General features: G+C 37.3%; 1 protein-coding gene across 1 annotated transcript; it reads right to left on the bottom strand.

The window, feature by feature from the left end:
* Positions 1-33516: 33516 nt before the first annotated feature.
* Positions 33517-65151, bottom strand: LOC149851254 (ATP-dependent Clp protease proteolytic subunit-related protein 2, chloroplastic-like). Its single transcript, XM_089999515.1, has 9 exons — positions 64962-65151; positions 64802-64845; positions 64148-64205; positions 45121-45241; positions 44900-45037; positions 44680-44796; positions 44513-44581; positions 44319-44414; positions 33517-33774 (listed from the first exon to the last, which is right to left on the bottom strand). Exons 1-9 carry the CDS (start codon positions 65033-65035, stop codon positions 33637-33639), a joined length of 855 nt encoding a protein of 284 aa, XP_089855641.1. The 5' UTR covers positions 65036-65151; the 3' UTR covers positions 33517-33636.
* Between the last annotated feature and the right edge of the window lie 6938 nt (positions 65152-72089).

Raw genomic sequence — 72089 nt, 5'->3', positions numbered from 1 at the left:
AGCAGCCTTGCCGTCATCTCGAGTCCAGATTTCTGCCTTGGTTTTTAGCTTGTGTTACAACACATTGTCGCCTTCTTATTCTTGCCTTGTATTATAAAACATTTTCGGGTTCGTTCCTACCTCGTGGAGATAACTATAAATCGATCGACCGGTTTGATCATTAGTGGGCATCATAGGGGCATTTGTCGGCCATCTCTTTTTACAGTCTTCTCTTCTTTTTCGTTCTAACAAGTTCCATTAAGGCGTCGTATGTACCTTTCTATGTCATCATGCTATTGTTGAAGAACGCATATCATCGTGAGTGCCATTAAGGCATTGTTTTGTTATTGCAGGTGGATCTTGTCCTTTCGACAGTTTGAAAATGAAAGATATTTATAAGATGTTGGGACCTGTTGACAAAAATGTTTGTTTACATATATGAGGAAGGGCCTCTACCCCATCCAGTATCGTCTATTCACTCAGTATATGCAATGTATCGCAAATCGTTGTTGTAGTAAATAATACCAATTTATGAGATATTGTTTTGTTTGTTAATATCGATTTGTAAGCTATTATGCTAAATTTTTGTATCGATTTAAAATATATTTTGCGAAATATATCAATTTGTAAGATATTATGTATTTTGTAATGTCGATTTATAAGCTATTATGCTGAATTTCCGTATCGATTTATAATATATTTTGCGATATGTATATCGATTTGTAAGATATTATATGTTTTGTAGTGTCGATTTGTAAGCTATTATGCTGAATTGCCGTATCGATTTGTAATATATTATGTAATATGTATATTGATTTAAAAGATATTATGTGTTTTCTAGTATCGATTTGTGAGATATTTGTAGTATGATTTTAAAATGTGTGCATGCAAAAATACATTATTGCACGCTTGCGGTGACGATTTGTATATTCAAATCGCTGCTTATTTAGCGATTTCTATTGAAATTGCTTCACATCGTCGTAGATATAATTAAATTGTTGTCACGTGAATCACTATCGTCAACACACATATACGACAAATCGTTTCTTTTATTAGCATGGTAAATAACAACTCGATGCATAGTATAAGCAAATAACAAATCGTTGTTGCTTTTATACTGTGATTCATTCAATCATTTGTTTGACTTGCTTAACCTTATCAGTATCCGTTGTTATATGCATCTTGAATAAATCATAGTAAATGGATGCACTGGCTAACACAAATTGATATCTTGCTTATGACAATGGGGAGCTTATCACCTGGTTGTAGTAAAGATAATCTATCTCAATCATTGAAAAGTTATGGAGAAGTGAACATTTGTACTAATGACGTACTTGAAGAAGTGAACATATAAACTAATGATGCACATGATAAGAAGGATGCAAGCATTGGATTCACTCTTGACTTGAATGTTCCAGTAGAATAAATGCAATTCGATAATGAGGTAGACGATCATGACAATACACTTGATAAAGATGCAGGCACTGAGAATGTACATGATAGTACACTTGACTCTGTTCCCATAGAAGGAATGCAGTTTAATAATGAGAAAGTTGCATATAAATTTTGCAATGATTATGCCTTAAAACTTGGCTTTAGTGTTGGAAGGTATTCTTGGTCAAAAAATGCACAGGGTGTCGTGGTGAGAAAGACATGTTTGTTCTAAGGAAGGTTGGAAGAAGTCAACTGAAAATCTAACAAGAAGCAAGCCAGATTCAAGATGTAGATGTCCAGCAAGAATGGTGTTAAGAAGACTTTCGAATGGAAAATATGTAGTTCGTACTTTAATCAGTGATCATAACCATGATTTAGTAGCTTCATTTATGACTCCTATGTTAAGGTCACATCATAAAGTAACTGAAGCGCATGCTGCAATTGCTAAAATAGCTGATAGCACCAACATTGCACCAAGAAAGATATACAATTTGTGCACACACATAGATGGTGGTCGCGAGAATGTTCCATTCACACCTATGGATTTAAGAAACCACTTGAGAAGGAAGAGGACAAATAACATGAAGAATGAAGAAATATGTTTTTTGGTTGATTACTTACATTAGAAATCAAGCATTGACCCTGGTTTCTTTAGTGCAATGCAACTGGATGAAGATAGATATACTGTGAATATGTTTTGGGCAGATTCAAAGTCAAGAGTAGATTATGAATGCTTTAATGATATGCTTGTTTTTTATACGACAATAAAGATTAATTCTGAACATTGACCATTTGCGCAGTTTATTGGAGTGCACCATCACTCACAGAGTTGTATATTAGACGACGCTTTTTTGTATGACCAGACCAAGAAAAACTGAGTGGTTGTTAAGAGTATTTGCACAAGCAATGAATGAGAAGCAACCCGAAGCTATACTTACAGAAGGTGATTACACAATTGCGGCTGCAGTGTCTCATGTATGGCGAGATGCACATCATCGCCTATGTTTGTGGCATATCTTTCAAAATGCAGCAAAGAACATAGGACACCTATTTAATCAGAAGATAGGGTTTGACAAAAAGTTTACAAGGTGTGTACTTGATTGCGTAAACAAGGTCACCTTTATGTCTGATTAGGAGAAAATGATTTAGATATACGACCCTGAAGACTATATGTGGTTACAAAATTTATATGCAGAAAAAGAGAAGTGGGCATTGACATGTGGAAGACAATACTTTTGTGCAGGTATGATAAGCACACAAAGAGCTGAATCTATGCATGCCACACTGAAGAAAACCCTGTATTCATGTTTAACAATGTTTCGCTTCCTAAAACAATATGAATTATTTATAGACAATCTTAAACAGAATGAGCTTGAACAAGATGTGAAATGCTTCAATACACGCTCTGTAACTTTGTGCATGAAAAAATTGATGCGACCTGCAGATCTGTATATACTAACTGTATTTGAATGAATTAAGAAGAAGGTTATACAGGTCATGAATTGCAACATAAAAGGATGCATGCAAACCGAGAATATGCACAAATACCATATTGTATGGGAGGGTAAATAGCATCCGAAAAGACAAGAAGCATATGTCACATACAATGTTGACAACCAAACAATTGAATATATATACAAAATATATGAATTCAAAGGTATTTTATATCGTTATGCATTAAAGACACTTAATCAAGAGAAGATACAAGAAATACATGAGTCATATTTAATGCAAAGATGGATGAGAGAAACAAAGATTGAATTGCTAGATACAGATAATGTCAGTCAATCTACTGTTGATGAGAAGTGCCACATAGCCTCCCGTTACCAACAACTATATAGGTCACTTACACTACAAGAAACCTGTGGATTAGCGACGACCTAAACAGCTTAGCGACGGATTAGTGTCAGATTAGAGACGGATAACTTCCATCGTGATTTTTTTTACGCTAATTCATGACAAAATATATTTATCGCCCATTCTGTCACTAAGTAGCGACATAATGTATCTGTCGTCAGTTCTGTTGCTAAGTTGCGATGGAATAACGAATGCCAACATCCATCGCAAGGTCATCATTACTATACAACGACTTTGGTTTTGCAATGGATTTATAGTCGTCGCTACATTCAATGCTAACAGTAATTAGCGACGGATATATCTGTCTCTAATCCGTCGCAAACAAGAAAAAAAATTAAAAAAAAATTATTTGAAAATTAAATATCGAGAAAAAAGTTCTCATGATACAATTTATATTTCCTGTATAATTTATATTTCCTGTGAATAAAAACCAAAGTACACATCAAAATACATAGAAAAGGAAACTAAAACAATTAATCGATCCACTGTAAAATTTGCAAGTTCTAATTATTTACAATTCAACATTTACATTTTTTAAACAAAAAAAAAGGTAGAACAAATTCAACACATGAATCTAATTATCGCCAAGATTTTGTGTGTCCTCTTATTCATTGTCTTGATCTGTCCCTTCAGCTCCAATACGCTGATTATCGCCAACAACAAACACAAGAAAAGAAAGGTCAGTATTGATAAACAAAATATATTGAAATAAATTATACTCTATATGTGATTTTATCACCCTCATATGCGTTCTAAGGCAGTAAAAAAACTGTATATGTGATTCTATCAAGCTCATATGTGTTCTAAGACAGTAAAAAAACTATATATGTGATTCTATCATGCTCATATGTGTTCTTAAGGCAGTAAAAAAAACTTATATGTGATTTAATCATGCTCATATGTGCCCTAAGGCAGTCAAAAAAATGTATATGTGATTCTACCATGCTTATATGCGTTCTAAGGCAGTAAAAAAACTTTATATGTGATTCAATCATGCTCATATGTGTTCAAAGGCAGTAAACAAATTGTATATGTGATTCTATCAGGCTCATATGTATTTTTAAGGAAGTAAAAAAAACTTATATGTGATTAAATCATGCTCATATGTGCTCTAAGGTAGTCAAAAAAACTGTATGTGTGATTCTATCATGTTCATATGTGCTCTAAGGCAGTCAAAAAATTTTATATGTGATTCTACCATGCTCATATGTGTTCTAAGGCAGACAAAAAACTATATATGTAATTATATCAATCTCATATGTATTCTAAGGCAGTAAAAAAAACTCTATATGTAATTCTACTATGCTCATATGTGTTCTAAGGATCATGCTCATATGTATTCTAAGGCAGGCAAAAAACTGTATATGTGATTATATCATGCTCATATGTGTTGTAAGACAGTAAAAAAAGTTGTATATGTGATTCTATCATGCTCACATATGCTCTAAGGCAGTCAAAAAACTTTATATGTGATTCTATCATGCTCATATGTGTTCTAAGGCAGACAAAAAACTATATATGTGATTATATCATGCTCATATGTGTTCTAAGGCAGTCAAAAAAACACTATATGTGATTCTACCATGCTCATATGTGCTGTAAGGCAGTCAAAAAACTGCATATGTGATTCTATCATGCTCATATGTGTCCTAAGGCAGACAAAAGATTGTATATGTGAGTATATCATGCTCATATGTGTTCTAAGGTAGTAAAAAAAACTTTATATGTGATTCTATCATGCTCATATGTGTTCTAAGGTAGTCAAAAAACTTTATATGTGATTCTATCATGTTCATATGTGTTATAAGGCAGGCAAAAATTTGTACATATGATTATATTATGTACATATGTGTTCTAAGGCAGTAAAAAAAATTGTATATGTGATTCTATCATGCTCATATGTAACGCCCCAACTTTTTATAGTGACAATTTTGGAGTAAATTTTTTTTTTTGAAATAGCGGAAGTGCGAAAAACACAAGTTGGGTGCATTACAGGGTAAAAACAGAGAAGTACTAAAAGCATACCAATCATTAATTAAAGCATTAATGCCATTAATTACATCTCATTACAAAAATATAAATCTACTAATCAGAGTTCAAACAGAAAACACTGAAAAACTCAGATCTCTTGACTACTTCCAAATGCGACGCCACGATGCTCCATTTATGCGTTGCCTGAAAAACATTTAAAGCAAAAGGTCAGACTCCCCTGTCTGCGTAAGAAGCAATGTATTTATATGTGGTGCTCAGTGTCCTGTGTACAAATATGTGCAACAACTGCAGGTATAACTAGCATGGAAGTTTATATCATTCTAAGAAGATAATTATGATTTCTAATTCATGATATAGTGCAAAAGATGACTGGACTAAAGGTATATTTATCTACATTAGTACAAGCTGTAGATTCCACAAGTTTCACTAAAGCCAAATCAACAATATATAATTCTTCAGAGATAAGTTTCCAATCAACTTAAATTATCTAATGCTTAACTTACTCTTACTCTATGGGTACGCACAGGCATAAACCTCGTAGCGGACCAAGACCATACGGTGAGACGCCTAGCTCTCACGAAAACACGAACGTCCATGAAGTTCGTACCACCTACCCTCTCCAAGGTAGACCATGGGTCCAGTAACATACACCATCTTTCAGGTGTACCCAGAGCCCGAAGAATCCGGTAACATATACCGTCTTTCAGGTATACCCAGAGTCTCGAAGGTTTTATATTTCATTTTACATTTTCTTTATAACCAAGTGCGAGCTATCGCACTACAAGGGGTCCGGTAACATACACCATCTTTCAGGTGAACCCAGAGCCCTGAGAAACCAGTAACATATACCGTTTTTAGGTATACCCAGTATCCCGGAAAACCAGTAACATATATCGTCTTTCAGGTATACCCAGAATCCCATAATTATTATATATGTAAATAATTTTCATTCTTGTTTTGTTTGGATCCAGTAACATACATCGTCTTTCAGATGTACCCAGAACCCTGGGAAACCAGTAACATATACCATCTTTCAGGTATACCCAGAATCCCATATTTAGGTTATGTAATGCATATTTTGTATTTTGTTAAATTCTTAGTGCGAGTCATTGCACCATAGGGATTTTCCAAAATCCCAACCCACATTCGGGGTGATCTTAGTGTATGCACATTACTTACTAGAAGTTCAATAGGCGACAACCATAATTTCTGAGAATTCTGGTTCAACTTTGTGTCGAGTACTTATTCATTCGGCATTTTAAGATTTGTTTATGAGCTCGAGTGTACGTTTCATACCCCCACTGGTTACGCCGCAACATGGCATTATCTAACTTTATCATTTTTTAAGTGCTTGTTTGGCACTCCCAACATTTAGCGAAACAACATGTTCATTCTTGAACTCTTATATTATCCTGAACAAGAAATGATCTTCATTGTGCAAATATATGTATCATGTGTGTTTCATGTATTGGACATAATCCTAAAGTCCATATGTGAATCACATATTTAGTTTACCATCGTAATATTTCCTTCATAGATATTTCAATTGCATTTCACCTAAAAAGTCTTTAGAAAAACTTTTCTAAAAGAACCCTTCATAAAAATCATTTTAGAAAACCCTTTACTTAATTTTTCATGTTTATTAGTCGACCAATAGACTCACCGATCGACCAACCTTTTTGCTTCAACTCTTCTAAGCTAAAATGTTATTTTTTTTATAAAATTAGTCGACCGAAAGTTTTATCAGACGACCGGACAGAATGTCTGTTTTCTAAAACATTTAACAGCAGTCGACTGAAGGGTTTATCAGTCGACTAATCATAAAATTAGTCGACCGAAAGTTTTATCAGTCGACCGGACAGAATGTCCGTTTTCTGGAAAAATTTTACAGCAGTCGACTGAAGGGTTTATCAGTCGACTGATCAGAATGTCTATTTTCTGGAAATGTTAGCATCAGTCGACTGAAGGTTTTATCAGTCGACTGATCAGAATGTTTGTTTTCTGGAAAATTTTTGCATCAGTCGACTGAAGGTTTTATCAGTCGACTGATCAAAATATCTGTTTTCTGGAAAAAAATTAGCATAAGTCGACTGAAGGTTTTATCAGTCGACTGAACAGAGTGTCTGTTTCCTGAAAATTTTAGCAGCAGTCGACTGGAGGTTTTATCAGTCGACTGAACATATTATCAGTCGACTAACTATTATTCCAGTCGACTAATTTTACCGTTTTTTCTGTAACTTTTAAAAGGGTGTATCTTTTTATTTTTCAAATATTTTGTTCATTCTAAATGGACTGTTTCGCCACCCTTTTATCCTCAATGTATGGAATCTTTCAACTATAAATATGAGTGCATTCCACACTCAAAAACATTAAATCCAATCAAATTACCCAATAGGAATGATATATCTTTATTTTACCATGATCTGAAATAGCAATCACGTATACATAACTTCAGACTTGATTAAGACAATTCAATCTACAAAGTATGAAAGGTGTATTGAACAAGAAAATACAACCAAACAATAATTTCATGAATAATGATCCGAGATACTTAAGGTTCCATGCCATTTGCCTACTTAATATTGTTTCGATCTTGAATCCGTCATGGCTAACGCCCATACCAAAAATATATGCATTTCCCTACATAGATTTGAACTATAGATTTTGATATGAGTGCTACACATCACCAGGCATATACATAGGAACATAATGCCCTTACTAAGAACACCACAGTGCCCCAACGTTGGCCAAGGGTGAGAACCATTGGCTGAACCACTCCATATTGAACTATTGGCGAGTAGGTGTTTCAGCTCATGCCACCTGGGTCTCGAGGCCCTAAACGCACCTACATATAGGTGGTGCTTGTCGCATAAACTCCATGATATTGCAACATAGCTGTGCAACAAGGCATCAACCACTTACATACAAATAGCAATGCTCCTTACCTCTTGGAGCGTCAAGCGAATGAAGCAACGCTTCTTCCTTCGTTGGAGTAGCACACTACGTTTGCCAATGGAAGTCCAGTCGTGCAGCAATAGAAAACTCCACCACCAACTATGGAGGTCTGATCACCCAAGAGAGGGAGAGAGAGAGATATAGAAAATCGTGTTTCACGATTTCTAAAAAAAACTTCTTGATTTGTCTCCTCTTTCTTAGGTGGAGTTTCAAAACTCAAACCTCATAAATCTCCTCCAAATCCCACGATTTTTGTTGGGATAGCATCTCTTTCGATTTTTCTCTTTACTCCATGTGTCGTTTTTTTCAACTTCCACTCTTTTTTTTCCCTTATTGTGGTACCCCTCATCCACTGATGCATGGGATTCTCCTCTATTTTTGGTAAGGTGAGAGGAGTTGCTCACGTTTTTGGCAGAGAGAGGCCAAAAAGGTAGGGTTTAATTTGAGCCCACGTTTTTACCTTTTCTAATAAGGTAAAAACCATGGTGTTTTGTGCAAAAAGAACTCCTCGCACAAAGGGTTTTGAACAGTGGTCTTCCACCAAAGGGGTAACGAGCCCCACCAGTTGTGCTACATTACTTTTCGTTGCAAAGTGTGTGGATTAAATTGTATTTAACCCATTCAGTTTCGTCCCAGATTTCCTGAAAAAGCAAGGTTTTTCACTTCTACGTGGGCGCTCTGAGTTTTTTTGAGCTTGGGTTGTGGATCCACACGACTGTGCGTCCTACCACTACCCCACAACACTACTTGGTGTTTACTTTTGCAAAAATATTCTTTTTATGTCATATTGGGACGTTTTTCCTTGTTGATTGATTTCTTCCATTCTCAAGTGGATTTTTCACCTGTTGGTTTTAAACTTGCACTTGCACTTACTTTAAATGTGCTTTGGATCTCACGCTATCATCCCAAAACCATCGGGTTTCCTTACTTGGCCTCGTGAACCGGGTCGGATCATCGGATCTCGTCAAAGTCTGAATCCAAGTACCCTTTCCAGTATTCGTTATTGGGTTCGCTCGACTGGCCCGCAAGCCTCAAAATCACATTGAATATCTCATAAACCATATTATCTCACGTAAACACACATTTTTATTTCATTGAAAATTCTTTAAAATTCATGGGTTTTACATCCTACCCTCCTTAAAAAGGATTTCGTCCGCGAAATCACAAACATCACTCGACAAAAAGGTTATGGTATTTCTTACTTATTGGCACGTCTTTTCTTTCAATGAAATCGAATTAGCTTAAACTAAATTTTCAGTAGACTTCTTCGGGCAAAACTTAGCAATATGTCCTGGTTGCTCACATTTGAAACACTTGCCATTATAGAGAGGGAAAACTCTGAAGAGATGATCCTCAGCGCACCGTCGACAAATTTGTTGAACCTTTGGTTGTTGTGATTTCCTTTGTTGTTGGCGGTTCAGGTAGCCTTCCTGCCGCATTCTCTTTTTTATAGGTGGTGTGAACTCCCTTTCACTAGGATTTTTCTCATTAGTACTCACATAAACCTTGATCTGTTGCTCGGGTTTATTCCATTGGTTCTTTTGCTCTTTGACCCAGTCTTCTTCCAATAGGGTCGCTACTTTGATGGCCTCATCGAGTGATTTTGTCCCTCGGGTGAACACCTTGGTTCTCAAAGCTGGCTTCAATCCACGAGCAAACTTCATTGCTCGATCCTCTTCCACGGTGTATACATTTGGGCAATATCGTTCCAGACAACGAAACTTAGTGATATAATCCGCCAGTGTTGTTGCCGCTTGTTGTAGGTCTAAAAATTCTTGCATCTTCTTACTACGTTCATGCTTAGGGAAATATGCAGAGTTAAAAACCTCAATGAACTCATCCCAAGTAACCTTTTCATTCTGGAACTTGACCGCATAGATTGTATCCCACCACTTCTCAGCGTGGTCCTTCAAACGATAAGTACCGAAGTTCACCTTTTGTTCCTCTGGAACATTCAAAACACGAAAAATATGTTCAATCTCACGTATCCACGTCTCAGCCGCTTCAGGATCCGTCTTGCTCTTAAAAACAAGAGGATTCATTTCCATAAAGCGCTTGTAAGTGACTGCACCTATATTCTGCCTATCTTGGGCCACCTGTTGCAGGTTTGCACCCACTTGTTGCATTGCAACCACCTGCTGTTACACAACCTCGGCAAGGTTGTTCACAGTGTCCATGATGTCGTTGCACCTGGCCTCCCATGCCATCTATCAGGACAGAAACATAATAATAGTTAATCGTTAGGTTACACAATTATGCTTGCTAAGTAATATCCTTAGCAATCTTTCATAGTTCTCAAATGCGCGATGCACAATTCAATCAGTGCCACAATAAAATTTATTGATGCAATAACTCATTCTATACATATATTCTTCGAACAACCTCAAGCGACACCGCATAAGGTCGCTATCGTCAGAAAATCACCATTCTAGACGACCCACGTTAGAGAATTTCCACTCTAACACACTATCTGGAAAATTACCATTCCGATATCATTAATAAGGAGTCATCACTCGAATGGCATCGTTAGAAGATCATTATTCTAACGGCATTGCTGAAGAATCATCACTTCATTAGAGAATCATCATTCTAATGACATTGTTAGAGAATCACCACTCTAACGGTATTGTTGAAGAATCACCACTTCAACAACCTCATTAGAGAATCGCCACTCTAATGGCATCGTTAGAGAATCACCACCCTAATGGCATTGCTGAAGAATCACCACTCCAACAACCTTCATTAGAGGATCACCACTCTAATGTCCTCGTTAGGGAATCACCACCCTAACGGCATCGTTAGAAAATCACCACTCTAACGGCATTGCCGGAGAATCACCACTCCAACAACCTTCATTAGAGAATCACCACTCTAATGGCATCGTTAGGGAATCACCACCCTAGCGGCATCATTAGAGAATCACCACTCTAACGGCATTGCTAGAGAATCACCACTCCAACAACCTTCATTAGAGAATCACCACTCTAATGGCATCGTTAGGGAATCACCACTCTAACGGCATTGTTGGAGAATCACCACTCCAACAACCTTCATTAGAGAATCACCACTCTAATGACATCGTTAAGGAACCACCACCCTAGCGGCATCGTTAGAGAATCACCACTCTAACGGCATTGCTGGAGAATCACCACTCCAACAACCTTCATTAGAGAATCACCACTCTAATGGTAGGGAATCATCACCCTAGCGGCATCGTTAGAGAATCACTACTCTAACGGCATCGCTGAAGAATCACCACTCCAGCAACCTTCATTAGAGAATCACCACTCTAATGACATCATTAGAGCATCACCACCCTAATGACAATGTTGGCATTACTCGGAATCACCACCTGAGCCAACTCAACTCACCACAATCTCTTTCAACTGTGGTTGGGAAACAAGAATTCCCACAACGCTCTTTCAAAAACCGTAACACCCAGAAGTCTGGTGTTATGTAGTCCCCAACTATGACCCTCTCAGGAGTCGATTGCCATCATCGGCAACCCAGAAGCCATTTGCTAAGCATATAACATCATTTACGTTCTCATCACCAAGAACAACTGGGGATCTACAACATCCTCCAACGAGGAACTCAAAGGTTTAACGGGCACAGACAAGGCTTTCACCTTCTGTCCGAAAGATTATTCGGGAAGGTACCCCTCATCGATGATAGAGTGACTAACATCTCCAACGAAGTTGGAAAAGGAAAAACATTAACTTAGAGCCTCATCTGATGACTCTTATCAACAAAATCATCGTTTCCAATGCGATTGGGATACTAATTTTGATATTCGTTATGATTCACCAATCATTTTTGAGAAGGTAAAATACGCAAGCAGTCCCTGGGTTTCGCTCCAGAACTTCAACTCTCACAGGAGTTGACACGAGACTAACTTCGGAAGCTATGCCCTCAAGTGCATCCACGTTTCCCATCTAGAAAAATATATATCATACTTTAGGTGGCACTCATCTTCTATGTATCCTCTAATGGGTCACAAGATGTAAATTGTCACCCACCAGGTGCATTGCAGCAGCCTGTGGGCCTACCACTTCTTCCAGGTTATGTTGCATCTCCATAAATCATTGCAACGGTTTACCCAAGCCATTCGTTTGAGAAGTAAAAGGTCATACTAACCTTAGTTATAACTCCATGAAAATATAATATGCAATTATATGTTTTTATCTCTATATTAAAAAAACCACATTTCTACATACTTACAGAGCCATCGCGGTCGCTGGAAAAATCAAGATCTCAGATTTTTCAGTTCTGCTCTGATACCAAAGCTGTAACGCCCCAACTTTTTATAGTGAAATTTTTGGAGTAAATTTCTTTTTTTAAAATAGCGGAAGTGCAAAAAAACACAAGTTGGGTGCATTACAGGGTAAAAACAGAGAAGTACTAAAAGCATACCAATCATTAATTAAAGCATTAATGTCATTAATTACATCTCATTACAAAAATGTAAATCTACTAATCAGAGTTCAAACAGAAAACACTGAAAAACTGAGATCTCTTGACTACTTCTAAATGCGACGCCACGATGCTCCATTTATGCGTTGCCTGAAAAACATTTAAAGCAGAAGGGTCAGACTCCCTGTCTGCGTAAGAAGCAATGTATTTATATGTGGTGCTCAGTGTCCTGTGTACAAATATGTGCAACAACTGCAGGTATAACTAGCATGGAAGTTTATATCATTTTAAGAAGATAATTCTGATTTCTAATTCATGATACAGTGCAAAAGATGATTGAACTAAAGGTATATTTATCTACATTAGTACAAGCTATAGATTCCACAAGTTTCACTAAAGCCAAATCAACAATATATAATTCTTTAGAGATAAGTTTCCAGTCAACTTAAATTATCTAATGCTTAACTTACTCTTACTCTGTGGGTACGCACAGGCATAGACATCGTAGCGGACCAAGACCATACGGTGAGACGCCTAGCTCTCACGAAAACACGAACGTCTACGAAGTTCGTACCACCTACCCTCTCCAAGGTAGACCATGGGTCCAGTAACATACACCATCTTTCAAGTGTACCAAGAGCCCGAAGAATCTGGTAACATATACCGTCTTTCAGGTATAGCCAGAGTCTCGAAGGTTTTATATTTCATTTTATATTTTCTTTATAACCAAGTGCGAGCTATCGCACTACAAGGGGTCTGGTAACATACACCATCTTTCAGGTGAACCCAGAGCCCTGGGAAACCAGTAACATATACTGTTTTTAGGTATACCCAGTATCCCGGGAAAATAGTAACATATATCGTCTTTCAGGTATACCCAGAATCCCATAATTATTATATATGTAAATAATTTTCATTCTTGTTTTGTTTGGATCCAGTAACATACATCGTCTTTCAGATGTACCCAGAACCCTGGGAAACCAGTAACATATACCATCTTTCAGGTATACCCAGAATCCCATATTTAGGTTATGTAATGCATATTTTGTATTTTGTTAAATTCTTAGTGCGAGTCATTGCACCATAGGGGTTTTCCAAAATCCCAACCCACATTCGGGGTGATCTTAGTGTATGCACATTACTTACTAGAAGTCCAATAGGCGACAACCATAATTTCTCAGAATTCTGGTTCAACTTTGTGTCGAGTACTTATTCATTCCGCATTTTAAGATTTGTTTATGAGCTCGAGTGTACGTTTCATACCCCCACTGGTTACGCCGCAACATGGCATTATCTAACTTTATCATTTCTTAAGTGCTTGTTTGGCACTCCCAACATTTAGCGAAACCACATGTTCATTCTTGAACTCTTATATTATCCTGAACAAGAAATGATCTTCATTGTGCAAATATATGTATCATGTGTGTTTCATGTATTGAACATAATCCTAAAGTCCATATGTGAATCACATATTTAGTTTACCATCGTACTATTTCCTTCATAGATATTTCAATTGCATTTCACCTAAAAAGTCTTTAGAAAAACTTTTCTAAAAGAACCCTTCATGAAAATCATTTTAGAAAACCCTTTACTTAATTTTTCATGTTTATTAGTCGACCAATAGACTCACCGGTCGACCAACCTTTTTGCTTCAACTCTTCTAAGCAAAAACGTTATTTTTTTTTATAAAATTAGTCGACCGAAAGTTTTATCAGTCGACCGGACAGAATGTCTATTTTCTGGAAAATTTAGCAGCAGTCGACTGAAGGGTTTATCAGTCGACTGATTATAAAATTAGTCGACCGAAAGTTTTATCAGTCGACCGGACAGAATGTCCGTTTTCTGGAAAAATTTAACAGCAGTCGACTGAAGGGTTTATCAGTCGACTGATCAGAATGTCTGTTTTCTGGAAATTTTAGCATCAGTCGATTGAAGGTTTTATCAGTCGACTGATCAGAATGTTTGTTTTCTGGAAAATTTTAGCATCAGTCGACTGAAGGTTTTATCAATCGACTGATCAGAATATCTGTTTTCTGGAAAAAATTTAGCATCAGTCGACTGAACAGAGTGTCTGTTCCTGGAAATTTTAGCAGCAGTCGACTGGAGGTTTTATCAGTCGACTGAACATATTATCAGTCAACTAACTATTATTCTAGTCGACTAATTTTGCCGTTTTTTCTGTAACTTTTAAAAGGGTGTATCTTTTAATTTTTCAAATATTTTGTTCATTCTAAATGGACTGTTTCGCCACCCTTTTATCCTCAATGTATGAAATCTTTCAACTATAAATATGAGTGCATTCCACACTCAAAAACATTAAATCCAATCGAATTACCCAATAGGAATGATATATCTTTATTTTACCATGATCTGAAATAGCAATCACGTATACATAACTTCAAACTTGATTAAGACAATTCAATCTACAAAGTATGAAAGGTGTATTGAACAAGAAAATACAACCAAACAATAATTTCATGAATAATAATCCGAGATACTTAAGGTTCCATGCCATTTGCCTACTTAATATTGTTTCGATCTTGAATCGGTCATGGCTAACGCCCATACCAAAAATATATGCATTTCCCTACATAGATTTGAACTATAGATTTTGATATGAGTGCTACACATCACCAGGCATACACATAGGAACATAATGCCCTTACTAAGAACACCACAATGCCCCAACGTTGGCCAAGGGTGAGAACCATTGGCTGAACCACTCCATATTGAACTATTGGCGAGTAGGTGTTTCAGCTCATGCCACCTGGGTCTCGAGGCCCTAAACGCACCTACATATAGGTGGTGCTTGTCGCATAAACTCTATGATATTGCAACATAGCTGTGCAACAAGGCATCAACCACTTACATACAAATAGCAATGCTCCTTACCTCTTGGAGCGTCAAGCGAATGAAGCAACGCTTCTTCCTTCGTTGGAGTAGCACACTACGTTTGCCAATGGAAGTTCAGTCGTGCAGCAATAGAAAACTCCACCACCAACTATGGAGGTCTGATCACCCAAGAGAGGGAGAGAGAGAGAGAGAGATATAGAAAATCGTGTTTCACGATTTCTAAAAAAAAACTTCTTGATTTGTCTCCTCTTTCTTAGGTGGAGTTTCAAAACTCAAACCTCATAAATCTCCTCCAAATCCCACGATTTTTGTTGGGATAGCATCTCTTTCGATTTTTCCCTTTACTCCATGTGTCGTTTTTTTCAACTTCCACTCTTTTTTTTTTCCTTATTGTGGTACCCCTCATCCCCTGATGCATGGGATTCTCCTCTATTTTTGGTAAGGTGAGAGGAGTTGCTCACGTTTTTGGCGGAGAGAGGCCAAAAAGGTAGGGTTTAATTTGAGCCCACGTTTTTACCTTTTCCAATAAGGTAAAAACCATGGTGTTTTGTGCAAAAAGAACTCCTCGCACAAAGGGTTTTGAACTGTGGTCTTCCACCAAAGGGGTAACGAGCCCCACCAGTTGTGCTACATTACTTTTCGTTGCAAAGTGTGTGGATTAAATTGTATTTAACCCTTTCAGTTTCGTCCCAGATTTCCTGAAAAAGCAAGGTTTTCACTTCTACGTGGGCGCTCTGAGTGTTTTTGAGCTCGGGTTGTGGATCCACACGACTGTGCGTCCTACCACTACCCCACAACACTACTTGGTGTTTACTTTTGCAAAAATATTCTTTTTATGTCATATTGGGACATTTTTCCTTGTTGATGGATTTCTTCTATTCTCAAGTGAATTTTTCACCCGTTGGTTTTAAACTTGCACTTGCTTACTTTAAATGTGCTTTGGATCTCATGCTATCATCCTGAAACCATCGGGTTTCCTTACTTGGCCTCCTGAACCGGGTCAGATCATCGGATCTCGTCAAAGTCCGAATCCAAGTACCCTTTCCAGTATTCGTTATTGGGTTCGCTCGACTGGCCCGCAAGCCTCAAAATCACATTGAATATCTCATAAACCATATTATCTCACGTAAACACACATTTTTATTTCCTTGAAAATTCTTTAAAATTCATGGGTTTTACACATATGTGCTCTAAGGCAGTCAAAAAATTGTATATGTGATTCTATCATGCTCATATGTGTTCTAAGGCAAGCAAAAAACTGTATATATGATTATATCATGCTCATGTGCTCTAAGGTAGTAAAAAAAACTGTATATTTGATTCTATTATGCTCATATGTGTTCTAAGCCAGTAAAAAAACTGTATATGTGATTTTATCATGCTCATATGTGCTCTAAGGCAGTCAAAAAAATGTATATGTGATTTTACCATGCTCATATGTGCTCTAAGGCAGTCAAAAAAATGTATATGTGGTTCAACCATGCTCATATATGTTCTAAGCCAATTAAAAAGCTTCATATGTGGTTCAATCATGCTTATATATAATCTAAAGGCAGTAAAAAAACTATTTTTGTGATTCTATCATGCTTATATGTGCTCTAAGGCAGTAAAAAAACTTTATATGTGATTCTATTATGCTCATATGTGCTCTAAGGCAGTAAAAAAATTGTATATATGATTCTACCATGCTCATATGTGCTCTAAAGCAGTCAAAAAACTGTCTATGTGATTATATCATGCTCATATATGTTCTAAGGCAGTAAAAAAACTTTATATGTGATTCTATCATGCTCATATGTGCTCCAAGGCAGTCAAAAAACTTTATATGTGATTCTATCATGCTCATATGTGTTTTAAGGTAGGCAAAAAACTGTACATGTGATTATATCATGCTCATATGTGTTCTCAGGCAGTCAAAAAAACTGTATATGTGATTCTATCATGCTCATATGTGCTCTAAGGCAGTCAAAAAACTGTACATGTGATTCTGTCATGATCATATGTGTTCTAAGGTAGACAAAAAACTGTATATGTGATTATATCATGCTCATATGTACTCTAAGGTAGTCAAAAAAACTGTATATGTGATTGTATCATGCTCATATGTGCTCTAAGGCAGTCAAAAAACTGTATATGTGATTTTATCATGCTCATATGTGCTCTAAGGCAATAAAAAAAATGTATATGTGATTTTACCATGCTCATATGTGCTCTAAGGCAGTCAAAAAAATGTATATGTGATTCTACCATGCTAATATGTGTTCTAAGGCAGTTAAAAAACTTTATATTAATTCAATCATGCTCATATGTATTCTAAAGGCAGTAAAAAAATTGTTTTTATGATTCTATCATGCTCATATGTGCTCTAAGGCAGTCAAAAAACTTTATATGTGATTTTATCATGCTCATATGTGCTATACGGTAGGCAAAAAACTATACACGTGATTATATCATGCTCATATGTGTTCTAAGGCAGTAAAAAAAATGTATATGTGATTCTATCATGATCATATGTGCTCTAAGGCAGTCCAAAAATTGTATATGTGATTCTATCATGCTCATATGTGTTCTAAGGCAGGCAAAAAACTGTATATGTGATTATATCATACTCATATGTGCTCTAAGGTAGTCAAAAAAATGTATATGTGATTCTATCATACTCATATGTGTTCTAAGGCAGTCAAAAAACTGTATATGTGATTTTATCATGCTCATATGTGCTCTAAGGTAGTCAAAAAAATGTATATGTGATTTTACCATGCTCATATGTGCTCTAAGGCAGTCAAAAAAATGTATATGTGATAATACCACGCTCATATGTGTTCTAAGGCAGTTAAAAAACTTTCTATGTGATTCAATCATGCTCATATGTGTTCTCAGGCAGTCAAAAAAATTGTATATGTGATTCTATCATGCTCATATGCGCTCTAAGGCAGTCAAAAAACTATACACGTGATTCTATCATGATCATATGTGTTCTAAGGCAGACAAAAAACTGTATATGTGATTATATCATGCTCATATGTGCTCCAAGGTAGTCAAAAAAACTATATATGTGATTCTATCATGCTCATATGTGCTCTAAGGCAGTCAAAAAACTGTATATGTGATTTTATCATGCTCATATATGCTCTAAGGCAATCAAAAAAATGTATATGTGATTTTACCATGCTCATATGTGCTCTAAGGCAGTCAAAAAATTGTATATGTGATTCTACCATGCTCATATGTGTTCTAAGGCAATTAAAAAACTTTATATGTGATTCAATCATGCTCATATGTATTCTAAAGGCAGTAAAAAAGTTGTTTTTGTGATTCTATCATGCTCACATGTGCTCTAAGGAAGTAAAAAAACTTTATATGTGATTCTATCATGCTCATATGTGCTCTAAGGCAGTAAAAAAATTGTATATGTGATTCTACCATGCTCATATGTGCTCTAAGGTAATCAAAAAGTTGTATATGTGATTCTACCATGCTCATATGTGTTTTTAGGTAGGCAAAAACTATATATGTGATTTTATCGTGCTCATACGTGCTCTAAGGCAGTCAAAAAAATTTATATGTGATTCTACCATGCTCATATGTGCTCTAAGGCAGTCAAAAAATTGTATATGTGATTCTATCATGCTTATATGTGTTCTAAGACAGTAAAAAAACTGTATATGTGATTCTATCGTGCTCATATATGTTCAAAGGCAGTAAAAAAACTGTATATTTGATTCTATCATGCTCATATGTGTTCTAAGGCAGTAAAAAAACTGTATATGTGATTCTATCGTGCTCATATGTGTTCAAAGGCAGTAAAATCATTATACTGAAATATTATATAAAATGTCAGTATTGATAAACAAAATATACTGAAATAAATTATATCCAATGCACCTAAGTTAAGGCAATCAAAGTTATATGAAATCTAACAGCATGTAACATATCACATGAAACTTTGATACCTGAATGACACCTGCAATCGAAGTTCCCTTGTTCTGCCAAAAACTGTTGAACTCATCTTGGAGAACGCCGGCAATTGTTTCATGAAAGTAGTCATGCATTGTGTCCTTAATGATCTGGCATATATCATCACAAAAAAAATAGGATGCTTGGAGCTGATGTTGACGGGAGAAGTCTGTGAGCCGTGACTAGAGGAAGCAACGACTGGTGAGGTATTCATATTACTCTCAAACCCGAACACACGACCCTTTTTGGATTCACCTGCTGCAGTCACCCATGCTGCAGGATCAAATGATGGATGCTGAGTAGAGTCATCGTCATATCGCTCTACCATCTGGTGCTCATATGCCTCCTACAAAATAATGTTTACAGTATGCATTAATAATTAATAATTATAATGTTTATGATAACTTGTATATTACAATGATTTTTAATACAATAAATACATATCGTTGTCGTTCTTGCCTTCTCTGATACGAACTCTCCCGTGGTCTTACGTTTATGTGTTTCAACAAACACATCTGTATGGCACAATGCCTCCTTTTTCTGTTTCCTGTGAAGTGAAATGATAAAAGATTTAGTTAACAGGTTTGCAACAATACTTATAAAATTGACAATATATATATTGATGAGTTACCATTTTCTTAAGGTGGTTCCCAAAAGTCCTAGATTCACCTGTGTGTAGATGGGCTTCGGGCATTTTTACTCGATTTTGTGCAGCCTTCGCTGAGCGGTTTCGAAATGCATCCCCCACCCACTTGTCGCACATTCCCTCCCAATAATCTCTCATGATAGTAATAGGGCATGACCCTTCCACTATAGTGGATCATCTATTCCGTCAGATGCTTTTTTTGCCGCAGTCTTCATATTGTGCAGCATGTCTGCAAATCGATTGGCAGCCACCTTCTGCCACACCTTCCTTGCATCATGTTCTTTCATCTTAGTCATGAAGCAATTCGAAGCCTATATATATTTTCAAAAGGTTAGTAGACATGATTATAAAAAAAAAAAAATAGGAAACACATTAACTATGACAAACAACTGTATACCGTGAATGAGGACCACAATCTGTCTATCATCGCTTTTGGATACTCTTTCCATTAAGCGACCGGTCCTGGTAGATGTTGAAGTAGTGAATTCTTAATATCGCGTACTACTTCTTGTGGCTCAAACCTCATGCTGCACATGAATTGGTACACAACAAATATCAATATACAATATTTATAAGATATGCAATAGGTGAAAATGAAATACTTACGGTTGATTATCGATATACATTATTCGAATGAGTCTTCTTGTGCCACACTGAGAAGACTCTGCATCTTGTGTTGGCTCCTGACTTGTATGATCAACTGGTGTAGGTGGGTCATGTATAGGCGAAACATCATCTGTAAAAAAATACGTTAGAAATTCTTAGAATGCATATTTCAACTAATCAAGCATCCAATTAGTTAAATGATATACCTATCAAAGGCACCCGTGAAGATGAAGGCTGAGCCTGGCTACTACTGGATGAACGACCACTGTAAGCTCCATGAACCATATTCTAACAAATAAAAAATGTCATGCAATACATTCAAATTGTTTCAAATCATTCACATCAATGTAATACATTTTAATATATTTAAATAATTCAAATCAAGTATTGTAATACATTCAAATCATTCAAATCATTGGAATACCTACAAATCATTCACATCATTGTAATACATTCAAATCATTCACATCAAGTATTGCAATACATTCAAATCATTCACATCGAGTATTGCAATACATTCAAATAATTCAAATCATTCACATCATTGCAATACATTAAAATCATTCACATCAAGTATTGCAATACATTCAAAGCATTCACATCAAGTATTGCAATACATTCAAATAATTCAAATCATTCACATCAAGTATTGCAATACATTCAAATAGAGGTCTGTATTACAAGATTTTGCTCACTAGCTTGAGAATTCTTCCTCATCACTTGTTTGACTTTCATATTCTTCTTCTTCTTCTTCTTCTTCATCTTCTTCTTCATTGGTTGCCCATCCACTTGGTATATCATTTGGATCACATTCTTCTATGAATGTTTCATCGACCAATAGAGATATGACATGCATATCATGCGCAACATCGTGACCATAAGAGAAGTCATAGATATCATCTGATTGATAGTAATCACTCTCTTCAGTTAACTTGTCTGCCTGTAACTAATCATACTCAGGGTATAGTTTGGACTTCAGCTTGCAAACTGCCCACCATTCATTTCTATCTGACTTTTTTATACTCGGATATGAAGTATAATAAACTTGTTGAGCTTGCGAGGCTAATATGAATGGTTCATATGTTCCAAACCTTGATTTTGATTCACCTCCACAATGTCTGAGTCATTGTCGACTCTTGTTGCAGTTGGATCAAACCAATGACACTTGAATAAAGTTACCCTATTATTTATGCCTAAGTAAGTCAACTCCATTATTTCCTCTATAACACCATAGTAATCATGTTCATTTTCACCGTAGCTGCTACCCTTGACGCAGACACCACTATTCATCGTTGATTTGTTTATACCATAATATTTTGTATAAAATCGATAACCATTTACAATGTACCCATTATGACATTGCACAACTTTGGTCGAACCATTTTGTAAATTACATATTTCTTTATCTTTAACATCACCATGGCGGACCTACACACAAACATAAACAATGATTGTGATCACGACCAATTAAGTAACTTAGTGTTGTTTACAAGTACACAATTTATGTGAGTGTCCTTACCAACTCTTTCAGCCACTCCACAAACTTAGTTTCACGTTCTTTTTGTACTTTTGCATCAGTGAAATGTGAAACTTCTCTTCGCAACTCCAGATCAAATCATCTGCAAACCACAAATACTTATATTACCGAACCATATATGCACATATAGAACATAAAAGGATTTAGAATTGTGTTGCGTCTACATATACTTACTCGATGTATGGGTCGATCACTGAGCAATTAAAAAGAATATAGATGTGTGTTGCGTCTTGCTCTCGATCTGCCAAGAGTCTTGATCGACAACTACCAAATGCATGCCCAAGTGGTTGAAATATCAATAATTTGTCAACTACAGTTATTTGTTCTCCATCATCGTTACAAGGCGGGCATGTGTAACGTGTTGGAATGTGAGGTTCAAAGTACATAGATGACAAATTTGAAATCTCTTTCAAAGTGTACGCCTCACAAATAAAGCCTTCTACTCTTGCTTTATTACGAACCTTTTTTTTGAGGTCAAACATGCATTTGTCAAAAATATACATTTCAAATTTGAAATATCTGTCATTGAAGAGACAAATATAAGAAAATATATACCTTTCAAATAGGTATATCTACCGATATTGAATAGGACCACCAACCCTTAGTTCATATGGTAAATGTATGATCAAATGTTCCATAACATCGGAAAATGTTGGCGAATTTTTTTTTCTAGCAGACAAACAGTAGTGATGACAGAGTCCTCAAGATTTTTTACATCAGATACTACGACTTTCGATGCACACAATGTTCTAAAAAATCCACTCAACTCAGACAATACCTCCCATATAGGTTTGTCTAACATATCATGGAATGCTAAGGGTATCAATCGTGACAATCATGGCTCTTCAACCCATATAACTGTCCATCGGTTATCTTCACAGCCCGAGCAATGTTAGAGACATATCCATCTGGAAATCTCAATTGTCTCAACCATTGACATACTTGCTTTATTTGATCAGATCCAAGCACATACCTTGCCTTTGGTTTCAGTACTTTGCCATTATACTCTTTGAGTTCCAATTCTGGTTTTTTACATATTACTTTTAAATCCATACGGGCCTTCAGATTATCTTTTGTTTTCCCTTTAACATTTATTACTGTATTGAGGTTGGCATGTTCGTACTGCATGGAGGATACAAAAACTTTTAGATTGACGCATGGAAGGAAGCCTTGCTGGTTTAAGTGTCATCGTCGATTTCTACCCAGCAACCATCCGTTCCGACGACAAAGGAATGTGTTTCGAGCAGGCACAACTAAAATGGAAGGTTCACCCACAAAATTGTCTGGCATAGAGATTTTAAGAAGATTGTGAAACTTTCCAGATGTATTAACATATGCCCGTAGTTCGACGCCCTTCATTGGATTTGGGAAGGATCATAATTGGACAAAGAAATCTATTTTTTGGGAACTGATCAACCCCCAAATGAATTAAATCCATCTGTACATAGACCAAGTCTAACATTTTTCACTTCCATTACGAAGTTCTGATGAGTACGATCAAAGTGCTTCCAAGCTTCCGTGTCAACAGGATGCGTGATCTTGTCTTCATCATGTCGAACTTCATTTGCATGCCATCTCATGTGTTTAGCTGTCCTTGAAGACATATGCAATCATTGCAATCTAGGAGTGATAGAAAAGTAGCAGAGTGACTTGTATGAAACTTCTTTTGATCTCATGCTACCATTGCCTCTTGTCTTTGGCTTGAACCGAGAATGCTCACATGACGGGCATAATATGTTTTTTTCCTGATCCTTGAAATACAACATACAGTGATTTGGACAAGCATCTATCTTTTTATACCTCATACCTAGAGCATTGACCATAACCTTCGTACAATAGAAATTTTATGGCAATTTCTCATCTTTGGGCAACATACTCTTCACAATCATGCACAAATGGTCAAAACATGATTGACTCAAATTATACTCGGGTTTCAAATTCATTAGTTGAAGAACTACAGACAAGATAGTGTAACTCTCGCAACCGTTCCAAAATGGCTCATTAGCATCTCTAATTAAATAATAAAATCTACTAGCCGCATCGTTTGATGATTCTTCATCTACTGCAGTTGTTACATCACTAGGACCCATAGCAGAACCCAGTTCTGTTCCTGCAGCATCAAATATCAAATCCATATATGGATTATCATGCACCACATTCACTCATGCATAAAAATTGTTTCTAAATTTTTCACCATGAAACATCTAATTCTGATAATCGCTCACAAAACCCTTCCTGTATAGGTGATGTCTAACGCCATGAGGTTCTACAAATCGATTGTTCTTACAAATCTTGCAGGGACACCTAATCCGACCTATAGGATCCACTGAACTGACACTTGCCGTTGCAAATTCAATAAAACTTTCAATACCATCCATATATTCATGCAATAACTCATTGTCAACTATCCTACGGTACATCCATTCACGGTTTGCAGTTATTTTGTCATATGATGTTACGAATAATATCCTAACCAGTTAAAAAAGAATCATCAGAATGCTATGATGAAGAAAATATCAAAATTATAATGCAATATATGATGTCATACAATCACAAGAATTATGATGCATGCATTGATAACTTAATATTTTCATGTGCAAACTATTCATAACACGATACATTCATTTGAAGCATGCTTTCATTATACAATTTCACATATAAGTCATAATCAAATTGACAGTAACTACATGCAAGCATGGATACAATCACATCAAATATTGCAATACATCGAAAACATTCATATCAAAAAAATGTCAAACATGTACCTGCAACAAACACACTCCAATATTCTGCTAACTACTATCATGCCCAGCATAGAATTCATACTCCAAAAATAAGAACACTTCTATTCTCATACATTAAAATCATGCTCAACATGATCTCCAAACTCCAACAAAGCAGTTCTAGATATCAACAACTAAGTGAGTGTGTGAATAGTAAAGTATTGCATCCAATAAATTAAATAACATGTGATGCACTTGCATCACTTACTCACCACGGGTATTTACCCGATTTGCATTGTTTTTGTCACTTACTTACCACGGGTGGCGGGGCACAAGCGGGATCCGTTGAGAAATCTGTAAAAGACATTGTGTTAAAATGAAGTCACCATCTGCCGAAAGGAAAAAAATTAGAATAAATATCAAAGTCAGACGGGATTTTGGCGCGACGGAACGCATCCCGGGCGTCGACCACCTCTTCGTTCAGCTCGATCGCCCTCGAGTTCGGTCGACCAGTCAGTAGGCGAGCGATGAACGACAGCAGAACGAGGTCTCCGGAGGCAGTGATCGTCCCTCAGAGCGGCAGGCACAGAGTGATGCCATGGTTCAGAAACCCGGCGATCGTTGGGCGCCACCCGGCCCGTCGCCCCCCTGTCAAAAAAAAAAATGAGCCAGGAGGGGCGACCCCCTGCTGGAAAAAAAAATGAGGCAGGGTCGCCCCCCTCCCCCCTGTCGAAAAAACAGGGGAGCGACCCCATGCTCGAATAAAAAAAATGAGGCAGAGAGGCGACCCCCTGCCGGAAAAAACAAACGAGGCAGAGGTTGCCCACCCTGCTAGAAAAAAAAAGAGGCACGGGGGTGACCCCCTGCCAGAAAAAACAAATAAGGCAGGGGTCGCCCCCCCTGCCAGAAAAAAAAGAGGCACGGGGGCGACCCCCTGCCGGAAAAAACAAACGAGGTAGGGCTCGCCCCCCATGCCAGAAAAAAAAGAGGCATGGGGGCGACCCCCTGCCCGAATAAAAAAATGAGGCAGGGGGGCGACCCCCTGCCAGAAAAAAATGAGGCATGGGTCTCCCCCCTGCCGAGAAAAAAAAGTGGCAGGGGGGCGACCCCCTTCTTGAATAAAACAACGAGGCAAGGGGGTCACCCCGCTGCTGAAAAAAACAAACGAGGTAGGGGGGGCGACCCCCTGTCGGAAAAGTAGGGGGGCGCCCCCTGCCCGAATAAAACAACGAGGCAGGGGGGTCGCCCCCCTGCCGAAAAAAACAAAATGCGGTAGGGGGTCGCCCCCCTGCCGGAAAAAACAAAACACGGTAGGGGGTCGCCCCTCTGCCAGAAAAAACAAACGAGGCAGGGGGTGACCCCTACCGAAAAAATTAAAAGGGGCAGGCACCCCCCCCCTACCAGAAAAAAAATAAAGAGGGATTTACCTGGGAGACGTTGGGCGGCGAGCGGCGGACCAGGGAGCGGCAAGCAGCAGGCCAGGGAGTGCATCGGACGGCGACGGAGTGCGTCGGGCAGCGGAGGAGTGTGTCGGGCAGACGGGAGAGACGAAACAGTAAAGAGAAAAAAGGGCTCAAATTAGGGATTTATGAGAAAATTAGCGACGGATTTGGCGACGACCTAATTCCGTCGCAAATCCTATGTAAATTTAGATGACCAGTTAGCGACAGAATATTTTTGTTGCTAACATCATCGCTACGTAGCGACAAAAAAACTTCCATCACTAACCGTTGTGTGTGTTGCGATAAAAACTTATTGTCGCTAACTAGCGATGGAGGTAGTGACGAAAGTTTTTCCGTCGCTAGTTTTGTAAATATTATAACTCTTAGCGACCGATTAGTTTCTCTCGTTAATCCGCTGCAACGTTGCGATAGAAAAAATCTGTCGCAAATATCGATCGCTAATTGGCAATTTTCTTGTAGTGTTATGCATGTTGCAGATTTTGCATCGAAAAGTGAAGAAGCCTATGTATGCATGAGAAAATTGTCAAGAGAGTTACTTGAAAATGTACAGTTAATTCACCATCAGTCTGTTGCAGCTCATGAAGGCCAGTCTAACAACATGAGAGTGAATAGTGGAAGTGAAAATCATGCTTCTTTTGACCCACATGAGAAGTTGCGCCGAAGCATAAACATCATCTTCAACAAGTCAGGAGTCAATGTTGTAGATTATGATGGAAATATTCACCTAGCGAAGGGTATCAAAAGGAAATCTGTCTCTGATCGCAGTTGTCGGAGGACAAAGGGTGCAGTAAGATTGGTTGGCAAGAAAAGGTCAAAGAAACTACCAACCTCTAAGCAAAAGGAACCAAACCCTTCACATTAACAGGTATGTAATACATTATATTGTTTCTCATGTAAATTGCATTACGTGCAGCTTATCATTATCTAACTTGTATAATTTTCAACATGCAGCAATACCCTACAGACGTGCACTACAACGTTGAAACCTTCAATCCTCCCGACCAGTTTTTTCGGAATGATAACTTTAGTTTTACAAGTCTTTTGGTATGTAATCAATGTTGGGAGGATGTTTGCATTTTTGTGAAATAATGTAGTGTCTTATATTGTTTTGTTTTATGACAGACTCAGATCAATTCAAAAGTGAGCTATAGAACACAGGAATCACGTGTAAATTCTGTTTAAGTCTTACCATAAAGTTAGTTGTTATGCCTTTTTGCATGACCCAATTTCTATATTGTCAAATTTGTTAAGAATTTAACAAAACAGGAGGTGAATATGCTTATACACTGGATGGTCTTATTAAGAAAGAGTTTTTGGATGAAGCCATTTTCATAAATCGTGAGCCACAAAAAGAGAATTGTTAGTATTTTTGTGGATCACCGTTCATGAAAATGGCTTCATCCAAAAAGCTATGGAACACGAGAATGACATGTGAATTCTGTTTAATAATATATCTTTCACATGTATAAATCGTTGTAATATGTATCATTCATATGTATAAATCGTTGTCTCATCTAGCCTACAGAGCTGTAATTTTGATATTGTAGGTAAATCGCCGTTGCTCAGTGCTTATACAATTAGTGAAAATCATTGTCTCATCTAGCCTTCACATATACAAATTGTAATATATATTGTGGTTGAATCATTGTGCAAAAAGTTATCCTGTAAATAAACTATCTTAAAAGCAAAAAGTTGTTACATTTACTATCTGTGCATGATCGTTGTTAAATCGTTGTAGCATAATTTTTAAACTATTAGTAAATCGCCTATATGGTGATTTATTTGGTATATAAATCGTTATACCATCTAGTGTCCTATCACGATTTACACAATGGCGTCTATGTCGCCCACAACTGGATGAAAATCGCAATGTGCATGAGTACAAATCGCGATAAAAGTGCATAATCAATGTTTGTGCAAATCGTTTCAGCTGTTTATCAATGTTTGTGCAAATCGTTTCAGCCATTTATCAATCATTGTGTAAATCGCGATAGGAACACAACTCGTAAAAGCAAATCAGTGGCATTTTCATAGTACACAGCGGTAAACGCTTATTCAATTTTTTATTTACGAAGGCCGATCATTACAATGATTTATTCAGTGGCATTTGTGTGCTACACTTATTAAAATAGATTTATACACTTATAGAATGTCACGTTACATAAAAAAGCTCGTTACCACTATACACAACGTTAATTGTTTTTATGATTTTCATTTATGAAGGACAAACATAACAACGATTTGCCTTTGCTACAAATAACAGTCCAACTTATTAGCGTGTTTAGTAAAATCGAAATTTTATTTATTTTAACCCAGAGAGATTTATATTAATTTGTGTACACAGTCTTACAAAATTTGTATACAAAATTTGGTTGTACAGTCTACAAAATCTATTAGAAGTCGATGTACATCATATTACTCCTGAGAGGGGTCGCGTCATTCGTTGCCTTCGAGGTATTCTTGCCGGCTGATTTTTTTTCTCTTCCGCAATTAAAAACTCTATCAATCTTTTGCATAGTTCTCTATAGAATCCAAGTATATCATCCTGCAACAAAAAAGTAATGTGACACCAATATATAAATTGAGTATCCAATAATAGAGGATAATAAAACATGTTTAAGTGTAGAGCATATATCGTCAAAATCAAGTTCTCGTCCATTATATATTGCTTAAATATACTTCATTACAAATACGCCATAATCGATGCCATTATTTTGTAAAGGAGCATTGTGTGCTGAGCGAAACCTCCACTCGCCAATGTCGACACCCAAAACATCTTTGACGAATCCCACCTATGGTTAATAAAGAAGCAAGTAAATTCTAGGCCACCGTACATGATACAATACCCTTATAAATGAAAACTTACCAAATGCAAAATGTCACATTGTACACTAGTGTGAAAGTCCAATGAATTGTAGCACCGTATTTGTTTTTTTTGTAAATCCATCATGTATAAGACCCAATGCTGAGCAGTTTGCCAGAGTGTAGGAATTAATATTTGCAAATCGATACAATATCTTACAAATCGATAGTATAAATTGTGTTAGGATTGTTATGCCTAAACCTTGGACAAGAGGTTTCTTCACTTGCCTTTTCACTTACCAAAAGTCTCTGCAGTGATCATCGTTACCCTAGTATGGTAGTCCATCTTGAAATCCAATTGAGTATGGCAATCAACGAACAAAACTCTATTAAAACATGAAGCAACAAGAGTAAATCAAAAAAGAAAATAAACATATAAGAGAATCGATATACCATGAAATAAGGAGTGACGATGCGTCTAGCATTGGTTGTTGCGTTGCTTTGAATATATATGACAAAATCGAATATAGTATGTTTGCAATAAATATACATGTGTTAACATACATACCTATGACATACATAAATATATAACTCATAGTGGTTTCATACGTACAAAATTACTGATAGTGTTTCCTTCTGCAAATTCGTTTTACAGCCGATTGATGTTATCTTGGAGCTCTTTGCCTAGTTTTTGGGCACATTTTTTTGTGAATGTTTCACTGACATTAGCAGAATATTATTGCAGGATGAAGAACTGGTAGCCTATCGATCATAATTGTTTAAGGACAACTCAAATATCAGACCTGTAATTATAACAATGAGTTATACACACTTCATTTGGTTGTGAAGCACTGATATTTCTACTTGTTATATAAAGAGGTGGTATTATGCATAGAACATAAACTCTTACAGTTTTTCCAAACTGAAATAAACTGCAGCAGGTTGGTCATATGAAGTGGATGTCCTATCTGCACTGATGATCATGTTAAAAAGGTCATGAACAGCAAGAGGGAAGATATGTTGTTTAGACCCTAGGTACCAATAATTTACAGCTTACTATGAAAATTTATTCTCTGTACCGCCCAAAATATGCAGTATTATATGATGAAGATCCTGATTTCAATAAAATGATTGAAAAGCTGAAAAGGAACAAAGGTATAAATTCACATTGAAGGATGGTCTACTATATCGAGGTGTGTAATTGTTCATGCTGCAATGGATTAGTGAAGGCCATATTTCCAAGACTGCAAGACATTTTGGAGTTAACAAGATTTTCTTAATATGGAGAGGTATATGTACTGACCTAAGATGCAATAAGATGTTGCTCAGTCCATGAAGGGATGCTTCTTGTGTAACACTTTGAAACCTTCTAACAAATGTTAAGTCTTCACAAATTTTTGTCAATGTCTGACAAACTCTAGAAGATTACCCTTATGGACGTTCTGGGAAGATCACCTAAGTCCAACCTTGGTTATGATTACCTGTTTGTGGTAGTTAATCATTTACTAAGATAATACGTTTGACACCTGGCAAGATGTATAGTAGGGTGTAGGTAATATATAGTTATATACCTTAGGTTAGGTATGACCTAGGAATGGACGGGGCAGTTTTTTCTTTCTTTTTTTGTGAAATCAACCTTACGGATATGATCTACATGATTGGTTTTGTAGGAATTGGCTCTTGGATCATCTAATTACAGCAAGTGAGTAGGTTTTTTAATGACTTAAAAATCAATGGTCCACAATTTTGTAAATGTGTGTGTGTGTGTGCGCGCGCGCTATATATATATATATATATATATATATATATATATATATATATATATATATATATATATATATATATCAGCAGTGGCATAGTGGACATCTCTCTCTCTCTCTCTCTCTCTCTCTCTGGTTATCGGGTCTGAGCCCAGCTCCAACCTGACCTGTGTGGACTTATGTATGGGTACCTTGGGTAAAACAAAAGTTAGTGGATTCTATAATATGATTTTTTTGAGGATTATGTTAATTGATTTGTGTATCATCATTTCAATTTGATGCTTAACTTAACTCAGATTTATTCCTTGTTTCACCAGATTTTGCGACTTACAGCTAATGTGTCACTGCAATGTCTTTTTCTTTTTCTTGATTGTGGTATAGAGTTTGTGAAACACTGCAGGCAGCTGTCTGAATAACTTCAGATTTATATTCTTACACCTCCAGATATTTCACTGATTCATACTTGCTTGGTGCTAACATTTTTACCATCATAGGATATAACAATGAAGATAATGTCTTTTTCGCAAAAAGGGCCCTGGGCTATATGTGTTCTTTCTGCCAATGGTGCCATTTCTAATGTCACTCTTCGCCAACCAGATTCCTCTGGTGGGACCTTGACTTACGCGGTATGGTCATTCCTTGTTACAAATAATGCTTCATTATAAGTTGGCATCTGTTCTTGCTAAAACATGGTGTATCACCCTGTGAAGAGTGATGCAGCAGCCACTTAGATTATTTCATTATTTGAATTTTGTGTTCCATTTTTTGAGCTGAAAAATGTTTAAAATGTGTTTATCGATCAAAGATAAGATCTGGTGTCTGTAAATACGAAACAATTCGTTGTAAGAATCCATTTCAACTTTGGGCTATGAAATTTTGTCAAGAAATTGGAAATGATTTTTATTTAGGTCCGCCCCTCTGCAGTTCATTTCAGTTTTGCAATTGATATTTTCATTCTTTCTTTTATTTGTTATCTAGTTATTCATTTTCCATGGCAATACATTTGGAGATGCCTACACAAGCATCAATTTAGACATGATCTGTTACCTCATTCATATTATGAAGGATGATATATACTAGATTTTTCCAGTAGTCAGATAATTCTCATCTTAAGTATGCAGTTTTTCTGATTGTTACATCTGAAGAATGCAATCTGATAGATAAATTAGAATAACAGAACTATCCAGTGTTGGTTTCAATTGCCTATAGCATTCATTCATGCATTAAGAACTTGTGTGAGAACTTGTTTTTTTCCTGACAACAGGCATTTATCACCAAACTTTTCTTTTTGGAACTTCATGCATGAACCCATGTTAACATTTCTTCAGCGATATGTTTGACTGCGAAAATTGTTATCATTAAGTTTTCATTACTAAGCTTAAGCATAAATGCATCCATTATGTAATGTTATGCCTCCAGAAATATTAGACATCTTAGTTCATATTTCATGCGTATAATGTGGCTTTATTATTCTCCTGGAATTCCTGGTTCTATGGGGATTTCATTTTTGTTGCTTCATCTGTAAGGATGTGGATTCTTTTTTTTTCTTTTTGCCAGGGGCGCTTTGAAATACTTTCCTTGTCTGGGTCATTCATGCTGACAGAGAACGGTGGACCTAGGAGCCGATCTGGAGGTCTGAGTGTTTCTTTGGCAAGTCCAGATGGACGGATTGTAGGAGGAGGTGTTGCAGGTTTATTAATGGCTGCCAGTCCAGTTCAGGTATTTTCCATGCTAATGGAAACATTCTGTTACAAAAATGTTCTGCTGATATGTAAGTCTTGAAGCAGATAACAAGATATCATGATTTAGTTTCTATAAATAAGATGAACATGTCTAGGTCAAGGGCATCCTCAATTACCACCTATTAGTGTCATAATTTTTATATTTTGGTATGTTTGGCTTCAATTTAGAGTTACATGTATGGAATATTGATATCCTACTTTGTTTATTTGTAATTAAGTATTAACCCTAATTACTAATTATTATTCAAAAAAATTATATAAAAAAGACTTTATGTTTACAGCCCTGGGCCATGTTGATCTCTCCAAAATACTAGCTTATTTACTTCCTCTTCTCCTCATGCCCATTGTTTAAGAAGGAACCTTATATTATATAGCAGAAAAAAACATTTCCATTTGGTTATATACTTCACTGCCATCACCTAATTTGCTTCCCTCAGATGTCTAATAGGACTAGCCAGCACACCGGGCTGCCCATGGACCACTGTGACCGGGTCCTTTTGGCCCAGTTTTTGAGCCACAGCCCAACCCAGATTGAGCTCAGGTCTGGCCCATTGAAGTGATGTGCCATTAAAGCCTACTCAAAAATCAACTGGGTCTGGGCTGGGTCAGTGTGTCCGGCAGTCTTTTCTTTCTATTTAGGTGAGCAGCCTGCAGGCCATTCCATGGCTTACTCATCTAGGCTGGAATGAAGCAGATTTTTTAGTACTGCCTTGGCCCCCGTTGGCATTACTGTTTCCACCAGAACTACCAATGATGAAAATTAGGACGTGTATCTATCTAATAATGAAACAGGAAACTGGCTAAAAGTCAAAGCTGTTAATGTTTCTATCATTTGTATAGGAAAAAAAAAACATCCATGCATGCTGAGATCATTTTGATCACCAATTTTACAAATGCAGTCACTGCATGACAGGCGTTTAACCAAGGCCTCCTGCTGGTTGCCTGAGTGGAGGATCAGCCTTGGCACGAGATGGCCTGATTATACGATCAATCAGCCCATATTCCAGAGCCTCTTGAGCATTGAATCGCTTCATTCGACTAAGATCCTTGTGTATCTGCATCATCCAAATACAAGTGTGGATATAGAAGAGTTCAAATTCTAACATAGGTAACATGGAGACAAACAGATTAGTCAAGTGGTAAAAAATAAAGAATATATCCAACAGTTCATGATAGGGCTGCAGGTTTTGCAGTCACAACTGAAAAATATTGTGTAAGGTACCTGATACAATAGACGTCAAATCCCTGAACATCTGATGCTGAAAGGTCACTTATTTTTATTATTTATGATCTATTGTTCAATGTAGTGATTTAGTATTTAATATAAGTGACGACTATGTGAACGGTGAAACCAAGTTACTTGTGCATGTGGAAACCACCAGTCTTGGCAGCAAAACAACAACAGTAAAGTGAAACAATTGAGTGAATTCCCTACTGCATAAGGCAATAGACTCAAGCATAGAGGCATTTACACAAGATGATCAGTGGATCTCTTTTCAGAAGAAAAGAGTGAAAGGCCAATCCTGCAACAACCCATGAACTAATACTACCAATGAAGGTTTCTCTCATTCACATCTACATGGTTGCTAAATTCAGTTTCATCTACAAAAACGGTCCTCAATCTCATTCCTTCTCTTAAACTCAATCATGCACTCCAGCAATAGCAGATACCAAAAATTTGACTCAATACAAAACCAAGTCCTCTAATGCCTGAGCCTGAGAAAAACTCAGAAACCACATCAACAACATGATTAACAGGTAATATTACTTCCTCAATGTGAATCCCATTGTTGCTTGACTAGTTCTTGTAAGGCCCATCTAACCATTTTCCGAATCAATCAGATACCACATAGCATTTTGCAACATCAGGCTGCAAAACCATGTGTCTTGCACCATTCTTTACCATCCAGCACAGCATGCCATGGCCCCAACGTGCTTGTATCGGAATCAGATCAGGTCATGCTGAACATGAGCGTTTTTGCTGATGCTAACATCGTGGCCGTCTGTTTGCATTTTGGATGAATGCCACGTAGTTTTGTTGACTTTTTAGCTTTTCAAAATACAAATCGGACGGCCACGATGTTGGCATGAGCAAAAACGCTCATGTTCAGCATGATCTGATCTGCTTCAGCTTGTATCATGGTCCTGTCACATGGGACCTGCATCTATTTCTCCTTAACCATTGCTGCCTCTATTTGCCTCAAAACTTTGGCCACCTCCATGACATAACAGAGATTGGGCTGCACCATGATAGAAAAGCAAGGTCTTTTCTCTTGAAGAGAAACATAACCAACAACCACTATGCAGATAATGAGCCATACCACAACAGGTGCATTGGTTCCATTCATCTAACTTCCATTTTCATATTCCAGTTAAACAGATACATAAGTGCATCACTTGACTACCCAGTTAAACTTCGCCGGAACCAATATATGGGAACATCTATACATCATCAAAGGAAGCACTTAGGTGCAGTGGGAAGCCTGCTACATGGAAATCGTGTTTTGAACTAGGCAGTGCCTGCTTCCTAAATGAAGGAAGCAGCCAGGAACTTGGCTAATGATATTATAGATGTGAATTTCATAAGATTGAGGTATCGATATGCCCAAATCAATGGTTTCTCAAATTTATTGACATTTGTTTAACATAGAAAGTACAATACATACTCATAATGCTTATTTAGATGTGTGAACAAACCTTATAGAACATGCATTAACTTCTTAAATTTATTAACATTTGTTCAACATAGAAAGTACAGTACATAGTCATAATGCTTATTTAGATGTGTGAGCAAACCTTATAGAACATGCATTAATTTTTGCATAACTTTTTTCTTGTTATTTTTAGTACCTTGATGTACAAAGTAAGAATATTGTTCACAAAGGTCATTCTTAAATCAAATAAATCATATATAATTACTATTTTTAGATGTTGCAAGTATGTTTTCATTATATTCTTTCACTCAAGTGATCTGAAGATTTTCTTAATATAACCTATGGATTATGATTACTTTCACCATCACTTTGCACACAAATCCTATTTTTCTTCCCAAATTATTCTTCACCCTCCCCAACCCCTTCCCATTCATTTTTCATTATCGCTCCTCAAATCCTCTTAAAACTTAAATTTATCAGTTGTCACTTCCCGCCCCCAATTCCCATGCTGCTTCTTGCATTGGCAACTATTTACATGCCTCCCTCAAGTGATCTGAAGATTTCTTAATATAACTTATGGATTATGATTACTTTCACCATCACTTTGCACACAAATCCTATTTTTCTTCCCAAATTATTCTTCACCCTCCCCAACCCCTTCCCATTTCATTTTTCATTATCGCTCCTCAAATCCTCTTAAAACTTAAATTTATCAGTTGTCACTTTCTGCCCCCAATTCCCATGTTGCTTCTTGCATTGGCAACTATTTACATGCCTCCCTCAAGTGATCTGAAGATTTCTTAATATAACTTATGGATTATGATTACTTTCACCATCGATTTGCACACAAATCCAATTTTTCTTCCCAAATTATTCTTCACCATCCCCAACCCCCTTCACATTCATTTTTCATTATCGCTCCTCAAATCCTCTTAAAACTGAAATTTATCAGTTGTCACTTCCCGCCCCCAATTCCCATGCTGCTTCTTGCATTGGCAACTATTTACATGCCTCCCTCAAACAATCACAATTAGCTTCTTCACTTATTTAGCTTCTCCAGCCAAGTCATCCGGAGGGAGACTGAACTTTTATACATTATTATTGTTTGCCCCACCTCAATGGCAAGCCAGCAAAGAAACAATGTTTCTTATAAAGATTGGTTGTTACGGACTTTAATAATGAAGAGATCTTAAGTATTTGTAATTATTCAGAGACTAGCTTAGTGAAAGTTGTAAGGAAACAAGGTCTTCCGAAGATATTCACCAAAACAACAAAGTGGACACTCAAAAGAGTTTCACCAAAGCACCAAAAGAACATACACAATCCATAAAATGAGCTCACAAACAAATACCCACTAAAAGGGCAAACACATGGAATAAAAATAATACTTTATTGAAAGACTCATGAAAGAAACATACATATGGGGGGGGTGCCCCTTATTTTTACACAAAGTTGGAGCTCCAAAAGGGAGAGTCGTTGGGAGTCCAACCCAACGACTCTAACTAGTCGCATCCCAACTAAAAAACAAAAAGAAACCTAACTAAACTAACCTAGTTACTATCCTAGTTATATATATATATAACTCTCCCTCAAACTTACGGTTTGATAACCGAAAGTTTGCCTAAGAGAAAGTGAAATCTAGGAGCAACGAGAGGTTTTGTGAAGAAGTCTGTCAATCGATATTTTGAAGTAACATAGGGAAGATCAATGGTGCCATGTAGGTAATCCTTCGTACTTTGCTCACTAAAGTATTCTCTAATACTTTTTCTCCTTGAGTCATAGTACGTACTTTGTCTTGCAAGTTGCAAATGTGAGCAATATCTTTAAGATAGTCTCATGCTTTATTTGCATGTTCAAATTTAGCTAGAATCGAGCACTTCTTGATATCAACACTACTAATGAGCCAATACATAATCTCGGTATGCCCCATTATTCATTCTTTCCATTTTTTTCTCACAAGTGACCATAGCCTTGATCTCTTCCGCCTCCATAAGAGGTACTTTTTCTCCTTCTATCTTAATAAGAATTAGTTTGGGTTTCAAATCCGACCCATCCACTAATCTCCATGATCATGCATAATATTCGCATGTCATTCATCTCTATTTATGCATGATCCATGGTAAAAAGTGCATTAAAAACCCATCTTTATTATTGTTTTTGAGGTTTTGGTTTAAATAGAATTTTTGGAAAAACATCGCATTTTCTGGTCCAGCCCTGCGTTTTGAGTGTTTTTATTAGTTTAGAGTTTTCTTAATTGTAGTTTAGTTAGGTTAGGCTTTAATTAACTAATTTTAGTTTGTTTAGGAATATTTAGTTTAGAAAAACACGTTTTCTAAGCAGAGACTATTTTGGAAATTTTTGAACAATCATTGGACTCTTTTTGAAAAACGTGTTTTTAACCTAATTTTTGGATTTAAATAGGAGATTAAGAGAAGGAGGGGGGGTGTCTCCCACCTTGAAATTCACGCCCCCTCTGTCTCTTCTCTCCTCTTGTTCTCCTTTCTTTCTCTCTCCCTCTCTCTCTTTTCCCAGTCGGTTTCTTCTTCTTCTTCTTCTTCTTCTTCTTCTTCTTCTCTTCCTCTTTTTCTTTCTTTCCTCTACCATGTTTCCTCGTCGACGTCTTCTTCTTCTTCTATCAAGGGGTGCAGCGTGACCCACGCATATCGTGGAGAGGCCGCTCTTCTTCTCAAACCGTCTGTCGGAGGCGAGCCGTTCGGTAAGTCTCTTCTCCCTCGCTTCTTTATTTTTTTCATATTTAATTAGAATTCAATTTAGTTAAATGCATCGAGTCTGCTTTAGCATTGCATAATACATAGCATGATTCATTGTTCGTTAAGTGCATATAGATTCGAATAGGATTCATATTAAGATAACATCTAGTTAGTCATTTTTTTTCTTTGATGTTTTAGTTTAGTTGTTTTTTTTTAGCAAACACGCAGAGCGAATCTTGATCAGATCTGATCCAGATCGTTGAGCAAACCATCGTGTCTAGTACAATCACGCTAGTCGGCTGGAACCGGAACACCCAAACCGAGCCATTGGAACTAGGTGACATGGTTAAGCTGAACCGTGCATCAGGGAGAACTCAGATTCGGAGCAACCAAACTCAGCTCACACAGGTCTAGCACATACTCGGGCGACATTGCGTGTGTAGTAACATTTAAAAGAAAAAGAAAAAAAAGAGGAATAAGAGGGTCTTGACGTTTGTCCAGCTGGTGTGTTTGAGTCAAGTAGGCTAGTATTGCATGTAGGTCGGTTTATAAACAGATTTTTTAGTCTGCATTCTGGTCATGTAGTTTATTTATTCATTTAGATGTCATAGTGTCATGGTTAGTAATTCTTGATTTCTTGCACAGACGGGTATTTCTTTCGTTATTGATAGTTAGTAGCTTTTGTAAGGTTTGTTAATAATTAGTTAGTAGTTATTTTATTGTGGCATTTAGTTAGTTTAGATCATTTTTGTAATAACCCAAAATTTTGAGTAATTTTATGCATTTTGGGTCCAAGATCCATTACTGGATCCAAAAGAATATATATATATATAATAAAAGATTTGGGTAATTGGGGTTGGACCCAAATAGATCCAACTTGTGGATCCACCATCCATTTCAACCTGGATCCACTCTCATAATCAACCCAAATCCAAATTGGGATTTGGATCCCGAGTAGCAGGTCGCGGGGTTGGACCCGGACCCGGCTGCGTTATAATAAAATGGGATTCAAGAATCGTGCCTAGGGCACGATTCTTGCAACTCAAGAGTCTCAAGAGGGGGCGTAACCGCCGGTCACCTCTCGTTAAAAGGGGATAAAGAGGGGTCTCGCTCCCTTCATTCTGAAGAATCTTTTCCCTCTGTCGCTCGTGACCTCCCCTCTAATTTCAATTCCGTGCACGCTGACAGGGGCACCGTCGTCGGCAAGCTTCCCGACCACCTGCTGTCGTCGTCGCCAGCAACCAATGTCGTCGGCGACCTCCTTCTCACAGCAAGCAAGGAACAGACGCCAGAAAACCTCCTCTCGCTGCAGCAACCTCCTCTAGTCGTCGGAAAAAGGTAGGATCCTGTGCTTTTTCTGTAGGTATCGAGTTACATCGGTCTGTGATTGGGTCTGTCACGGGAAGGGAATCGAGTGTCTGACGCAATTCTTGGCTGCCAGAGAACCCAAATCTATGAGTTGAGGGTTTCGGTAGCTACGAGATCCGAGTCGTAAGAACCATGGAAGTATTTCTTGATCGGTGGGGCTTGGGTTTGCATACTATGTTGGATATCTAAGAAACCCCAAATCCATCTTCTAATTTGGGGATTTCTGGTGTTGTGGGAAGAAACCACAACCGATCTTGCAAATTGGGGATTTCTAGTGTTGTGGAAAGAAACCACAATCGACCTTGCAAATTGGGGATTTCCGGTGGACCTGCAATTGTATTCGATTAATGAGTTGGTATTTTTCTCGAACTTCCAAATGAGAGCATTTTGATTTTTCTCTTAGGGGCAGATGTTCAGAAATCTTGGAATCAAATGTACCTGTCTGATTGCCCTGTGTTGGGGTTACAGTTGAATACTTGATGTTAGCAGATTCGTGTTCGATTTACGCTGAGAAATGCAGTATGTCTATGTTAAATCATGTTATCAAATTTTGTATCTGCTTCCTTTAACAGTACATTAGCATGTTTACTTAAATTATGGATTAGCCACCTATGTATGTTTCATTTAGCCAAACCTACTATGTTAAGTTAATCTCTGTTAGCCAAATGAGTCTGTTGTTAGCCTATTGTGCATCGGTATCATGTATGTTCATTTTAACACCTGTTAGTAGATCTTTTGTGTATGTTTCATTAAATAGTACATAGCATGTTTATGTAACCTCTTGTTAGCCTAATCTGGGTTTGACTCATTTAGTAAAACATACCATGTTTTAGGTGAATTTCTGTTAGCCGAATGGGTCTATTCATTCTGAAAATTATAAACCGACTTATGTTAGCAGGTTGAGTCTGGTTCATTATGCACAATATGTCCGTGAAGTTTACACACCACACTAAGTAGTTGACAAGGGAAAACTCCTGAATGAGGATACATATCTGACTTGGTGATTTAAATATGGCAAATGCCACAAACATAAAAAAAAACAATGTAAACCTATGGTTTATATGATGGTCTGTCGACAGTTCAAATACTTGAGTAATATGTTAATTTCGTGGATTGTATCAAATATGTTTTCCTGTTAGTTGGTTGACTGTGATTAGATTTGATTATACGATATCTAGAGTTCTGTCATCAAATCTGATTTCTATATTATTATGTTGACTGATATCCAAGATAACTGTCATTTTACTGCCTATATCAAATTTGTTTCAATGTTGGTTTAACAACTGATATCAAATTTGAATACATGTGATCATGTATAATCTTATACAAGTTGTATGCATGATATTGTGTGAAAAAAAAATGTTGCAGTCTAATAAGCTTCTTCCTTATAAATTCTTACTCTGTTTTTTGTCAGAAAATGTGTGATGTGAATTGCCCGTATGCAGCACGTTATCTGTGTTTGAGGAATGAGAATGTTATGGTAGTTTCAAATATATGAAGGTGCACTTAGTGACATATAGAAATGTGCTTTGCCTAAAGGGGCAATATGAATGGGTTACCCGATGCGGGTACTTAGATTATTAGCTTGTGCTATGGCAATCAAATGATGAAAACTTAATTGTAAATGTTGTGTGCTTGACTAGTTTAAAGGCACCAAAACATTTTAAGTGGGTTTATGAAATCAATATTACAAAGGATTGAGACGGTTTTATAAACCTTGGTAAAATGACTAAGGTTGTGATCAACTGTTAAGGTAGTAGGAGGAAGTGGGGGAATGCCCTGAACTTCAGAACAATAATTAAACAATGAAACAAGTTTTTGAGGCTTACCTTAGATAGGGTAGGTGGTACAAAACTTCGAGGACTTGTGTTGTGTTTCGAGCGTGAAGCGGCTCGTTGGTTCCCGTCCTCGGAGATGGAGACTAGGACTACCTATGTGTCATAGGTGGTAGTTTCATGTCTTCTGCAAAAGTTAGGGATGCATCCTGTCTTGAGTTGAGCCCTTGGGAGATTCTCTCGGCTATTAGTCGCTCCCTTGGGGATTCAGTCTCAGTTAGAAGTTCGGGTTAATAAAATACTCTTAAATAATACACCCCCGAACATTCTCTTCTGAGATGGTCACCTGTGCCCATGTGTACCCGCCGGGTAAGATAATTTAAACACAATTTTAGAGCAGTTAGGTATCACAGTGAGTGAAAATACTGGAAGTATGTGTTTATGTTCTTTAACATGCTTTATATTCTGAAATTGTGACGATATAAAATTATGAAATGTGTAGATATGAGGTAGTTGAACACTTATCTGAGAGTTATACATGTTAATGATTCTGAATGTTGCAATACACATCTCACTGACTTATTGTTACACTCCGTTATGAATATTATTGTTGCATACCATCTCTCTTGCTTATTAATGTTGCACACTATGTTTTACCTGCTCAGTTATGGTTGTTGTATAACTGTTCACATACTCGTGTATATGAATGTTGGTTTTTATTGCATAAACTGCCTACTTGTTTAGACATATGTTGAGATTCACCTTTGACACCCACATCACATGCTAGATTCATGACATACATGCGTTAAAAGTTACAGTTTTCCTACTTATACGTGGTAGTCTAATTCCTATAATTTTTACCATTTTCAGGTAAATGACTAAGACTTATGAGCGGTTGCGGGATGAGGCATTGGATTGAGATTGTTGATTTACTGTTCTAGTGATTTCTTGGGTTTATGGTAATTTAAATGTTCATATCATAATGAAATGAAATATCTGTGTTGAGTTTCCTCTCAAATGTAATGTTCTGAAATGCTTAACCCTATATTGGTTATTCTTTCCGCTGTTATAAAAAAAAATCTACATAAAGCTGGGTTAAAATTTCGGGGCGTTACAATTTTAATCCATAGTGTACGGTTTTCTTGTTTTAAGTTGTTAGTTATTAATGTTAAAGTAGTTAGTAAATTCTTGATTCTTGTAATATTGTTAAGTTGTTAATAGTTGTCATAAATTAGTTCATAATTTGTTAAAGGTTGTTAGATTGTTTTGCTATTTCGACCTCCAGTGTAGTTAGTTTGTTTACCTTGTTTCAATTCTTGTTTGTTGAATTTTTTTGGGAAATCAAATATTAGATTTTGTTTAGTTTTGTCTCTTTTATGTTGTGTTTTGTGTTTTTATTTTGAAGGAAAATGTGCAGACGTGCGGTGAGCCCCTTTTCGAGCCCTCGAAGTACCTTCTGAGGTCCCTTTAGGCCCTCAAAAGAGCCCCTCAGAGAGCCCTCAGAAAGTCATTTATCAAACCATACAAAAGTGAACAAAGAGGCAAAGAAGGGACACAAATAACAAAGGATTCGAAGCATTGAAGACCCTTTCTTTTATTTTTAGATTAGGGTTTATTTTACTTTGTTCATTTAATTGGGTTTGTAATAAGGTCGTTATTCATTTGTTTAAAAGTCCTCTGCAGAGGGTTGCACTCTCTTCCCTTATTCATTCAATTAATTGATTTTTTTTACAATAAAGCGTAGTTAGATTGTGTGCTTGAATACGAAGTATTTTTCCGTTCTCTAAGATCGACCCGGACTCCACCACTCGTACGAGCCGGTTTTTATATTTTTGGTGTCTGGCTTTCACTTGATTTTATTTAAAAATATCATTTTAAAGATCATTTTCCAAAACTCACACCACTCCACAACCCTTTCCCCCATATAATGCTTCATGATTGAAGACCATGTTACAAAGTTTGTGTCATTGAGCTTGATGGGTTTTAGGGTGACATTATCATTGTCATCCATGTTTACAAGGGCTAAGAAAGAGAATAGAAGATTAAGAGGGAAAAAAAAAAGGAGATAATAAGAAAAGAATTGCGAGCACTCCACCATCAAGAGTCTTTCCAATGAAGAGCACGAACACATGAGCACTTCACTACCAAGAAAGCGCCTCTAATGAACAGCACGAACACATGAACACTTCACCACCAAGAGGGCACTACAATCTCACAAGCACTTAAATGGATTTCTCAAAAAAGATTTTATCTCTTCCAAATCTTGAGTAGCACTCTTCCCAATACACCAAAAAATAATTTGATTTCAAAGCTCTGATACCATGTAAAGAAACAAGGTCCTTCGAAGATATTCACCAAAACAACAAAGTGGACACTCAAAAGAGTTCCACCAAAGCACCAAAAGAACATACACAAGTCATAAAATGAGCTCACACACAAACACAAGGAATAAAAATAATATGAGCTCACACACAAACACAAGGAATAAAAATAATATTTTATTGATCAAGACTCATGCAAGAAACATACATATTGTGGTGGTTTTGCCCCCTATTTATACACAAAGTTGGAGCTCCAAAAGGGAGAGTCGTTGGACTCCCGACTCTATGGGTTGACTAGTCTCATCCCAACTAAAAAACAAAAAGGAACCAAACTAAACTAACCTAGTTACTATCCTAGTTATATATATATATATAACAAAAGTTTAATACTTTCCTCTGACCACATTGAAATTCCAAACCAATGTGTCAAGCTGGAAGTATATATGAGAACAAAAAAATTAAATAAACTCCATCAAGAGATATAGTATATACTATTTGACTTTGTAAAAAATTCAGAGATAGACTGTTAAAACAAAAGCGAAGACAAATTCAGTGAATTTTCCATCAGAAAGTCTAATACATGATCTTCCATTCATAAAGGCAATTTGTAGCATAAAGGTGTGCCAAGAAAAGTGTTGTTACACTTGCAGTAGTCGGAAAAAAAATATTGAAACAAAAGATAAAAATAAAAAAAGATAAATAAATTTTCCATCAGAAGGCAAAAATATATACTATAACTTTATAAAATTGCAGGGAAATAGAACTCATACTTTCTCCACAGGTTGGCCAGTCTTTGCAGCTAGTTCCTGAAACAGATAGTCCCTGATTCTAAGGAGCTCATTGGCTTCATTTCGAATGTCATCGGCCTGTTGAAACAAAAAATAGAGACCACAGTAGATGCTAAGGGAATTATTGAGACAAAGTATGAATGGCTCCAACTCAGCAGATAAAAATTTCTTCAGACCTGACCACGAGCAGCCCCAGCAGGAGACTGCAATGCAATTCTTGATAGAGGCATGGCAAGGCGACTACCCTGTTTAATGAAGCATGACAAGGATCAAAAATCAAGGTGGTTTCCGAAATTTGATTTCCTAAAGTTTGCATAAAGGATTTCTCAAATAATAGTGGGACCTTTTCTCCAGCTGCAAGAAGAAACCCTGCCATATTATAAGCATAGCCAACACACCTCGTGCCAACAGGACTTTTCAAGCTCTGTATGGTATCATATAATGCCATGCTAGGGGTTAACTGTCAAAAGCACCGAAGAAAAAAAGGAAAAGAAATCATTGATGAACATATGTCCATAATTTGATATCTTAAAAGAACCTGCTTAGCATAAACAAAAACTCACATCACCACCAGGACCATTGATATATAAGTACAGCTTTTCAGAAGACTCCAAGCTATCTAGGTAGAGCATCGTAGCCAGTATCTGATTACTGAACTCCTCATCAATATGTTGCCCAATAAAGATGACACGCTCCCTGTACTGCAAGTAAAATTTTCCAAAGGTCTAAATTATCTTGCAACATGTAGCATCAAAGATATGTTCAACTGTGTGCTATTACTTACAAGTGCGTTCCACAAGTCAACCCATTGCCATGTACCTTCACCAGGAGTTCTGTAGGGTACTCTGGGTGTGCCTATTGGCATCATCCTAACACGTGCACGTGTTGCTTTCCTGTTTGTAAGACTGCACCCAAATTCATAGTCAGATATCAATTTTTTTCTTTTCTTTTTTTGTGAGTCAGAGAAAGAGCAGACACCATGTTTCAGCAAGTCCAAAGCAATTTACCAGAAAATAGGCAATCCACGCAAATGCACACATATAAAGAAAATATTGGTTGCACCTAACTACACCTTTCTTTCCACTAGAAACCATCCATTTTTCAAGTTTTCTTGATTTTTTTGGATCAATCCTTATAGATACGATCTACATTAGTTTGTTCAGTCAAAAAAATGCTTTGGATAATTTGACTGTTTAGTTTAAACAGGTTTTTAGAGCTTCAAAAATCAACAGCTCAAAATGCACCAATAAAAATTTGTCTACACCAAAACTAGTCAATCCTAGTCAAACCACGTCAAATGGACTGTGAGGTCACATTGAACATATGAAGCATTTTTTCTGTTGAGAAGGAACATGCATGACTAGGAGCAGAGGTCACTTAATGGGCATCCCCTTCAGAGACATCGAACATATAAAGCTTGCAATCATAAGATTTTGCCACAGAGAATCGTACAGTCAAGTGTAGCCAATACCCTCCTCCAAACCACACACACTCACACAAACACCCACACAAACGCACGCACACACATGTTAAGATTAATTTATCCTTTTATATATATACATATAAACGCATATATGTATATTGTTAATTGTATATATATATATATTGTAATATGTTTATTATATAAAGATATATATAATATATATTATTGGGACCAAGTCAAACAAGTTGACTTGCTCCCAACGGCTAGAATTCTAGCCATTGGGAGGTCCCTCCCTCTTACTTGAGAGGACTCTTTCTCTCCTCTCTTTCTCTATTCTTCCTCTCTTTCTTCTCTATAAATAGGGGTGGGTGTGTCTTGTAAGGTGAGAGTGATGGGTACTTTTAGGTTTTTTGTGTATGTTTTAGTGTATTATAGTGAGACCCTTATGTATTTATTTCTTTTATGTATTTTATTATTCATTATGAATGAAATCACTTATTCATACTTGTATCAAGTTTTTATATTGTTAGTATTCAAATACATTTTGATTGGCATTTGGACTATAATTTGGAATGTCTTGGGTTTCGTGTTATTTCGTTACATGGTATCAGAGCAAGGCATCTTGGTCTTGGCATCTTGTTTGTGTTTGTGCTTCAAAAGAAATATTTGAATTGATGTTCGGTTTGGACTCAAGATTCTCGTATTCCGATATGTTTCTTTGGATTATCTACTTTAAATTTTTATGGTATATATTTAAAAAATGTATTTAAAATATTGTGGCTATTTATTAAAAATGAATATGTTTTCAAATTAATTAAAATAAAAATTTGTGAAAATTATTGTCTTTTGACATATGTTTTTGCATAAGAATGTTTACTTGCAATATATATATTTCAATTATATATATATATATATATTTGAAAAATATCGTAATGATCATTGGTGACTTTATGCACATGTCAAAGCATGTTCTTTAAATTTTATGTGGTGCTTTCATTGAGATGTGCTACTTAAGAATTTTTTTTGTATGCATTCATTAGTCATGACATGGATGGTTTGTAAGATCTCATGAGATTGCTCTATCGGCATATCTACATATTCGTGTGTCGTACACATAAACCTATGCATGTTTTTTATGTGCCATTAATGATTATGTGCCATTTCAAATTTGTTGTTTGGTATTTTAGACGTGTTATCAAATTAATTGAAATTAGTATTCTCTTAAAATGAGTTATTGTTTTATTGGTTCTTACATAAGCATGATAATTTAAAAATATTTTTTTTGAGTATGTTAGTATCTTTATGATTATTTGTGTATTTTCCTATGCATATCTTATGTGATCCTTTAAAAGCTTTTATATAGGATACGTGGCTTTAAAGTTATTAGATTATTGTATAGACATGAATTTTTTAGCTCATTGTGAGTATTCATGATTAGTTGTGTTTATGTATGCTCTTGGTTTTCTCTATGGTTCTTTGAAAAATCTCTATATAGCTTGCTTATATTGGCTATGCTAATTCTTCATTGTTATTTATGTAATCTTGTTTTGTGAAAAAATATCAATTGACATCTTGGCATCAATTGACATCTTGTTGTGCACATTATTGTACTATATTCATTCTAAGTTTTTTTTAATTTGATTTGAAACTTTGTCTTTTAAAATTGGTTCTTTTATATGAACTCACTTATTTAGAAATTGATTTCCGTGAGTATTTATTGTCTTCTCATAGCATTAGTTTTTTTCATCATATAATTTTATATGATGCATCATTTCTTTTAGCATTCTTGTTGTTGGGATAAAGTTAGCAGTTGAGGTAAGTTATGTGTGCACCTCAAATCATCCTGTCAATTTGAAATTATCAAAGTTTATGAATATTGTATTGACACATGTCTTAGATCTAATTGATAGTTGGTTGGCCTTTGGATCCATATTGGCTTTGTTTAAACCAGAGATGTTTGTTGGGGTAATTTGTGTGCACCTTGTTTTTTTGTCAGTTTAGATTGTCGGTTTATAGTTCTGCTTTAATTGACGATTGTTTGATTTCTGGTTTTATGATTGTTATATCACTCATTTGTTTATTTGGCCATTATTATTATGTTGGATGCTCATAATTATGTTTATCTGTGATGGCTATCTATTTTTTAAACCATGGTGTTTCAAAAGATTGTTAAAATTGATATCTTTATTCTTTTTTATGATATTAGTTTGTTTTCATTACAAGCTCTCTAAACTCGTGTGTTGTCTCCTATTACGCCTCATATTTAAGTGTTGTTTTATATAGACAATAGATGTTTTTCAATTGTGATGAGTTATGTGCACCCATTGGTTATGCTCTTGTTTTAGTCACCAATACACTTGTTTTAAGTGTCACTTTATAAGATGTTGATTAGTTATTCACACTTTTTTTTGTGTTTTTAGCCCATTAGTGACATTGTGATTATGTTCTTGTTTTAATCGTTGATACACTTTTTTTAAGTGTCATTTTATGTAGACAAGAGATGTTGGTTATTCACATTTTGTGTGTGTGTTTTTTGTCATTAGTGGCATTGTGATTATGCTCTTGTTCTAGTCATTGATACTTGCTTTAAGTGTCATTTTATGTAGGCAAGAGATGTTGGTTATTCACACTTTTTTTATGTTCTTGTTGCCCATTAGTGACATTTTTGAGGTTTGGATATCTAGTGAGGTGATTGCTTGTGGTGGTCGAACTATTGTTGAGATTTGCAAATATCATTCATTGTGTTATGTGGGATTTTTAAATATCTCCATAAAATTTCTAAAGTTTTACTACTCATTTGCCCTTGTATGGGAAATGGTTATTGAAATATTTTCATTGAATATGCTTTAATTGCATTTGTTTCATGATTGGTTGTGTTACGTGATTTACATCATGATATGCCTTAGTTGCATAGGATGCTATATTTTGAGTGTATTTCTATTGTTGAGATTTAAATTGTTATGATCGGTTTGAGACAATACTTGTCATTATTACAAAATATCTCTTGTTAAGTTTTGTACGTGAGATTTTCGAAGTTCCCTATTATTTCCGTTGTGCATTTAACATGGCTACTTGTTTTGAAAAACCCTTCTTTATGAATACTTTTTGTGTGGGTCAAACTCCTTTGAGTTATTTATTCATGATATTGTTGTTTGAAAATCCATATTCCATGCCTTTTATGCATTAATGTGTTTTTCATGATAGATGTGTGTATTAACTTTGAATAATGCATGTTTTCATGAATGTTATGAGTTTATCTTTGAGATATTTTATGCATGCATCTCTGCTTTTGATAATATGCAATTATGTTCTCTTATAAATTAAGAAATATAATTTCTGAAAATTTTATATTGAGGTGAGACTCAATGAATATTGTGTTTGAAAATTTAATGACTTTTTCAGAATTGATGTCGAAAATTTTACTTTCTATTATAAGATTTTTTGAAAAAAAAATAATTTTCTTATTAAATATATATTGTATTTTTGATGTGCTTGGTCATCCTCTCTCCATAATATATATATATAGCTAATTTTGAAATCTTATTTTGGTTTATGATATATATATGTGTATAGTTGGAATGCTTCGTTAGCTCTATTTACAGGTTCTCAAGTAGCGATAATATTGAAAATTCTAAAGATCCTTTGTATAATGGAGCATATGATTGAAGATAAAGAAGCACACTTTAACGAAGCAATGAATGGAAGCACCCGATGAAGTCAAATGACAAACTTTTATGTCATGGGTTCTTTCTTTGTATTTGCAAACTTTTATCGTGAGATACTGTAAGTTTGAGTGGGAGTGTTAAGATTAATGTGTCCTTTATATATATATACCAGAGTTACCTGAAGCTTCTTAGATAAGTGAAAAGCCCGCTTCTCGGAAACTCGCTTTCGAAACTTGATGGGAATCTCGATTCTGCCACGCTTCTCTTATGCTTTTCACATGCTTCATTTATTCTTCTTATATGTTCTCTCACTCTACTTTTCATGTTTTTTATGCGTTTCTTCTCACGCTTCTCACTCACTTCTATGTGTTTTCTCTAAATTGGCAGCCTAATTTTCAGACTTTATTAAAAATTTAATTTACACTAAAAAATCATGAAATTTAAGAATAATCACTTTTATTTTAGTTTTTATTTGCATTCTATTTTTATTCCCATTAAATTCTTATATTATTTTTTTTATTTCTCGCTTCCCACTTCCTATACATTTTAAAATGCATCGCTTCTTGCTTTCCTGCTTCCACTTCCTAGTATGGCAACCTTGGTATATATGTATATATATATATATATATATATATTATTGGGACCAAGTCAAACTAGTTGGACTTGTTCCTACCGGCTAGAATTCTAGCCATTGGGAGGTCCCTCCCTCTCACCTGAGAGGACTCTTTCTCTCCTCTCTTTCTCTATAAATAGCAGTGAATGTGGACCTTGTAAGGTGAGGAAGTGATGGGTAGATTTAGGTTTTTTTTGTGTTTTTAGTGTATTGTAGTGAGGCCCTTATGTATTTATTTTTTTTATGTATTTATTATTCATTACTAATGAAATCATTTATTCATACAACTTGTATCAAGTTTTTATAATTGTTAGTATTCATATACATTTTGATTGACATTTAGACTATAATTTGGAATGTCTTGGGTTCTGTGCTATTTTGTTACAACACACACATACAATGGCTATGATGCGCACAACCATCAAATAGTATATATAAGAGCATCATATTACAAGTTTTCAGCTACCTTTAAACATATGATAGTCTTTGGATAATAACCTAATTAACTTAATGGATAGAGAGAAGTTTATATTCCTTTAACTTCAACATTCACCAGAGGCTAATGTTCTTAACTTTGTAATCATATATATGGAAAGGAGAACTTTAAAAAACAAATAACGCACACATTTTTTATGCTTATGGTAGAAGATGACTATTGCCTCGAGTGCACGACCGTGGCACGTGTGTGCCATGGCACAACCATGCTCTCTTTTTCGCTTGTGTAAGCCCTATACAACCTTACTTAAGGACTTGAATGGCTCACACGAGCCATGATGGCCTTGTAAATAGCTTAGGGGAGACGTGGTGTCAAGAGCTTCGTGCCAACGAGTGCCCATGTTGCCTCCTCATGGCTAGGGGGGACCTCTTGGAATTTTTATGGTTCTCCAAGTGTTTTTGGAGTTCCTACTATCCTTGGAGAGTCGACACCCATAACATCTTTAAAGGAAGACTCGTTGGTAGGTAGAGCTCCCCTCGAAAGCCCATTCTTCCAAGACCGTCCCACCTCAAATAGACCCACAGTGAGTCTATCGTGCCGCCTCATGTGCCACGCCTGTAAGTGCCGCTTGGCCAACTTATGAATAAAAGTTGCATTTCTTAAACATTGTGCCTTCACCCCTTTGGTTGCTTGTTTGGTGCCTTGCTGCATCATCTTGTTTGCTTGCTAGTTTGCCTACAGGTTGCACGTGTTTATTGGTGATTGCCTCCTACACCACTTGCCTCTGTGGCTTCGTGTGTGGCCGTCCCTCCCAGGGTTGTTGCTTGCCCATGAGTCTTTAGCCTCGTTGGGCCTCCCAAGTGTTGTGAGCATTGATTGGGCATCCGCTCCCATGCAGTAGCCTTAAAGAGTTGCCTCCCACACGTCGCTTCCGCTCATCAGTGTTGTCTCCTGACGCACCGCCTTGCGTTACTCTGAGTCACGTCCACGTGCCGCTTCCGCTCCACAGGCTTGCCTAGTCTGCATCCTAGACGCCGCAAGGTTCTTAGCAAAAAGATTGTGACAACTGGTACCAGAGCCATCGTCTGTTGCTACCATGTCCTCAGACGAAGACTTCATCCCTGCCAGGTAAAGCAAGAAGAGAGCATCCTCTAGTTTCTCGAGAGTGACTCAAAGCTCCCAGCTCCCTCCGATACCTCCTACGACTAGTCCCTCGAATCTCTCTGTCGAGTTCACGACAAAGGCCTCGCTCGAAGGTCGCTTGATTCGGGTAGAAATGGTCATTGCTCGAATTGATGGTACTCTGAACGTGGTTGGAAGAACCATTGCTAACAATGGGGAACAACATCAAATCTTAGAACATGATGTACAACCCAACCTTGATGCGTTCAAGGAGGTGCAAGCTAGGGTGACTGAACTTGTGCCTATCCGTGACTAAGGGAATTGCTCTCCCTACTCACTGTTCGAGAACAACTGAGCGATCTCATGCCGTTGCTTGAAGAAGTGCCCCAACTATAGGAACGTGTCACCGAGTTGGAAGAGAAGAACATCCAACTTTCTACTACCACAAGTGCCTTTGAACGCCTCTTGCAATATGGCCTTGCCCAAGGTGGAGTTACTGTCCATCAGGAAGGTCACCAAAGAAAGCTCCCCGACCCTTAAAAGTATACCGGTGCTCGGAATGTGAAAGAGTTAGAGAGCTTCCTTCAGAAAGTGGAACGTTGCATGAAAGTGGCTCAAATCCGAAATAAGGAAGTTAAGATTGACACTGTTGTGTCGTTCTTCTCAGGTGACGGCACTCTCTAGTGGCACCGACGCAACGAAGACATCGACCGTGGGCTAATCGAAATTGACACTTAGGAAGACTTCAAAGCAGAGCTAAGAAGTCACTTCTTGCCCACCAATGCAAAGTTCGAGTCACGTGCCAAGTTGATGGCCCTTCGACACACTGGCCCGTTCACGACTATGTTAAGGCTTTCACTAGCCTTATGCTGGACATCGCTGATATGCCAGAAAAAGATCGATTGTTCCATTTCATACATGGCTTGCAGCCATGGGCGAAACAAGAGATCCAGAGGCAACACCCGCAGAATGTGGCATACGCCGTCACTACCGCAGAGCAGCTTATTGACTACCACAAGAATGAACGTCAGAATGATAATCATGGTAAGTCAAATGCACCCCGCTATCAGAATAATGACAAACGTTCCCACGAGCATAAAAAGGGAGACGGAGTGAGGCATGAGGGACCTAAACGGGACGCTAAGCAGGAGTCCTACTGCCCTCCTCATAAGTGTGATGATGGTCATCACTCTAAGGGCAAGTCCAATCACTTAGGACGTCCACAACGACCCAATTCTCCTTGCCTTATGTGCAGTGCTATGCATTGGATAGTTGAGTGCCCTAAGCGCTTGGATCGTCGAGCCAACGTCAATGCAGCACAGATCGAAGGAGATCATGAAGAACTGGAGATGGGGGCCTTCAGATGCTTAATGCACTTCGAGGAGCTGTGTCGCCTCCTCAACCTCCTGTCAGTAAGGAATTAATGTACTTTGATGTGTACATCAATGGCAAAACCACCAGGGCGATGGACACTAGCACTACTCACAACTTTGTTTCCCCTAACGAAACTATCTGGCTCGGCCTTAAGGCCGAAAGAAAGGAAAGTTGCATGAAAGCGGTGAACTCAGAGGCTAAGCCCATCCTTGGTCAGGCAAAGGATGTAGCTATTCAGATTGGCACATGGAAAGGCTTCACCAACTTCTCGGTGACGCCCCTTGATGACTTTAGAGCCATCATCGAGATGGAGTTCCTACATGCCCACAAGGTTGTTCTCATGTCGCACTTGAACGCAGTAAGCATAATGGTTGAGTCGTCCCCATGCATGGTCTCGACTTACTCCTCAAGCAGTGGCAAGATGCCTATGGTGTCAGCTCTATAGTTGAAGAAAGACCTCAAGAAGGGGGATGAGACCTTCTTAGTGGCCATTAAGGAAGAAGACTCGCCTGTGCTAGAGGCAGACATCCCTCCAGAATTGGTGCCCATCTTGAAGCAATTTGGCGATGTCATGCCCGACGAACTTCCAAAGTATCTACCTCTCGATCGCGAGATCGACCACCAAATTCAGTTGGTTCCATGCTCTAAGCCTCCTGCTGCGGTACCCTACCGCATGACTCCTCCAGAACTCAAGGAGTTGCGTTGTTTGTCAGATGAGATGCTCGAAGCCAGCATCATCCACCCCTCCAAAGCTCTTTTTGGCGCTCTCGTGCTCTTTCAACTTAAGCACGATGAATCAAAATGGCTACGTGTAGACTATCGGGCACTAAATAAGATTACTGTAAAGAACAAGTATCTGTTGTCCCTCATCACAAACTTGTTTGACCAGCTGGGAAGTGCCTGTGTATTCTCGAAGCTTGACCTTCGGCCCAGGTACTGGCATGTCCGCATTGTTGAATGTGATGAGCCAAAGACGACTTGCGTGACTCGGTATGGTGCTTATGAATTTCTAGTGATTCTTTTTTGCTTAACTAACGCACCAACCACATTCTCAACATTGATGAACAAGCTTTTCTATCCATACTTGGATAAGTTTGTAGTCGTTTACCTTGACGACATAGTCATCTACAGAAACAGTCAAGAAAACAATGTTGAACATCTGCGCCTTGTCTTCCAGCTTTTATGGGATAATGACTTGTACGTGAAAAAAGAGAAGTGCCTATTTGGCAAAGAAGAGATTAAGTTCTTGGGGCATTTTGTTAGCAAGGGTCAATTATGCATGGACCCTCGAAAGGTACGAGGCATCCAGGATTGGGAACCTCCTGCCAAGATTCATGACCTGCGATCTTTCTTTGGCTTAGCCAACTACTATCGACGCTTTATCTCGGGGAACTCGCTAGTTTCTGCACCACTCACCGACCTTACCAAAAAGGATCGAAGTATGTCTGGACAACAGAATGCCAGACCGCCTTTGACAAGCTCAAGGCGATTGTCACAAGCGAGCCAGTTTTGCAGTTGTCAGACCACTCCAAACCATTTGAGGTACGCACTGACGCCTCAGACTTCACCATTGGGGGTGTTCTTATGCAGGAAGGTCACCCCATTGCCTTCGAGAGTAGGAAGCTAAATGACACGGAGCGGCGCTATTCCATACATGAACGTGAAATGACGACCATAGTCCATTGCCTCAGGATATGGTGTCACTACCGACTGCGATCTCCTTTCGTGGTACACTGACAATGTGGCCACAAGCTATTTCCAGACTCAAAAGAAGTTGAGTCCCAAACAGGCGCGATGGCACGAGTTCTTTGCCGAATTCGACATGACGCTACTCTACAAGTGAGGGAGTACCAATCATATCGTTGATGCACTAAGCAAGAGGGCCAAGCTGGCGGCCCTGAGTGAAGGAGAGCCCTCTCATGTTCAGCTAACCAACGGCCTCCTTGATCGAATTCATGAAGGAATGCACTACGACCCCATGGTTCCTCAACTGCGGGACTTGATTAAGGCAGATAAGACAACAAAGTATACCTTTGAAGATGGCTTGATATTGATGAAGGGGTGAATCTTCGTCCCCAATTGGAACTCGCTGCGGAAGATGCTCATCAAAGAGTGTCATGATACCAAGTGGGCTCGACACAATGGCCAACATCGCACTCTTGCCCTCATCAAAATGGCTTACTATTGACCCCACATGCGCAACGATGTTAAGGAATATGTGAGGACTTGCGTCATCTGTCAGCAGAACAAGTCTAGCAATCAGAAACCTAGGGGTCTTCTTCAGCCTTTGTTGATCCCCAACCGTCCGTGACAGAGTATCTCCATGGACTTCATCTTAGCGCTTCTAATCGTTGACGGATTTGGTTCTATCTTCGTAGTGGTGGACAGGTTCTCAAAATATGCTAGCTTCACCCCTGCTCCGCCTACATACACTGCAGACCACATTGCTCAGCTCTTTGTTAAGAATGTGATCAAATATTGGGGCCTACCAGAGGATATAGTCAGTGATCGTGATCTTCGCTTCACTGGCAGGTTCTAGACTGAGGTGTTTAAGCTCTTGGGGTCGGAACTTCATTTCTTTATTGCCCTTCATCCGTAGACGGACGGGCAGACTGATAGGATGAACGCGTTGCTCGAAGACTATCTAAGGCACTTTGTGAGTGTCAATCAGAGACTGGGTGAAACTGCTAGATGTTGCCCAATTCAGTTTCAACTTGCAGAAAAGTGAATCTACATGCCACAACCCCTTTGAACTCGCTACAGGCCAGCAGCCCCTGACACCTCACACTATAGTTGTCCGCTATTCAAGCAAGACCCTCCTTGCCCATCAGTTTGTTTGTGACTTGCAGGAAAGAACAAAACTTGTGAAGGAATTCCTGCAGAAGGCAACTGCGCGCATGAAGAAGTGGGCGGATCCTAAACGTCGACCTCTGGATTTCGACATTGGTGACCAAGTGATGGTCAAGTTCAACATGCAAAGGATCCGTGCCTTTTGAAATCTCCACAAGGGCCTTGTCCGGAACTACGAAGGTCTGTTCACTATTTCGAACAAGGTTGGCAACCTTGCTTACAGAGTGGAACTACCCACACACTTTCAACTGCATCTGGTCTTTCATGTCAGTCAACTCAAGCCCTATCACCCTGATGGTGAAGACCCCAATAGAGGCCAGCCAACGCGTCCTCCGGCACCACTCTGGATCACTGACAATCGGGAAGTTGACTACATTCTCAACCATCGCAAGAACTCACGCGGTGGCTACAAAGAATTTCTTGTCAAGTGGAAGGACCTTCCCGAAGCTGAAGCAACATGGGAGGACACCAGGAAGCTCTCCCAATTTCAAGAAAAGATCGAAGAGTCTCTTGGTCGGCAGTGGTAGTCGTCGAGGACAACGATGTTTTCGGCGAGAGAGAATGTCAAGCCCCCCGTGCACGTGCGTGCCATGGCACAACCATGCACTTTTTTTCGCTTGTGTAAACTTTGTACAGACTTACCTAAAACCCTGCTTATACGGGTCATGATGGCCTTGTAAATAGCTTAGGGGAGACGTGGTGCCAAAAGCTTTGTGCCAACGAGTGCCCATGTTGCCTCCCCATGGTTAGGGGGAACCTCTTGGAATTTTTATGGTTCCCCAAGTGTTTTTGGAGTTCCTCCTATCCTTGGAGAGTCGGCACCCATAACATCTTTAGAGGGGGACTCGTTGGTAGGTAGAGCTACCCTCGAAAGCCCATTCTTCCAAGACCATCCCACCTCACATTGCCCCACAGTGACTCTATTGTGCCGCCTCATGTGCCACGCCTGTAAGTGCCGCTTGACCAACTTATGAATAAAAGTTGCATTTCTTAAACATTGTGCCTTCGCTCCTTTGGTTGCTTGTTTGGTGCCTTGCTGCACCATCTTGTTTGCTTGCTTGTTTGCCTACAGGTTGCACGTGTTTATTGGTGATTGCCTCCCACACAGCTTGCCTTTGTGGCTTCGTGTGTGGCCGTCCCTCTCAAGGTTGTTGCCCATGAGTCTCTAGTCTTGTTGGGCCTCCCAAGTGTTGTGAGCACTGATTCGGCATCTGCTCCCATGCGGTAGCCTTAAAGAGTTGCCTCCCACACGTCGCTTCCGCTCATCGGTGTCGTCTCCTGACGCACCACCTTGTGTTGCTCTAAGTCACGTCCGCATGCCACTTCCGCTCCACAGGCTTGCCTAGTCCGCATCCTAGGCACCACACGGTTCTTAGCAAAAAGACTGTGACACTAAGTCACACGGACTCGGCTATAAGGTCGACGCACCCGTGTCGACACGCCCCGACACGGGTGCGGCTTCGGACACGGGGCGGACACAGTCAACTAAGTGTTGGACTCGGTCAACGCATCGGGGCTGAGTCTGCCAACATTTTGGACTCGGTCATCTTTGACTGAGTCTATTTTTGTCCATTTTTAAGGGCAAAAAAATGTATAAAAACTAAAAAAATTGATCTTTATATATATATATATATATATATATATATCTGTGTCCCCTTGTCTAAAATTTTTGAAATTGCTCTGCACCCGTACCCGCACCCATGTGACATAGCCGTGACACTATGCATGCAGTGGCAGAACAAAGCATCAATTCAAGTTGGATCCTTTTGGGTCTAAATTAGGATGCTGCAACCTATTAGTACCTCTAATGTTTCTAAATTTAACTTCACAGAAATAAGTAAAGATAGTTCATGTAAACTTGATTTGACATCTTTGAAGAGTATGGATAGATCTTGGGCTATGTCACATAGGTATGCATGCAAGTACAGGTTAATGCATGGGTACAAAGGGTATAACATGAAAACTATATATACATACACATATATATATACATGAAAAAAATGCAAAATCTCTAGATACAAAATTATTGAAAGTCTAAAACACATTAAGGGTATATAGTTAACTAACAATTAATGGTTTAACAAATATAGTTAATAGTAGATACTTTAGACATCAAGCATAAGCTACATAATATTGGGTCATAAGATAGATAAAATGACCGAGTTAAGTTCAAAACCTAAGTGACCCGTAGCCAGGAGTGCCTAGTATCAGTGTGGGTACAACTCTGCTACAAGGGCTTGGTAGAAATGCAAGTGTTACATAGATCTTGGGTGTGAATATAGTTAGGTTTAACTGCATGACCATAAAAACACCAACTTATAGTGACTATAGTGGAATTATGATAATACCCTCAAACTAAAAAAATATTTGTCAAATTTTGTCTTTTTGGGATAATCCAAGGAACCCCGACCCAACTATTACCGACTGTATGCTAGCTATGTCACAGGGACTCGGCCAACTAGGTGCCGCACCCGCATCGACGTGACACGACGTGGGTGCGGCACTCAGTGCGGTCAACGCACCCAAGGTCATTTATGTCCAATTTTTGGACTTTATATATATATATATATATATATATATATATATATATATATATATATATATATATATATATATATATATATATATAATTTTTTATATTTTTGCCGCACCCCCGCACCAGCACCCACACCCATGTGACAGTACACTAGCTAGCCTCTGACTGGTAAAACCCTTGAGGTCCCCCTTGTCCACCGGAGAGTACACCCAGCTTCAACCTTGAGGCAAGGGACGCCACCAAGGGTTTCAAACTTCTGACATCCCATCAACTTGGTGACATTCACAAGTTACCCCTTCCAGTCATCTTTTTAACATTAAAGTTTCTCAAATTTCAAAGAAGTGCCTAGTGATAACACATCAACCCACACTCTTGCACCTTATTTTCTATTTTTTCATATCGATATTGTTCTTTTTAGTTATAACAAATCTTATACTCGCTTTCATTTTGCATCCTTCCAGTTCCAAAAGGGTTTATACAAAAATATCATAAATAAGTTTTCAAATAAGTTCATATATAAGAACCAATTTGAAAAAACAAAGTTTTCAATCAAATCCAATAAAGGTAGATGAAAACTGTAAAATGAGTATAGTGCAATTAATATCACAAGATATCAAATGATGCAATCATATGCTTTGCATGGCCAATATAAGCAAGTCTATTATGAGACAACAATAGCATATAACATTAAAGTTGGCCAAAAACATATAGAGAGATTTTTAAAGAATCATATGAAAAACCAAGAGTATACACAAGTACAACTAATCATGGATACTCACAAAGAGATTAAAATTCATGTATATACAATAATCTAATAACTTTAAAGCCACAAAAAATTATGAAGGAACACATAAGATATGCATATGAACACCATGATTTCACATAAGATACATACCAAACATATATTTTGAATTATCATGCTTACGCAAGAGCCAATAAAACAATAGCTCACTTAAAAAAGAGATTTCTAAGATAAAACTCTAATTTCAATTTAATTTGAAAGCATAAAAAAATGCCCAAAATGTCTAATTTTTCAACCCAAAATACCAAAAACAATTTTGAAATGACACAATCATTAATGGCACATAAAACATGCATAGACATATGTCCACAACACATAAATATGAAGATGATATGCCAATAGAGCAATCTCATGAGAGCATACAAAACATTCATGGCATGACTAATGAACTTAAAATCATGATGACTCCAGATATAAAACATACAAGAATTTAAAAATTCTTAATGAGCACATCTCAGTGAATGCGACAAATAGAATTCAAAAAACATGTTTTGACACGTACATAAATTCACCAATAATCATAATGGTGTCCAAGAAACCCAAAATAATATATATATATGAGATTATAAATTATATATTTTTTGTATAAAAAATAATAATAACATGAAGAACTTACCATAAGGAGCTTAAGAATAGACTAGTTATAGGTTAATGTCAAAAGAAACAAACACAAGAGCCATTAAAATAATATTTCATTAAAAGACATTTCACAAAGCCCTAATTCTAATTGATTCAAAAAACACATTTTACATACTCAAGAAATAACCATAATATTTTAAACAAATTTTGAAAAGAAAAAAACAGAAATATATATTATAAATCATTTTTTTAATTAAATAAGAAATACATACCAAAATATGAGAACCTTGAGTCCAAGCCATATATATCAATCCAAAATTTTCTTTCGAAGCATGAACTCAAACAAGAAACCAAGATCAATAATCTTTTGCTCTGATACCATGTCACGAAATGGGCGAAAAAACAAAAACAAAAACCACAAAGGGCTTATGATAACACAAACACAACGTGCACATGCACAAGTTCACCATGGGATAATACAAGGTGCCAACATAAGCAATACAAACAGCCACTAAGGGCAATACCATGCATTAAAGCACAAAAGCAAGAATAAAATAAATAACATTTTATTCATAATATACTCACAAAGTGAGTTAGAATGTTTTAGAAGAGCATTAGAGAACAAGATAGGGGTTCACCCTTATTCATACACAAGAGGTAGTCTCAAATAGAGTTGTTGGACTGTTCCAACAATTATAAATAAATAGTTGTTGGACAGTTCCAACAGCTCTATTGACTAGTCAACTCTATGTTCACTAGTCCAAAAAGAACCCAACATCTCTATTTGGTCTTTGACCAAATAGTCCCTATAAAAACAGAAAATGACAAAAAGAACAAAATAAAGTAAAAGAACTAAAGTACCCCTAATGGGCACAACCTAATTACAATGATGTAAAATGATAAAAATACCCCTGGAGGGTATTACCTATTACATTATTATAAATAAAATATATATACATATATAATATGAAACAAATATATATATATGTATATACACACACACATGTACAACTTAACAACCACGGCCCAACTAATTGGCCGCTCCACCTGAATCAAAGATGTAAACTTGGTCCTTGTCAAACACCTTGTCCACATAGTCCACCATTATTGTCGAGAAGTCTCACTTGATGGGCCCTAAGCTCTTAAGCCGTTGGACTTCGAATACCACATGAACTTCAAAGATGGGAAGCTGATATAAATCAGTTATAAGGATCGCTCCTTGGAGCTTCACGATCACATTCGGGTAGACCTCAACACCTTTGTGTTTTGCCCCATCATCGACCATAGGATCAAAATATGGATGGTCTTTGTAATGAACCCCAGTAACATTTTCCTGAACAAAATTATGGGTTATCCCCATATCATTAAGCACGTCTACCTCATGGCTTTTCACCTCGCCATGGATCTGCACCAAATTAGGTGCTAACACGCTCGTGAGAGCGTGATAGGGGAGGTCATGAGGTTGTTCCACCTCGGTGTCTTCAACACTAGTCGGTTCATCCCGATTCCTGGACATGTGGACCGGTGGGTTGGTTTGGCATCTGTAGGGATAGCTCCTTTTGTTGTGTACATTTGCTCCCAAGACCTCAATTCGGAGGTCCTCCCTTAAGCCTCCTAGATAAGGCCGCAATTGGGTCTCCCGATCGACATGGAGTAATATGCACAAGTTCGCAAACTTTGTGTGGTAATCGTCCAAGCCACCCTCTTGCGTGAGAATCAACTTCATATGGTGATTAAACCACATGGTGGACCCGAACCATGATGTCAGACATAAACACTTTCCAAGAGGGTTTGCCATGTATGATGGTTAACCATTAGTACCATTGTAGAGTGCCCTCATCCAAGTGGGCGGTCTGCTTCATCCACACGAGCATCATAGGGCATGGCATGGCATGGCAAGCAAAAAAGTGTGTGCATTTGTACAGCCACTCCTGCACATTTTCCTGAAAAAATTAAGGATTCTCGAATTGCACCATCCTATCATGATGAAGCATATAATATCCCCTCCGCAATAGTGGTTGAGTTGTATCAAGGGAAACCATAGTTGTACTTAGACAATCAAGGGTCTTGGAAATTTTCGGTGTGCGGCTACTCCCCTCAAGAACTCAACAACCCTTGGATCAGTGTCGATCAATGGTCAATTGGTGAGGTTTAAGTTGGGTTCGATGGTCCACCAATGAAAACAAGACAGACTAGCGTAGGTTTAGTTGACCATAGGCCAGAAAAACCATGTTGAGTGGAAAAATTATATCTCAAGATACAAACCATAAAAATGTTCGAAAGTTGGTCAATATTTGTCCAACAGATATATGAGCTCACCCACCAAATTTCAGGCTGAAACTCCCAAGGGTTGGGTCTCGGTGAATTTTTGAAGTTAGAGGTTGCTGTCAGGACTGGGTCCATGTGCTAGATCGGACTAGGTCCTGGTATTAGAATTTTGCAGAGCAAACCAGGGCAAATATGGGCAAGATTTTTTTAAAGCAAGTTCTCAACACGTGAGGGAGATAGAAACTTATTTTTTAGGGATTTTTTTATGCAAACTCACCCGACCACAATTTTTGGAAGTTGAGCAGGCGTCTAATCTTGAACTGAAATCCATTCTCCCGCTAGAAATCTGGTTCTGACTTGGGAGGGGCCTACCAAGGTCAATAGGACTCTGATTTGAGTAAAATCATATTCTAAATCGATGCTCAAGGTGTGTAGAATCTATACCAAAAATCTCAGAGCAAATAAACTCCTCTTCAGGTCACACCAACCATACCACATTGAGGTGTCTAGAGCACTCAACTGAGACAGGGTACGTCGGCTATGGATCCGCTCTTAGATGGCTGGATCTCGCTTTTCGTGCCTAAATCTGGGTCTCAAATGTTACGATACTAATTGAAATCCTCCAGGCTTTGCTCTGATACCATTTCTTATGACCCGAATTTTAGGCACATAGTTTTGTTTTTTTCTAGATCAATATGAGTTCCTACAACTCAACAATGTATGGCAAGGATATAGGCTACTCCAAAGAGATGAAATACCATTAGGGAGGTCTGAGAGACACCGAAGATAGAGGCGGATCAATAAAACCACGACTGATGGCACACATAACATGTGTTCCTACGGTGCGGTATCATTTTGTTCTTAGAGTCAAGGCTCGTGAAGGGCTTGGGCCCTTGGAGAGAGACAATCAGGCCTCTATGGAGGAGTAGGTCACGTCCAAAAGAGAGCGAAGAGAGAAAATGTGAGAGTGAGAGAGTGAGAGAGAGCAGAGAGAGAAGTTAGAGAGGGAGAGCAGAGAACAAACAAGGGCGTCCAGAGAGAGAGAGAGAGGGAAAGAGGGTGGGACATCCCCCTTTATTTCCTTCCTTACTTTTCTTTCTCCTCCACAATGTAGCCCCCACTTGTTGACTTTATGACTCCTCTAATTTAGCCACTTTCCTTTATTTTTCTCCTTCTCTCTTCATGTGCCAAGTGTCCTCACAAGTTATGAAAGCTTTTTCCTTTATAAAAAGCTCTCCTTGTGTGTCATGTGTCCTCCTTGTGGGATCCATATCCTTCTCCCTTATTTGAATAGGAAGAAGTCATGTGTTATTTGACTTTTTGCACTACATTCAGCCACAAAAGCTTTAACATCAACACAATGGACCCCACACAAGTTGGAATTTCCCCCCGAAGTGGCATCTTAAATTTGGAGCACAAATCCTAGGGCGTCTTTCACAATATGGGCTATATAACAAGTGTTGAGAATGAGTCTTAGATCTTGACCAGTATAGACCTGACTCACTACTCTATAAATAAATTGACTACAAAATAATACCAAAACTTGATGTCAAGCTACATCCTCTCCATTGGAGCCAAAAATCGAAACATCAAATCCTACCGAGATCAAAAGAACATCAAAACAAATTGGGGCCAAATTAGGACTGTAACAGTATGTATAGACATGTATAGTGCAACATAATATTGACTACAAAATCAGATTCTTCTCCATATTATCATTTCCTTAAGAAGAACAGCAAATGAAAGAAAGAAATATTTAGTACCGGAGCAATAAAAAATATAAAATTAAAGAGACCACACAACCACTTCACAGTGCTAAGGCAAAATAACAGCAACAATAACATGCCAGAAAAAACATACAAAAGGGGAAAAAATCATCCAAGCTAAAAACTCGAGCCTATTAAGGGAAAGATATATGCAGTGAAACTTAGATTTCACCCGATCAATAATTACTTTAGGAATATGAGTTGTCATTTTCTGACTTCAGATACAGTACATAAGATTCTCAGAAAGTGTTCTTTTCTCTCCTCATCAAGTAGAAGGTGAAAACCATAAAATAAGCTAACAAAACTTGCTTCTGGAAGATCCACAAATTTAGAAACCAAAGAAGTTTAGAATGTGAAAATTAAATTGTTCAAGGTACCTTGATTTGAGACTTTGTTGCACCTTATCATGAAATTCAACAGTCAAATTAGGTTTTCCTGAAACAAAATCACGAGCACAATTCAGAAACTAGCATTTCTACCTGCCATCAACAAGTTTGATTTAAACTATATGCACATTGACATTTTAGATGAAAAATACAACAATTGGTGGAGAACACCGCAAACTAGAACTTCTAAAGACCCAAGTTCTTTGCAGTTCTCTGCCAAAGCAAAACACATCATTTTGCTTCTTATCGTCTCAAAAATAAACCAGATTGCGTGAAAGGTTCTAAATAAGAATAGCTGAAGCTAAGGACAGCAGCATACATATATGAAGCACAATGTCATGGACTTTGACTTTGTCGAGTGCTACTAAGTTTGAGCACGCTATGGGGGATTGTGTATGTGTATACTAAGATTAAAGGCTCCCAATTATTAGGAATCACTTTACAAGAAAACCTAACAACCCAAAAGAAATCTACTGCCAAATATATGCACTGATGGCAAAAACAAGTTTCCGAAAGCCATTTATTCAAACAAGACTCTAATTGCAGCGGAGCAACCACTGCCACTAATACTGAACCAAAAACCAGAGAAGATGAAGCTAAAGCAAAAATGAAGAGGGAAGATACGCGAGAACAGTGTTTGTGTACCAGTCGAATGGGGCCTCAATCCAACGAAGACCTTGGTCATGCAACTGCGAGAAGAAGAATCATGTCATTTCATTCGTTCCTCCGCTCGTAGCGGTTGATCTTTCTTTCACCGCAACACGAATCGAAGAGAAAGAGGAACCTAAAAAGAGCAAAGACTGACCTGACAGAAAGATGGGAATCGCCAGCCGGGGAGTAGAGACAGGACGGACCCATCGAGTGAACGGAAACCGCCATCCCCGCAAGAACAAGAAACTCAGAGAGAGAGAGAGAGAAGGGCCTTGGGTTCCCGCGGCGAAACCAAAAGCTAAGCCAAGATCCTCACCCTTTCTGCATTTGCGACTGCTGCTGCCTTATCTCCGTTTGGGCTTTTGATAAAAAAAAAAAGTTGGGGATTAAAGAGGATGGCAGATTCCGTCATAAGCCTTATCACCATCCATCGGTAATAAGGCATCAACACTGCCCATTACAGTGATCGGTGGGTCCACTGTAAACAGCGTTTGATAACGACAGCATTTCCGGCCCACTGGCCGCTGCAATGGGTGAGCAAAGACACCTCCAGTCAAAATTATCGTTAGCCAAGTGCAACCCACTGGGGCGTTGACCCGGACATAGGGTCGTCAGAATCAGAAACCCCCAGGGGGTGTCATGTCTGAATTGCTCATTACAATTTACAAATACACGAACAAGGAGAGGAGTCATGAATAGGTGATTGATGAACGTGCTTGATCAGCCCTTTTTCATTTTATTTTAAATTATGACAGGATGTGATCTATGTACTTGATTAATTACAACGCATGGCTGGGTTTTTATAAGGTTGGAAAAATCAATTGTCCAAAATCTTTATAAATTTTTGAGATTCAGGTGTGGATTCTTAGTAAATGGACCATGCCCAACACATTTATAGAGCCGAAATTGCACAAAAAACACCCAAAAAGCCAAAAACCCCACAAAACACGATCATCAAGACTACTCGAACAAGTTCCCTTACTGGTGTACAAACCTTGTCTGTTTCGGGTTCTCCAAACACATGAACTAAGATGCCCCTTGTCGGACTGGATCGTCCTGCAAGTTTCACAATCTACCACACCAAGGAACATCGGTTACAACTTACAACCTCAAATTCTGGGGCTAAAGTTTGTCCAATGTGAACATGACCCTGTTTTGATTAAATAATGATAAAAGGTCGAAGCTGAATATATACTCTCCAATGGGCATAGAGAAACCTAAAAGTTTTACAAACCGGCGCCAATGTGCAGTGAAAGAATTTTCTTTCCCCTGCCATTGCAGACGCCAAAAAGTTCTTCTCCCATGAAAGCACCCTCTTAATGAGCTTCTATGTCATGCTTTGTGTCATACCAACTTTGATATTCGACACTTTGTTTTATGTTCCTCAAAAGAGCGGGGGGAAAAACGCTTCGTTTTATGTTATCCTCTCACTGAGGCCATCATATCTTGTTTTAACATGGTGTCAAGCTCGGACTAGATTTATTTTCCAACATATATCCTTCTCCGGAATTTCTGGGCGAGGGAAAATCTCGGTAGATTTTAGAAAAAATAGTTTTTCTCGAAAAAACTCTGTAAATTTGAAAAAAATGTAAAAAAAAAAAAATATTTTATATTTCTAAACACTAAAAATTATTTAACAAGAGGAATCAAGTTGCTCTCAATATTAAAAATTTGACATGATGTATCTAATCTCCATCAGAGTATTTATAACTGTAATAATGCCCTTTTGAAGCAACTATTTGTAAATTTGGCACAATCTTTTGGGGTTTTATAATCAATTATAGAAATTTTTTAGTTCATGGTGTTTTTGTCTTTCCACATGCAGACTTCAGATTCCTCAAAAATAATTATGCATTTTGATAATCCTCAAATTCATTAAACTCAAACAAAACCAAAGTCAGAATAATAGCACCACAGAAAAAAATAGAACATGAAAATGAGAAGGGCCACCGTCCGGTGACCCCTTACTCCTTTTTCTTAAAAACAGGACATGAAAAAGAGATTGGAATCAAAATGTATTTGGAAACCCCATTCCTCCTGACTACTGACTTTCCCTCCCAAATCAAGTCTAGATCCCTGAGATCAGACTCAGAGAGAGAGAGAGAGGAACTTCAAGGGTGCGATTTGCAGAGGGACCAGGCAACGCTCAGGCCATGGAGATTTGCAGAAGGGCCTGACGATAAAGGTTGCAGAGGATGAGGAGCATGCCCTACCCGTTTGACAGCTTGCATTTGAGGTTAATTTGTTTTGAGCTTTTGCATAAGTAGGAAATAAATGTAAATCCGCTACATCCAACTACATTTGGGTTTAAAGGTTTATGAATAAACCCATATCGACCGTGCGTGGAGAGTAGTAATAACTCCATGCCTATTAAATGACCTCGCGCAAAAATAAAGGACCTTGAAACATGAGTTTCTTTCAATGAAAAAATGTGTGTTTAATTGTGGTCTTTTATCGTGATTTATTAAAAGGAAAATGATTACGTGTTTCTAGATATGCCTCATAATTTTTTAATTTTGCCTCATGTCCAAATTGGCAAATGCCTGACTTTTTTAGAACCTTTTTTATTTTTTACTTTTGCATGAGATGATTTCATGGATCTCACAAAATTTGCGAACCTCATGTAACTTGAAATTTAAGTACCCTTATAAATATTGCACTAAGTTTGCATATATATATATATATATATATATATATATATATATATATATATATACACACACGTGTGTGTGTGTGACATTTGCGAGCTACCATGTAAATCTTCTTTAAGTAACTAATTGTCAAAGAGGTTTGCAAAATTGTGACGACATTCGCATATTAATGCTTGTGAATGCCTTCGACATTCGCGCTCTAGTCGATCTTAGCAAATAAGGTACTACATTCGCATATATAGTGCAATATTCGCGAACTACCATATGAATCTCCTTTAAGTAAATTACGGCATTCGCGAGCTACCATGTGAATCTCTTTTAAGTAAATTATCCTCAATGAGGCCCACAAATGTACGATGACATTTATATCTATTTTTTATGAATTTCCTTGACCTTCACATTTTGTCATTACGAATTTGCTCTGTATATGCAAAAGTTATGAGTCATTTGCTAAATTTTTTAGCATTCCCAAATTTGAGGAATGACTTGCCAGCAAATTTTCTTAGTTTTTGTGAATATTTGTATGAGAATTAAATGCGGCGATCGTCAATATAAAAGTGATAGTTTGCATTCCATGAATATTTTTTAATAAACTAGTGTTTTTTTGTGGTCCCAAACATTTTTCTCATGGCAAAATTCTCTGGCAACTATTTTCAACGATTCATCAGTGGTGACACTTCCTAGATGACTTTTATGGAATCATCAATGATGAGTTTTTTTGATAAATGCATCTTTAATAGTTGAATCATTTATTTTTTGAAACAATGACATAAATCAATAAATAACTAAAACATTAGCATGAGTCAGTTATTTTGTGTAAGAATTACGTGGTTTTCAAGTTATTATTTTTTGAACGATTGATATGTCTCTATCATCGAATTTAGTTGTTTATTTGTTGTGTATCTTTTATTATAAACATAAATGAAAACACTTGCATTATTTTTTACTTTTTTTCATTTTCAACAGCTTATCCTATTTGTTTTTTTTAATGTTTTTCAATAGCCAATTTCATGTATTTGTTGCCCGCCTGCTTACCTTTATTCATTGCACGAGAATCTATTGAACGAGAACCTATTCAACTACGTCTCATTAGTGTAAAAACATAAAACAGTTTTACTGCCTAACAAATGCTCATATAGCTTATACAACTAACCAAGTGTTTGGCTTCTCAATTACCATTTGTGCATCATTTTTCTTTGTTAATATTTGTCCAATATCATCGGTGTCTTGATTCGACTCAACCAACATAGTATAGTCATCATAATCAATGTCATATGATTGTCCATTGTCAACGTGATCGTTGGTACCAAGAAATAAATGTTCGATTGCACAAACTAAATCAAAATTTGTTATCAACATTCTTGCATTTTCAACTTTCAAGATTAATCATAAAAATAACACATCCATTATCATACCTATGTTTCAAACATACATTACAAAGTCTAACAACTTATACCTAGTTATGCCATTTGCCCTCGAAGGTCGCATGTCATTCAAATTATTGTGATGAAGATCAATAGCACTGGTTTACCACATTGTTCCATATTCTCTACAGTGATACTCTGATCATGCACATCAATTGTTTGTGAAGTTCTTCATTGCATGCATGCCAAACATTTATATCCATAATTGGTTCAGGCAATTGCATGCCCGTTGTGTGTCTGAGTTCAATGTTTAGGACATTAATATTGCCAACTGTTTTAGACAGTTAAATGTTTGCCAAAAGATTGAGCTGAATAGATGGTGACAAAGATATATGCACATCCTCTGCAGGATTTTCATTATTTCATCCATCAACAACTTCATGTACATCAATTCTAATTTCTAATTGTTTCTTGTTTAACTTTGCGAGCAACTAAGTAAATGTTGTCACGACAATGAAGTCGTACATGATACTTCAAGTATAAGGTTTTGATGATGAACAAGTGAATCAACTGCATTTCAGCTAAGGCAATGAGAAATATGACAATCATTGAAGAATTCGATGAAGAATCTTTAAAGACTAGTGTGCAATTGTTAAATTCATTAAAAGTCTTAGATTCTTGTAAGAGCCTTACTTAGAGTGCATATTTCAGTTGCATTTCACCTAAAAAGTCTTTAGAAAAACTTTTCTAAAAGAACCCTCCATGAAAATCTTTTTAAAAAACTCTTTATTTATTTTTTCGTGTTTATTAGTCGACCAATAGACTCACCAGTCGACTAATCCTTTTGCGCCAAATTTTCTAAACAAAATGTCATTTTTGTCAAATTAGTCAACCGAAGGTTTTATCAGTCGACCGGACAAAATGTCTGTTTTCTGGAAATTTAGCAGCAATCGACTAATGATTTTATCAGTCGACCGGACAGAACATGTATTTTCAGAAAAATTTATTAGCAGTCGACTGAAAGGTTTTTCAGTCTACTGATGATATTATCAGTCGACTAATTTTTTCTCTAGTCGACTAAGTTTCAAAAGTTCAGATTTTCAAACGTCTTGATAAATACATTAGTCGACCGACGATAACTGTCAGTCTACTAATAACTAATTATCAGTCGACTAACTATTGTTTCAGTCGACTAATTTTGTCATTTTTCCTGAAACTTTTAAAAGACGTGTCTTTTCATTTTTCAAACATTTTGATCATTCAAAATGGACTGTTTTGACACCCTTTCATACCCTCAACGTATGAAATCTTTCAACTATAAATATGAGTGCATTCTACATTCAAAATCAATCAATTTGAATCAAATTATATTGAATTACTCTTTGCTTTTCACTCATATTCATTTTCTCACTCACTTGATATTTTTCACTTCAGTTTTTCACTCAAATTCCTTTGAGAGATAGTGAATTCGTGAGTTGAGTATTTCAACAACCTCAAAAGCCAATTGCATCTCATTTGCATTCATAAGAAGGGCTCATAGGTTGTTTTGTAAGTTGTTACTTTTTTCAATTTTCTGTAAAAGGAAAGGACTCTTTGGTTTAAATGAGTTGTTTGCTTTCAGTAGGTGTGTTACTGAAAGTGGGACCGGATTTGGTCTGTATGATCTTGTAGTTATACAAGGTTGATAGTGAAAATCTCAAGCAGGTTTGCTTGGGGACTGGATGTAGGTCGGGAAAGACCGAACCAGGATAAATTATTGTGTTCTTTGTGTGATTGCTTTGTGAATTTCAAAATCCGTCAAAATTCTGCAGACAATATTTAAAAGCACTATTCACCCCCTCTAGTGCTCGTTGCCTCGATCCTACTGCACTTTCATTTGGTATCAGAGCAGGTTTGCTATTATTTTGATTTGACCATCATCTAGCATGGCAACAACATCATCTCAGCACAAAGAAGGATGCTCCTCTGTTCGTCCTCCTCTCTTCAATGAAACAAACTATGGATACTGGAAAGTGTGAATGACAATATTCTTACAATCTATGGATCTCGAAATTTGAAGAGTTGTTTCAGAAAAGTACCAAATGCCATCAACTGATTTCAATCAATGGACCGATGAAGAAAAGAAGATTGTTTCACTTAATGCCAAGGCTATGAATGCATTGTATTATGTTGTTGACAAGGTAAAGTTCAATCGCATCTCTCAATGCTCTACAACAAATGAAATTTGGCATACTCTTCTTGTGACTTACGAAGGTACGTCAAAGGTAAAAGAATCTAAAATTGCTTCTTTAGTTCATAAATTTGAATTGTTTAAAATGAAGCAAAATGAATCTATATCGGACATGGTAACAAGAATGACCGATATCACTAACACTCTGAAATCCCTTGGAAAAAAATATTCACAAGTGGATTTAGTCAGAAAAATTCTAAGGTGTTTAACTCCTAAATGGGAGAAAAAAACCACTGATATTGAGGAAGCAAATGATTTAAATACTCTCACTCTTGAAGATTTGGTTGGTAACTTAATGGCATATGAAGTCCAACTTCAAGACAGACAAGAAGAAGAACCCAAGAAGAAATCTCTTGCTTTTAAGGCTGCTTCTGATTCTGAAAATTCAGAAGAAGATGAAGATAAAGATATTGCCCTCATCACAAGGCAATTCAAAAGTTTCATAAAAAAGGAAAGATTTCAAAGAAAGGTAAAGAAAGTGGATTCTTCCAATCCTAATGAAGTCAAATGCTTTAATTGCAAAAAAGGCAGGACACATCAAGAAAGTTTGTCATCTTCTCAAAATCAAGCTCAAGGACCAATTCAAGAAGAAAAGGGCATTTCAAGCATGTTGGGATGATAGTGACTCATCTTCTGATAAAGAATCAAATGAAGAAGTAGCCAACATGTGCTTTGTAGCTTAAGAAGACTCGGTAAGTCAGTTTGAGTATGATGATTTATTAGAAGCATTTAATGATTTATATGCTAAATTTAAGAGTCTTAGTTCTAAAAACAAAGAGTTAAAAACTGAAAATTCAACTCTTGACTCTCAAAACAAAGTGTTACTTCAGGAGATAGAAGATCTCAAGAAGGAAAACTCTTGTCAAGCATTTGAGATAAAAGAAATTGGAATTAGAATCAATCTCTTACAAAAAGAAATAACGAGTCTAAAAGAAAAATCAAATGATCTTCTTTCTATAGTGACCAAATTCACAAATGGTCAAGAGAATCTAGAAAGACTTCTTGGTTCTCAAAGATGCTCGATTAATAAAACTGGA

The sequence above is a fragment of the Nuphar pumila genome, chromosome 1 (genome assembly GCF_984573655.1).
Source record: "Nuphar pumila chromosome 1, dmNupPumi1.hap1.1, whole genome shotgun sequence".
NCBI classification, from domain to species: domain Eukaryota; kingdom Viridiplantae; phylum Streptophyta; class Magnoliopsida; order Nymphaeales; family Nymphaeaceae; genus Nuphar; species Nuphar pumila.
This window is presented reverse-complemented; position numbering and strand designations above follow the sequence as displayed.

Excerpts from the sequence above, each read along its gene's own strand:
- LOC149851254 (XM_089999515.1), bottom strand. The coding sequence starts at position 65,035 with ATGGCGGTTTCCGTTCACTCGATGGGTCCGTCCTGTCTCTACTCCCCG. Across the intron at positions 64,846-64,961 it reads GATTCCCATCTTTCTGTCAG|TTGCATGACCAAGGTCTTCG; the intron begins GTCAGTCTTTGC and ends TTCTTCTCGCAG. Across the intron at positions 44,582-44,679 it reads TTCTTGCAGCTGGAGAAAAG|GGTAGTCGCCTTGCCATGCC; the intron begins GTCCCACTATTA and ends TTCATTAAACAG.